We start from the raw sequence: 72,089 nt of genomic DNA, 5'->3' as shown, positions 1-72,089 counted from the left end.
GGCTTATTATTTTTTTGGAAACACTATGTTAGTGCTATTTATCGTCTGCAACTCAGATTTCCATTAAAAAATTCATGCACTATGTCACAGACTTCCATATTTACCTCCTCCCATGCTGACTGATAGAATAAGGCTGAAAAACCATAAGGCCCTGATGGTTTATTAGCACCAATTTGAAACACTACCTCTTCTATTTCCAAATTAGTAACAGGCCTCATCAAAAGGGTATTATCATCCTTCGTAACAACATGCTTCACATAAGAAAGAGCTTGGTCCAGAGATCTAGCACTTGCAGATACAAAAATCTTTTGATAAAATTCACTAAAGGCTTTATCAATTTCACCTCTCAGTTTTAGCACCACTCCCCTTATTTCTCCTAAGTACCTCTTCCTTCTTCCTCCTTGCTACCTCTGCCTTAGGCCAATCACTTTGCGTAATCACTACTGCCTCATCATGAGTTCGACATAAAGTAGTAGATAGCCACGTACCATACCTTGGCTCCTCTTTATTAAAAACCGACCTCAATCTTTCAATTCTACAGGATCGATGATCATAACTCACTTTACTACATCAAAAGCAAAAGTTAGGAAGTTTCTCATATGTCACTGTTACCCACGCTCTACTGCCATCTGATTTTAGCATCCAAAAACCACATGCTAAGGCTTTCCTAAGATCTAATGTTACTCTGGCATGTAGAAAACTATGATAATGTTTTCCATTATAATATGGATCCTCAACCATCACCACTTCTCCTACATGACTTCCAATTGAAACAACATTTTCCAGATACATCACTTCTAGAGGAACATTATGTAAGTGAATCCAAACAGGACAAGATCCAAACTCAAAATCCTCAAATGATTTATACTTAGATCTTTCTTGTAAACTCAACAAACTACCATTAATTGACCATGGTTGACCTCTAAGAATTCTATCATATTCCTCTTTCTTAGTAAATTTAAACAAAAAGGCATTATCAGCTACTTCAGTTATATCCAAGCCAGCTTGTAGATTCCATGCCTTACTTAGGATTGATTTCATTGTTGATCACGTAAAGGTCCTCTCAGTCAAGACTTTGCCGATCAAAGTCCTCTTTGAATCCTCCTCCCTCTAAACTAACGGAGTCGTTACCATAATCTTGTCCATCTCCTCCATTCTTGATACACTATCCTCCAAAACGTCACAAATCCCCGAACTCTACCGCTGTACCTCTGATCACTGGAAACTCACACTCTCATGCCCTAGTAGAGAGAACCCCCAACTATCACACAAGTACATGGAGAAACTTATCTTCTTTCTTCATTGTTAATACCTATCTCTTTGATTGGAAAGGGGGGGATAACATACCTTCAATTAAATACAAACAACTGAATCACCAAGCCCTCTCTCTTTTGCTTTTGACGTTCATGGTGAAAGGGACGGGAAAATACGCTAACCTTTTTTTCTAAGTACTACTTCTAGTCCTAAATATAAGAGCTAGTTAACTAATTTTAAGAGAGTAAGGAAATAAGTTAAGTTAGTCATTTGTAATAAATATGTGCTGTCTTTCTTAAAATATTTTTGCTAATCAAGTGTATTGGCTAGAACTACTATTATTAGAAGGATTACCTTTTGAAAAAAATGTATAAATATGATAGACAAAATATATTGAGATTTTATATTTAGGATTAGAATAAAAGTCAAACGAGGTCCTATATTAAGGACCGGGGGTAGTATAAAAGAAATGGCCATACACCTTCACTATCACTAACAAAGATAGAAACTCCATCATCATCATCATCATCACCACCCGCTTCAGTGGTCCATATTAGATTGTCAAAACACACACACACAGAGACAAGTCTCCCATATATGTCCAGTCACGTACGCAAATTAAAAAAAAAACACTTTCATTAAACATGATCCGTCGTTGTTGCCTTTATTTGCTGGTACTTTTTTTTTTTTTGCTAGGCACTTATCGGAGGGTGCCGGGTGCTGGCTACTAAATGTGGGCCCTTCTTCTAAAAGTATGTTCACTCACTACAATGCCAATGAGATTTTCAGCGGAAAGGAATATTCATCTTGAGGACCACTGTGATATGAAACTCAGGTGGGTGTTACATATAGAAGGTAGGACTTATTTTTAAGTATATAATATGCATTTTTGGCTTCTTCTACAAGTTGGTTGTGCAGTGTAAGGTTCTAAACTGGATTCTTATTAGCGTCCATGTGACTCTATCTCTGTGGAAGGTATTATAATTATATGCATCAGTTTACTTAAAAATATTAAGAAAATTATAAGCATGTTTGGATTATACTTAAAAAACACTTTAAGCACAATGAAGTCCATTAATTCAAATGTGAAAAGCTAAACAAAAATATAATGTGCCATTTTTAAACGTTGTGTTGACTTTAGAAGGAAGTGAAAGTGATAAAGAAGTTGTCTAGCTGCGACGCATCTTTTAACCAATAGGAAGTGCATTAATAAGAAGTAAAATAAGAAATAAAGCATTTAATACCTTTTTAAAATATACAAATGAATGAAACTTATTATGAAGCGGAACTCTTTTTTTTTTTTTTGATCGATGCTTATGAGGAAAATGACAGAAAGCATCTTAGAAATTTAGCAATGACGAAATAAGGATGCCGAGTTTCAATAAAGCAAATTCTTGATACACTGATCCCAAAAATAAAATAGGAGGTCTATTTTTTCATTTATAATCTTTGGCGAAAAAGATGGAATGGCAAGAAAGTAATGGTAAAATAGAATTCCGTGGTGAGGAGAAAAATCCTATGTCTAATATCCCTTAAATGTTCATAAACACAGCCCTTTGCTAAGGGTCCCAAAAGCCGCGTGTTTTGTCCCTAATCATTGATTATTTTTGGTGTTTTGATAGTGATTCTCTTTAATTAAGCTTACTAAGCTTTACTTTACTTCCTCTTATACATTGACTTCGTCTTCATTCAAGTCAGAATAATTAAGGTTCTTGCTATTCCATTATTCATTCTTTGTGAAGAGTCATTAAAGCATTATGGAGGCTTTAGTTAGCTCATTGCCATGAGAAAAAAGGGTTTGTACAAGGCAATATATATATAAAGACTGCAGAATTTGCAGAAAAGTTCTGGTAAAAAAGAACGGTAGAAAAATAATAAAAAATTGAAAACAACACCATTTTTTTTTTTTTACACATGAGATATCAAAATTTCATTCATTTTGTATAGAATGCAATGGTAAAAAGAAACAAGAAAAAATATTTAGGAAGTAGGAGAAAATTGAAGGGTAGTAGAGAAGGCAACAAAGATGGAGCAGCTGATACCCCAAATCCAACTGCGTGGACGATTTCAGGAAAAAGAAGCAAAAGAAGATGCTGGTACTAGAGGCCGCAGTGCAGAGAGCTCAGGTAAGGCTTCATGGTAGAGCCGGTAATACGGGCTGGGTCCGCCAGCCCGCCAAGGTGTAGGCTATTTCAGCCCGCACCGTTTTGAGCTCGCTCCGCCGCGGGCTAGCCCGTAGGTTGGCGGGCTGGCCCTTTTTTTTTTTTTTAAAATTTTTCATATAATTTCTAATATTTTGACTCTCAAATTCTACATGAACAATTAAACATTGCTTCTTTCATATCATTGCATAAGTAATTAAACACTTTATATATTTGTGATTCTGTGTGTAGTTATACGAAGATCATCATCCATCTTTTATTTTTCATTTATTTGTTGTGTCACTATAAAAGCCTTTATAAAATTAAATAAACATGTGATACTTATACATTTATACATAAAATATCTACTTAATTAATTTGGATAAGAAAACTAAATTACTTTGAATAAAAAAACTAGTTAAATTAATTATTTATAAAAAATATATTAGTTTTTAAAAATATATTCTTAAATTATAAATTAATCTTCACTTTATTTTATCATAACTCACTACTCAAATTCAAGATTCGGAGCCTAATTTTAATATTTCAAATTAAGCTCAACTTATATTAATAATAGTTTTTATTTTTTTAAAAAAATATATAGGCGGGCTTTGCCAGCCCGTCAAGGTGCAGGCTACTTCAGCCCGCACCGCTTTGGGCTCGCACCGTCGCGGGCTGGCCCGTATTCACACTGTCAGCCCGCATTACCACCTCTACTTCATGGCTTCTGATATACTAGATAGGGAAATAAATCTCCCTTTTGAAGTCACTCCATTGTAACGAGTTTCGTTGGGCAGGGGCGCCAGCTGCCCCTTGGGTCTGCCCTTCAGCTCCCTTTTAATTTAGGACAGGAAGAGTATTTTTTTTTTTACAGTTTTTTTAATTATTCTACATAAAATGAGTGATATTTTAATATTTTATTTGTAAAAACTGTTTAGTTTTCAAATTTTTATGATTTTTTAAAGATTTAATACTCTAAGTTAAAAAGAAATCAAACCATTTAAAATGTTAAATCTTTTTAAAATTATTAAAAAATGAAAACTAAGCCATTTTACAATAAGATATCAAAATGTCACTCGTTTGATGTTGAAACTAATGTTAAAAAAATATTAAAAAAATATTTGAGAAGAGTTCTAAAATTAAGGCATAGTTGGGGCAACACTTAAGGGGCAGCTGACACCCTAGCCCAGATTGGTTTGAGGAACAGGTTGAGCCAGAACAGAGAGCCGCCTCCAAAATATTCAAAAGTCGTGAGGCTACTGGGGATGTAGATCTGGGGGTCTAATTTTCCTTCTTGCAATGTTTAGTTGCTCTGATGATCAGATGTTAAATGGTGATACCTTTAATGAAAGATGCTGGTCTGAGCAAAGTTTGGGCCCTGGTTTTCTCCGTCAAAGACGCTAGACGAGGAAGCCATTCAAGAGCATGAATAACTAGTTTCTGATGGCCCAAAAAAAATAATTAATTTCCGTTGGCCCACAAAAACGAATAATTGATTTCCAGCCGTCTAGCTGGGCCCATTACAATTGCAACCGATGTTGGGCTTAATTTTATTTTTTTGGGCCAAAGGGCTTAGTTTTATTTTACATCAATGCATAACAGTGGCACCTTTTTCTTATCCTTTGTTTTGTAAAGTGATTAAAGGGGTGTTTGGATAGAATTAAAACTACAGTTTTAAAAGTGATTTTATGATATAAAAAGTAAATATATAAAAAAGTTTATCTTAATTTGTAAAATAGCCAAATAACCGCCTAAGTTTTCCCACAATAAGATGCTTTGCCAGAGCGCATTGGTACCAACCAAAAAAAGAAGATACCTCTGCAGGGTGTACAGACCAAGCGTAGCATGTTTGTTTGTTTGTTATTCCTTCGCGTTCTAATTGATGCGAAATTTTAAGTTTCATAAAAAAGAAAGTAACCCAAAAAAAGAAAAAAAAAAACTCTGATGGGATCTGTCTCAAACTAATTTGACAAAAAGTTCGGATAATTTTATATGAAACTTGCCAAACTAAAGGTGAATTTAGCGACAGACTTTTTTAACCCATTTTATCATCATCATTTTTCTAATTAAGAGTTCAATAATTTTCATTCATCCCTAAATGAAAATCTTTTGAAGTGCTCACTGTTGCTCCAGTCTTGATGTGATTTTTCAATTTCATGGCTTCTTGTGTAAGTTGGCTGGATGCTTGGTGTCAATGTGATTTATCAACTCCATAGACGGAATTATATGCATTTATTTACTTTCTAAGTATAAAACATCTCAATTAGAATAAGATGTAAGTATGTGATAAAAATTTTATTTCGCCTTACATAAAAATACTTATAAGTACTTAAAATAAGCATATGTGCCTTAATAGGAGTACGGGGGAGGCGTTGGCCATTTAAAACTCCCTTTCAAGTAAATATAAAAACTTTAGGTCATTCCATTTCCTCTTGTTTTTTAAAGAAAAGAAATATTTTAATTTCCTCTAGTTAAGGACACATGTATTTATTGAGGATACAAATTGTATGCAGAAAATAGAACTATGTATATTACACGGCTTTAAAGTAACACACAGACTAAAAACTTCACTTCACTGGTAATATGCTTTCATCAATTATCAATATCATCACTTCATCCTACCTTAGTCTAAAAGACTTGATGAGCAGACTTACGGAAGCATACATTACTGCAAGAACCTGCATAGTATATAAATTTAACATAATTACAAGTGTATCACATCTCCAAAATATTAAATTTATAAAATCCAAAGCATGTCTTGGTGATTTCGTGATGTCTATATTTGTGATAATAATATAAGATATTCATAGTTCTAGAATATATTATAACATTTAAAAGAACTTAGTCAAAACTTAAAATAAGAAGTTGTTTTTCACTCACCACAAAGCTAACTAGGTCTTCAATGACAGAAATAGTTCATCCTGAAGACCGCTATGACATAAAGTTTGTCTCTGATGTGATAGAGGAATCTGAAGTAAGAATGTCTAAAATTTCTGTTGGAGAAAATGGCAACACAGACTCCCCAAAAAGCCGTTGCAAATCCAACCCCCAATCCAAAGTAGAATGAAGATAGAAATTCATCTTTTTGACTGTCATTTCCTTCAACGGGTTCGCCATCTTGTTTTGTGCAATTCTTTGGAAGTGGGGCCCCACATAATTCAGAATTCCCAATATAGCTTTGTGCATCAAACCTTTGAAGTTGAGTTCCTGATGGAATCTTCCCGATGAAATTGTTGAAGGAGAGGTTCAAGGCCTCCAGAAAAGATAATTTAGCCATACTTGGGGGAATTTCACCTGAAAGTTGATTTCTTGAGAGATCAAGAGACTCCAAATTTTTCATGTTGTTGATCTCATTTGGTATGTTTCCCCCAAGTTGATTATGGGACAAGTTCAAAGATTCCAATCCAGTAAGATTAAATATTTCTGGAGGTATTGATCCAGAGATACTATTACTTGATAGATCAATAGCATGCAAGAACTTCAAGTTTTCGTCAAACATCGATTCTTGGTTTTTTGTGTGCAACATAACCTCGACCTTGACTACATAAGTCAAAATTGGAGTTCTAATGCAAAAGCTATAAACCCCATTATTAGAAGAATTGGGGAAAGTCATGGCTGTCAGATTTTGCAGACAAATAGGTAATGAACCAGATAATCTATTGTCTGCAAAATCCAATATTACAAGAGAAGCCAGTTGACATATTTTGGGTGGTATACTTCCACTAAGTTGATTGGATCTTAGTAGAAGAATCTTTGCATTTTTCGGCATCCAATTCGTTAGGAATCCAGATAATTGATTTCCGCCTAGATTAAGGACCTGCAGCTTCAGGCAATTTACCAACGACCAAGGTATTTCTCCAAATAAATTATTTTTATTAAGATCCAAAGTGCTAAGGTTAGACAACAAACTAATGGATGGGGGGATTGTGCCTGTTAGATTATTTCCACCTAGTTTGACTAAAACCAGTGATTTCCAATTTGTCCAACAATTTGTAAGCCCTCCAGATAAAAGATTATCAGACAGGTCCAAATACTGCAATTGGCTTCTCCCATTCACTTTTTGACACAACAATGGAGAGATGGGTCCTTGGAAAGAGTTCTGTGCTGCAGTGAACATCATAACATTTGGTGATAATCGAGGGAGTTTGCCTCTGATGTTGTTTGAACTTAATCTTACGATGGTAGAGTTTAGCAACACGTTAGGCATCTCCCCATGAATTGTGTTGTCTTGTAGGTGTATATATGGAAGTTGTGCTGCAAAATCCTAAAACTTTTCTCGAGGTTCAAATGAAATGATGGACTGGGTAATTATTAATCTTTCAAGATATGTTTGTGTATATATCCATGCAGGAAGTTTCGAGCCCACCATGTGATCCAAACGAATCACTTCAAGTTGAAAAGGAGGAACCCATAGAGAATCGAAGTCAAAGATTAAATTCGGTGATCCCATGAAAAGTTTCGTCAAATTTGAGAGTTTGACAAAATTTCTTTCAGACACATACCCTGTCAAGTCATTATCACCAAAGCCTAGATCCTCTAAGTTCGAGAGATGTCCAAGATTTTCTGGCAGACTTCCATTTAAGTTATTTGAACTGACGTCCAAGATAATCAAGGATGACATATTTCCCAAGGTTGAAGGAATTGGACCAGAAAAGAAATTGCCACTGACATCAAGGACTTGTAGATGTTCAAGTTGGCCTAACCAATCTGGAATTGGTCCACTGAATTTGTTTTGATTCAAATTCAATTCTTTTATTTTTTGGAGATTTAATAATCTCTTTGGGAATTGGCCTCGGAAAAAGTTAAAGCTCAAGTCAATAGTAGTGACATCACTGAGATTGAATAACCAGGCTGGAAATTCAGAGCTAAGATCATTGTTTGAAAGGTTGAGAACTTCGAGTGAAGTAAGATTAACGAACTGGAGAGGTGAATTGATGCTTGTAAGCTGACAATTCTCTAAGGACAACTCTTTAATTGAAGGAAGTAGAGTTGGTAGTTGAATCCAGTCAACTCTCCCTTGAAGATTAATGCCAGTGAAGTTGACATATTCCAAGGACGGGAAACGATAAAGCCAATCAAGACTACCCATGTGAAGATGATCATTGTAAGATAAATCAAGATAATGCATAATAGAAGAATTTCCGCAAAAATGAGTATGGTCAGCCACAGATAGGTTATTGCAGTCTGTGATATCATCCACATAGTCATTTGGAACGATAGCATGGAAGTCATTAAAGCTCAAATCCAAGTAATTTAGAAACTCAAGTTGGAGCAAAGATGACAAGTGGATCTCACCAGTGAGACAGTGTGGCTTCTTCTCTCCACAATCAGCAACAAAGGGATCTTGCTGGGAACATGGGAGGCTGAGCTCCATGACTCTGCCGGTGGTGTTATCACACTGAACTCCATGCCATTCACAGCAGTCTCGCTCGTCAGACCAAGTAGAGAGGATGGCTGATGGATCAACCACAGTGTGCTTGAAGTTTAGAAGAAGATGGCGGTCTCTTTCATTGCACTGAATGCTCAAGCTTCTGCACATGCCTTGGGAGATCATGGTTGCGAATATTATAAGAGAGCATAGCAGCAAAACATTAGGAATATAGGAGCAGAATAAGGTTTCCATGATAATCACTCACTCACGATATGGTTTGAAGGTGGCAAGGGATTGTCACCTATTTATAGGCCTAGATTTCAAGTGGCCTGAGGTTAATGGAATTTTAATAGGAGGGAGTATCATATCTTTGACAACCATGCCTCTCACAAGGGTCTTATTTTGATAGGTCTAGTCAAGCTTTGCTTCGTAACATTTCAGAGCTACAGGGTGTGGTGGCCCATACGACATTTTTTCTTCAGAGTTTGTTAATTGAATTACCGGTTAAATTGGCTAAACCTTTTACTAATTCCATTAAAAGTTATTACAAAACATCAAGACATTTTCTTGGTGCACTATGTCCTTCTTTATTAATTAATTGATCGTAATAGATTTTATTATTAAAAATTTAAATTAATTATACAAACTTAACATCTTATATTTAAGATTGGAGTTAATACTATGCAAATGATCTCGAAAGTACTGCGAAACATCCAAGAAGCGTAAAAAAAAAACATATGATTTGCAGATCTATTCCATGGATTGGGCTTCAGCATTATTTATGTCAATTTATAAAAAAACGAAAGAGATTTGTACACTTTATAGTTTTTGTATCCGAGTTAAACTGCGTGCATCATTGACGATGATCCTTTCCTTCCTGCTGTCCTTGAAGTTAAACAAATTTCTTGAGCTGGGCTTCAAAAACTGCTCACTTTTGTTTTCATAGAGCTTTTCTCATATTTTTCGCTTCAATTCCGTTTATAAGACACTTTAAGTATTTTTTTTTTATCGAAATTAAAAAAAATCTTAAAATTGAGTAAAAAGAAACATATCAATAGATTGCAATCCAAGGAGGGTAAATATTTGTGGATCTTTCATACATATTATTAATTGATAGATATGCTCCCTGAGTTTCTTTTTTACAAGAAACAAGTAACACTTATGACTTATTTCTATAATTGTAAAATTATAATAGACATTTAAAGGATATCTTAAATTCTTTGTTAGTTTCATTTTTTTCATGTAATTAATTATTTTAATATTAATACATTTAGTATCACACGGTTCTAAAACATTTCTTTACCACACATACTCAGAAAAAACACTTATAGAGATACTTATAAATTGCTCAATAATAAATTTCTTCTCACATCCGTCGTGGGAGGTGATGACTTTTATTTGGAGTGTTGACTTAATGCTGCGTCTCCATTTCAACTCTCACCTTTCTCTTTTCCGCCAGATTTTCACACGTAACAACCATTGGCTACTTCGCGTGATTGTTTTCTCCGCCAACCAAGAGTTCTTTTTTTTGGGAATTAATATAATTTTTTTTACCTTCAAATTGTTCTCGTTTTGGTTATAGTCTTTCAAATTTCAAATTATAAATTTTGGTCCCTTGAGAGACAAAATAGTTTGAGTTTTTGTTAGATTATAAGAATTAATATTTAAATAAAATAAAACTTGAATGACCAAAACCTATGTTTTGAAACTGGAAAAACAACAACTAAAATGAGAGCAAAGATGAGAAATAAAAAAATTATATTAACCTTGTTTTACCAACAAGAATTCTTCATGAATAGTTTTTTTTAATATTAATAATAATCCCTCCATTTTGTAACTTAATTTTAAAAAAAATTCTTTCAATTTATGTGGTTTTTCAGAAATCCAAAGCAACATCTATGTCTAGATTGAGTTTGTCTTGATGATGTAATGCATGACATAAGTCGATCGCCAATACTTTTTTTTTTTTTTTAACCAGCGATGCATCCATATTTCTAGAGATCAATCAATTTGTCATTTATTATTTGTGGAATTTGTAACACAGCTCTTCATTCTTATACTATTTGTAGTGACGTTGACTCGAACAGTGAGGTCCTGGACTTAAAACTTAAGCTGGTGTATTAAATTGAAGCATAAAACATGACATATGATCACGCATATAAATATATGATAAACCAGGATTTCATAAGTTTTTAATTATCGTCAACCTGCATTTTGCTATCCACTTTAAAAGAAAATTAGCATAATTTATTCATTAAATTATAAATAAAAAATATCATGGATAATTGTTTTCTCCTGTTTTTCCTTTAATTTTGTTAAATTTATTTGAGATTAGTGATCTCCCCTACATTATGATCCCACCTTGCTTGACCAGTCAGATGGAGAAAAAGCTGAGAAAATTAAGCAAATAAAGATAATGGGAAAGAGAAGACTTGTTGACTTCAAGTTATTGATAACCTCTCAAAATTCTTACCAATTTAGCTTGTTTTAACCATCTTTTGTGGGTTTTGGAGACTAATTGTGCAGGATTATTCCTTTAAAGCTAGAAAATATAACTTGAAAATGTGAAGCTTGATTTGTGCTAACATTTGGGGATTATATGTGCAAAGGAAATAGCGAGAGTTGGACGATGAACAACAAGGAGAAATATTTAACCTATTTTGGTTAATCAGAGGAAGATTAGGAACGCAGAGCAAGCAAGGATGGCAGAACCAAGTGAAGGAGGCCAAAAATGCATTATCGGCCATGGTGCCTAAAACAATCGACTGCGGCCTCTAAAACAGAAAAGAAGGAGAGACATTCTGTATAAGACGTCACAGCGCTTGTCTGAATCCGCCACGGAGCCTAATCCTTTCCAAGGAGCTTCCATTTCTATGGATAAAAGCTTGCTTTAATGTAATTATTTGAACTCATTCTAGCTCTATTTTAATTCAGTGTTATATGAAAATTATTAACCATGACACAAGTGCACAGAATGATCAAAAGAACAAAACAAAGATTTGTTACAAATAACTAATTTAATTATTTTTTTAATTTTTTAAAATTAATTGTTTAGCTCTTATATTAAGAGTCAAAGCTAGTATAACAGATAGCTCTGAAGTAAAATAGACACGTCTAAACTCTAAACCATTTCATCCGCTGATAATTAATCCTGGCTCATTATCTTGTGAAAAGTACTATCATTCATTAATTTTCGTGTCTGACGCTTCTTTTTAATTAGCGTGCTAATTGAGCTTTACTACTTGCTTTTTTCTGTTTGCCAACACTACTTGCTCTTTTTTAATTGGCTTGTGTTGGTTCATTATTTTCTAAGTCTACCACTGACTATTGGACGAAGTTTGCATGCATGACGCCGCCCTGCTGACTCACCACGTACTAATTGATAGGGAAAATGTTAAGGAAATTAACCATATAAAGATAGTGAGAAAAAAGACTTGGATTGATAAATATAGAGAGATCCACCTTTCCTAATTATAATTATCAACATAAGAAGTGAGTTTTAAACAATAACGAGTTTGAGCGCAAAAAATGATAATAGGTCCATGATACTCACTTATTATTAAAAAACTTATATGATTAAAAATATACAATGGACACAATAGTCAAGTTTGGTAAGAATTATGCATCGCATTTTCAATTTTAATATCTTCACAGATAAATAAACTTAAATGATTCTACGGAGATCGTTTTGTCAGAATAAAACTCATACCACTAATAACTTTTTATTTCTTTTTTTTAGGGGGTGTACATTGGAATTATTTTGTGAATTAGTATTAATTTATTGACCATATTTTATTTATATATTGAACTCATTGAATATTCAATGATTAAAAATATATTGAACTCATTGAATATGATTAAAAATATACAATGGACACAATAGTCAAGTTTGGTAAGAATTATGCATCGCATTTTCAATTTTAATATCTTCACAGATAAATAAACTTAAATGACTCTACGGAGATCGTTTTGTCAGAATAAAACTCATACCACTAATAACTTTTTATTTCTTTTTTTTAGGGGGTGTACATTGGAATTATTTTGTGAATTAGTATTAATTTATTGACCATATTTTATTTATATATTGAACTCATTGAATATTATGTACTTCAATCAATTGGAGCTGGATCAATTTGAATAGACCGTAATAGGTTTGAATATTCAACTAAGTGTTTTTTTTTAAAGCATCTCTTATTTAAGTTTGATATGCAGAAATTTGACATCGTCACAATTACACACACACACACGTGTGTGTGTGTTTGTGTGTGTGTTGCCCTAGCCTTTATGAAAATGAGTGACTCTTGGCTCCAGTTGATTGTTATTATCTCCAACATCTTCTTCATCTTATGCTTCCAAGGGATTAAGGCTTGCTTCAAGGTAATTATACTTCAATTTATTCTAGATCTATTTTAATTCAGTGTGCGTATTTTTTGATGTTATATGAAAATTATTGGTAAAAACCATGGCACAGGTGGCGTAGAATGATCAAAATAACAAAACAAATTATCTTGACCCGTACATATATAATCTCATCCATCCATTTAATAATTCGTTTAACTTGCCCTAATTAAATATGTAGCTTTTCATTCTTATCCATCCTGTGACTTTGACTCAAACAATGAAGTTCGAGGAAGTAAAGCTTACGCTAGTTACATTATTGAAGCATAAAATATGACAAATAATCAACTATGTAAATATATGATAAACCAGGAGTTCATATTTTTTTTAAAAAAATTATCATCAACTTCCCTTTTGCCATACATTTCAAAAGACAGTTTAGAAAATCTATTCATTAAATTAAATATAAAAAATAAAGGACAAAACTTACATCCAGTTTATTAGGTCCATTATGTCCATTCCTCCAATAAAATACTGCCACATGTATTATTTTTCCACGTCATCACTTAACCCCAAACGCTCTCTTAACCCGCCGTTATTGTTACTGTCATCCTTAAAATCAGTCTCTCTCCTGACTCCTCCGCTTCGTATTCCTCCAGAATCAACAAAATTTGCTCAGGCCGCTAAATAAACAAAATACACTTGATTTGTGGACAATATATGTCAGAATTTAAAATCCATAATCAAAATTAACAAAATCAATCAGATTCCATAATTAACAAAAACATCTATCAAAAGCAAGCAATACCAGTGAATCTGGAGAAACAAACTATGATTTTGTTATGGGAAAATATGCCAATGTTGAAGGTAGATTTGGCGTAATCTGGAAAAAGCAGAAGCGAAGCATATTGTTGGACATATATGGTCTCATATCTTTCACAATCTAGAGAAACAAGACCTGATTTTGCTGTCCAAATTTCTAGAAATGAAACCTAATCGAAATACAAACAATGTCGTCGGAATCTAGAGAAACAATGGCTCCTTTTCCTTGAAAATTTTTGTCTTATGGGGCTAGTTACGGAATTGCAGAAGAAGCTTATGCAATCTGGGAAAAAAAAGAAGAAAATTTTAACCCACAACCATATCGTCGTCGCTTCTGCAGTTTGCTTAGCCTGTGGCTACCACTGTTGCTAAAGAAGAAGATGAATCTGGCTGCTTCTCAATAGCTTCTTCTCTAGGTCTTCCGTCGAAGAACATGACAAAGATTGTGGGTGCTCGCTGTTGTGTTCTCGCCGGAGAAGAAGAAAGTGGTGCTGAACGCCCAGAGGGGCTGATCTCCCAAGAACAGGGGAGAGACCAATGGCAGGAGGGGCACTTGTCAGAGAGGAAGCTGAAGCAGCAGCATCGACGGTGCCTACTAACGGTGGTTCGAAAGAACGTTTGGGGTTAAGTGCTAATGTGGAATAATAATACATGTGGCAGAATTTTATTGGAGCAATGGACATAATGGACCTAATAAACTGGACCTAAGTTTTGTCCAAAAATAAATTAGCTAGAATTATATTCACATGTTTATTTTAATTTTCTTAAATTTATTTGAGATTAGGGGACCTCCCCCACGTTGATATGATCCCAACTGGATGAATCGCCAGATAGAGAAAAGGCAGAGAAAATTAAGCAAATAAATGTAGTTGGAAACTAAGTGCTCTTTTCCAGTATGCTTACTTTCAATTCAAGTTTAATTCAAAACAATGTTTTCATCGCAGCTGTTTCTCACAAAATCGAGATGAAGAAAAGTTCTCTCAGCAATTTTCGCATTTTCTTTTAGTCATGTTTTCTCTTCAAAATTTCTATAAAAAAAGAATGTGAGAGAATAAACCGAAAGATATCTGATAGAAAACTAAAGATAAACTTCACTTGAGTTGGCTGCAAATTTTCTCTCCACAACTTTTGTTTCTAAGTTTTCTCAGTCTTTTTCTCCAAGCGAAATGTTCTCTGTTAGTAGAACAAAAGAGAAGCTAACCTGACCAAATGATGTTTAATAATTACCATATATTTTTATGATTATATTAATAGTGTTAGAAGTAAAAATTGAAATAAAATAAAAATGAAGCAAGAGAATATACAACGAGAGGTTTGCCATGGCAGAGAATTCTTGACATAACTGGTCTGGCTTTTCTCTGATGTAGGATAGACGCGTCTAGACCATTCCATCCACTATCCTTGGCATAACTGGCTTTTGTTTTTCCTTCATGACATAACAATGGACAAAGACTAGTCATTTTTCTTAGAATTTTTTTAGAATAATTTAGGTAATTAGGTCCACAGGACTCACCTCAGAGACAAGGCATATGCCTCTAGATTTAGACTTTAGGGGGGAGAAAATTTATAAATTATCGATCAACAAACTTTTTACATTGATAATAAAATTTGAACTCATAATCTTATAAATGCTAGCTCAGAAGTAGATTCAAGAATATAGGTTAGTTTATCGGGTTATCGAATAATCCTATATTTTTTCCCTGGGGGCGATGTGAAAATTAGGACTTTTTACTGTAACCGGACTTTTAGTCCTGACCCTGATAAGCTGGAAAAGAAGGGTTTGGGCTCAGGCTTTGTCCATATATAACCCCGTTTTCATTTTTTTGTTTTTGTTTCTCACCCAAGAAATGTTAAGGCGAAATGTGAAGATTATATATAAGCTTCCCTGACCTTTTTTCAAAGCCATAACATCAATCAAAGACTTTGTTTTACTAATATTTTTCCTTTTAAGGTTAAATCTCAATTTAAATTAAAAAATTTGTTTTTCCCCTTCAAAAATCTGGCATACTCAATTGTTCTCTGAATGAATGGGTTTGTTGTCCACTTGTCTCTTCTTCAGTCATTGTTCTCTCAACATAATTTGTCATTGGATGGCTGATTTCAATTTAAACAGACAACGACCCTTTTTTTAACCTTGAAAATTCCTCATATTCAAAAGTGTCACAAAGATCTTTTTCACTCGATGGGCAAAAAAATATTCCACCATATTCGAATTTTATATTTTTCTCTTAATAATGACCCTGGCCTTTTCTCTTGAATTAGTGACCACAAGTGCCTATTCTAAACATCAACTCACATGGATCGTTGTTTCTCATATTTAAATAAATTAAACTTGTCCAGTCGCACGTATGTTTTGGTTTTAACAAATATTATATCCAGTCCTTAATATAAGAGTTAGTTGACTAATTTGAATAGATTAAAAAGTTTGTTGTGTTAGTTATTTGTAATAAATATATATTTTCTTTCATAAAATATCCTTGCTAATTATATGTATTAGCTAGAACCATTATTTGATAGAATATTTAACATGTGTAATTACTACAAGAACTAGTTTGGAATAAATAGATAAATATGATAGAAAAATGAATTGAGATATTATATTTGGGACTAAAATTGAAAGCCAAACTAGCTCTTATGTTAAGGATTGGATGTAGTATTTAATTGTATAAAGATTGTTGTGAGTATTATTATTAATTAAATGAAAATTTCCTTGGCAGGGGTCTTTTTCTTCCGATTTTTCATATGTAGGGATTAGCGTACGTGGAATTAGGTTTATTTTACTAATTTTTATTTTATTTTCAAACTTCTACTTTACAAATTGGTGTTGAAAATAAGTGGGAGCTAACTACATAAAATTTCTGGAAAATGAAATGTAAACTTTTTTTTTTTTTAATTTTCAATATGCCAATGGGCAGTGACATAATGATGCTCTTAATATAATTTTTTTTCATTGTTAAATTTAATTTGATTTTAAATATAAAGCATTTTAGTAGAGGGTAAATATATTTTAATTAATCAATTAATTATTTATTTTTCAGTTTTTTCTCCCGTCCATTCAAAGAAGATGAATGGTAACGTTTTTTTTTTTTTTTGAAAAACTTTCTATTCAAAGAAGACGAGGCGTAGCGAGCAAATCATAGAGAGAAAAGGCCATCGATTTTTGAGATTATAATTTTTCAATAAAATTATTTATCATAGATAAAAAATTATACATGGAGAATGTGCGCGCGCGTATATATAAAGGTAAACAAATTAGCAAAGATACTTATGAAGGCATAAACTATCAACTATAAGATTATATTTTTTACTCAGATGGCGTAAATGAAAATTTGGTTTCAATCTAAATAGAGAACAAATTTGTTTTTTCCCCTCAAAATTTCCATATGTTGAAAAGTCTCGCAAAGATCTTTTCACTTGAATTAGGGTCCACAAATGCCCATTCTAAGGATCAACCCATATGGACCGGCATATGTCATATTCACTTCAGAAATTATAGTCTTGCTCCATAACTTCTTGTTAACTTCATCTATGTATAATTCCAGTTGTCACATATATTCGAATAAATTGAAAATATATTAACGACCTTTGATCCATACTCTTCACCAATTCTTTTTTTTTTTGTTCCAAAGTCATGCTAATTATATTGTTAGGCTAATAAAAATTACTTAAAGCATATGAAATTATACAGTCATTTTGGAAAAACTATTGATGACATCACATAATTTAACAGTTTCCATGAAAGAATTTTGGCCAACTAATGTCATGGCTTTGTCATAAAGATGAACAAATCAGTGCTCAATCATGGAATTTCAGAACAAAGATAAGGTAGCCGTGAAATTTGGCCCCTATTACTTGATGGGTCAAGTCAGTTTGCTTTGTCCTCTACAAACCAATTCAACTTTGAAAAGAAGGCATCCGCGTGTTTAGGCTGCAAATTAATGGTTAACAGCTAGTTTCTTTCACTTGCCACATTTTTTTTCACATTAAAAAAAAAATCAATTGATCATTCAATAGTGTTGGTCAAAAAAGGAGGAAAAAATGGACTCAATAAAAAAATAAAAAATAAGTACTGAGTATATACTCAATAAAAATAATGTAAAAAAGTTAAATTTTTTTCAATTTTTTTTTAAAAATTAGATCAGTTAAGCTTAAAAGATGTATAAAATAATTAATTTATTTTTTAAAAAGGTTTCTATCACTGTTAAGTTTATAAACAATGTAAAAAGTAATTAATTTTTTTTCTAAAAAAAATTCTCTTCCTTTCTGCACGGATTGCATGCGCCAGTTAATATAAGAACTGGTGTGAAAAGTCTGCGAAAATTATTACTTATTTGAAAAATACCGATGCACGTATTTTTTACACGAACCAGTGTGTAAAATCCTCATGCACTAGTGTTCATGGATTGTATCCAAACAGTGACAAGTGCTTGATTTGTGTTTTCGGGGCTTCTTTGTGGACAAATGAATTGGTAGATTTTGAGAAACAAATCCGCCGCGGTGTATCATAGGAAAGGAGAAAACGAGTGCAAACAGCAACAAACTGAGAAAAAGAGCCATGTGTTGGGTTTGTTTTTGGTGGGAGAGCAATTAAAACGAAAGGCTTCAATAGACCAAGAAATCAACACATCAAATGTAATGAATGGGTTTATTAATGTTAATAATATTAAAAAGTTGGAATATCTGGAAACGACCAAGGGCCTTCAACTATTTAAATAGCCTTGGGCCAGGAAAAATGGGTTGGATTAGATTCAACGGGAGGAAAGAGGATAAATTTATGAGAAATTACTACGAGGTGTCAAGGAAAAAATACTAGTGCTCAAAAGTCGCATAACAAGTAAATAGTATTTCTCCGGTTCTAAATATAAAATTTATTTTATAATACAAATTGTAATTAGTCAAGTAACCGACAAATCTATTTGTCTTGCATTAGTTCAGTCTGTAAACAAAGACTTTTCGCAAACGGGTCATAGTTGGAGAGGTTGAACTCAAACAAGAGTCCAGTTGATGACATATGGGATAAGAAATAATTATGATTTTATTATATTTATAGGATATTTAAATTATCTAGATTTATTATTTTTTAGAATTTATTTAGATTTATTGGTATTTTTATTTTTAGAATTAGTTGTTATTATTATTTTCATTTTTATTATTATTTCAGTATAGGTAGATCTAGATTTTTATTCTACGGCAAAATAGACTTAAATATTAAATCAGATTAACAGTTATCATTTTTTTTTTCTGGTTTTCTTTCCTGTTCCAATTTCTTCTATCTCTTCCCTTCTCCCTTTTTCCCTTTCTGATCTCTTCCTCCCGCCTTTCCATTTCACATCACCAGTTTAAGCCAAAACCAAGCAATTGGAAGACTTTGATTTTACTAAATATTTTTCCTTTTTAAGGGTAAATTTCAATTTAAATTTACAAAATCAGCGTGTTTTTTCCTTCCAAATTCAGCATACTCAATGTTCTCACAAAAAATACATAAGTTTATTATGGTCCACTTATCTTTTCTTCAGTCATTTTTTCTCAACATAATTTTCCTAGGAAGCGATCTTTTCTCTCTATTTTTCATGGGTAGGAATTGGCGTACATGAAATCGGGGTTATTTTTTTAATTTGGAAAAATTTTAAGCTTGAAATTATTAAATCCCAAATCAGGTTTGATAACAGCACTTTATTTAGTTTTAATAATACTAAATTTGCAAATAACAACAATTTTTTAATAAAATTTTTATTTGGTATTTGGTAATCTTAAATTTCTTTTTATGCAATTCTCCCTTCTAACTTTTACTTTATTTTCAAACTTTTAGTTTACAATTTGGTGTTAAAAATAGGTGGGAGTTTACTACATAAAATTTTTGACATATGAAATGCAAACTTTTTTTATTTGAAAAGTTTTGGAAACTATTTACATGATGTGTATAAACTTAATGGTTGTTTTTTTTGTATTTTTGTGAACAAAATCTTTTTTTTTTGTGGTTTAAATTTTCAATATATACGCTAATTGGCAGTGACATAATACAAAATTATAAGTTTCACCAAATGTGTGCCAGAGAGAGAAAATCAAGACTTGGGATGTTTGGTTCACTAAAAAAACATTTTTAAAAAGTGTTTTTATGCAAGTTGAAATAAAACTCCTCTTACATACACACTTCGTATATTGTCATCACTTGTAATCATGATTTGGTTTCCATTTAAACATTTCCTTAGTCTATAACCTATGACATGGGAAGATAAAAGGAAGTGAATACTTTAAAAGTAGATCAGCAATTATGTTAATAAAAACTATTTTTATTAAATATTTTGATTTTAAATTATTTAATGATGTTAAAGTTTTTTTTAAATGTTATTGTAATTTTCATTGTGACATTTAATTTGATTTTAAAGTTTGATATGAGGGTTAGGGTGTCCTTCCAGTTTTGTTTCTTTCAATAAGGATCATAACCGTTTCTCTCCATCTTCCTTTCTCCTATCTTCTTTCCTTCCAACTTTTTTTCCCCAAACCAAAAGTAGATCAGCAAGACCAAGGCAAAGGTTTTTGGAGAGCAAATCAGAGGGACAAAAGTTTATATCAATCGTTTAGATTATAATTTTTCAACAAAATTATTTATTGTTGAGATTAAAAGTTTGAAAAGAATTAAACTTACTGCGTATATATAAATACACTTAGGGCTTTTGTGTGTATAAAGAAAATTTCCCCCCATCTTCTGTATCGAACCCTTGAAAAAAGTTGCGTCAATTCTGAGACACGCAGAAAATAGCAAAGATACTCATGAAGACATCAACTATATATAAGAGTAAATTTTTTTTTTCAAATGGCATAAATGAAAAATTGATTTCAATCTAAATAGACAACAAATTTGTTTTTCCCCCCTCAAAAATTCCATATATTATTGAAAAGTCTCACAAAGATCTCTTTCACTGGATGGAAAAATGATTCCACCATATTGGAATTTTATATTTTTGTCATAATGACCTTTTCGATCATCATTCATTCATGACATTCAGTTTAAGAATTATGGTCTTTTCATAACTTGTCAATACTTCATTTATATGATTCCAGTTGTAGCGCACACGTACACAAACGGCTTATATTTGAATAAATTAATATGACGGTGATCAATATTCTTCGTGTAAGGAGTGTCAAAAACAAAGATGAGGTAGCCATAAAATTTGAGCCATTAATACATTGTCATGAGTGAGACTCTCTCAAATGGTCCCCTATTTGATGATGGGTCAAGTCAATTTGCTTTGCCCTCTGCAAACCAATTCAACATAGAAAAGTCTTCCACTTATTTTAGATGCAAATGATACTATGATATACTTGGAAAAAAAATCAATGGTCCTACACAATTTATATAGCTATTGGATTATAGAAATAATGAATCATGGTGAAGGAGAGCAACAAACAGAAAAAAAAAGAAAAGAAAGTCCAGTCTCAAGAACTATAGCCTACGGAAAAGGTTATTCACAAAATATTTATGTAAGAGTATTTGGTTTAAGTTTTTTTTTTTGAAATGATTTTACATTATATAAAGTAAATATTTCAAGGAAAAAAAGGGTTTGATCTCGTAAAATGTAAAATAATTTTCTTGGAGGAATCCAAATGCCCTAAATCTAAAGTCACCCTCATGGCGTAACTTTGTTTTTTTTGCCCTTACTTTCTACTAACTTGGGCCACTTTGATTTCTTTTTGTTTGGAACAGTCCACTTTGATTTCTGGGTTCATTCCTTACCAAATCCAAACAATACCATGACAGGAGTCCGGTACGACCACACATTTTCACAATCTCATGTGGTGTTGTCGCACTGAACTCCGGCCCATTCACCGCAATCTCGCTCACGGGTCCAATCGGAGAGAATGGTCGAGGGATCTACAAGAGTGTGTCTGAAGTTTAAGAGAAGATGGCGTTCTTTTTCGTGGCATTACATAGAAGCAAAAGATTGGCAATAGAGCTATGGGAGAATGAGGTTTCCATGATAACTCACTATGTATGGTTTGCTGTATGTAGGAGGGATTGCCCTCAACGGTAGCTATTTATTGGCCTAGATTTCACCTTTGATATTCTGCGACGACTATTCTATTTACCTTCACTTATTTTTCTTGGATCCTTTTATTCAGACAATATAATAGATAGCTCTGAAGTAAAATAGACGCGTCTAAACTCTAAACCTTTTCATCCACTAATAATTAATCTAGGCTTATTATCTTCTAAAAGTACCATCATTCACTAATTTTCGTGTTTGACGCTTCATTTTTATTAGCGTGGTAATTAAGCTTTACTACTCGCGTTTTTTCTTTTTGCCAGCACTACTTGCTCTTTTTTAATTGGTTTGTGTTGGTTCATTAGTTTCTTTGTCTACCACTACTACCACTGACTATTAGACAAAGTTTGCATGCATGACGCACTCCTGCTAGCTCACCACGTAGTAATTGATAGGGAACATGTTAAGAAAATTAACGATATAAAGATAGTGGGAAAAAAGACCTGGATTAATAAATGTACAGGGATCCACATTTCCTAATTATAATTATTGAAAGTCTTATAACAAATGAGCTGTAAACATTAACAACTTTGAGCATAACAAATGATAGTAGGTTCATGATATTCACTTATTATTAAAAATTGTTTATGATTACATTTCGTTTTTTGAAACCTCATCGTAATTTTTTCTTAAACATATACAATGGACACTATAGTCAAGTTTGGTAAGAATTATGCATCGCATTTTCAATTTTATTATCTTCACAGATAAATAAACTTAAATGACTATACGGAGATCGTTTTGTCAGACTAAACATACCCATTTTTTAACTTTTTATTTCTTTCGTTTTCAGGGGGTCTATATTGGAATTATTTTGTGGATTAGTATTAATTTATTGAGCATATTTTAGTTATATATTGAACTCATATTAAGTAATTGTTTATGTACTTTAATTAAATGGAACTGGATCAAGTCGAATAGACCGTATTAGGTTTGAAATATTTTTTTGAAGGTATCCAATCTTATTTAAGTTTGATATGGAGAAATTTGATATCGTCACAATTATATACGTGTGTGTGTTGCCCTAGCCTTTCTGAGAATGAATGACTCTTGGCTCGAGTGGATTGTTATTGTCTCCAACATCTTCTTCATGCTACGCTTCCAAGAGATTAAAGCTTGCTTCAAGGTGATTATATTTCAAATTATTCTAGCTCTATTTTAATTCAGTGTGGGTATTCTTTGATACTATATGAAAACTACTGGTAACAACCATGGCAGAGGTGGCGTAGAATGATCAAAATGACAAAACAAATTGTCTTGACCCATATATATATATATATATAAAATCTCATCCATCCATTTAATTATTCGTTTAACTTGCCCTAATTAAATATATAGCTTTTCATTCTTATCCATGCGGCGACTTTGACTCAAACAGTGAAGTTCGAGGAAGTAAAGCTTACGCGAATTAAATGGAAGCATAAAATATGACAAAAAGCAAACTACGTGAATATACGATAAACCACGGGTTCATTCTTTTTTTAAAACTATTATCAACCTCCCTTTTTCCATACATTTCAAAAGAAAGTTTAGATAATTTATCCATTAAATTAAATATGAAAAATGCATCACCTAGAATCATATTCACATATTTGTTTTTATTTTCTTGCGACATTGATGAACCCACCTGGATGACTAACCAGATAGAGAAAAAAACTAAGAAAATTAATCAAATAAATATACTAGTTGGAAAGAAGACTTAGTCCTTGTCTAGTTTCCCCTTTCCAAACAATTTTTTGGTTTCTCAGGAAAAAATTAAAAATAAAAAAACTTGTTTGATAATTAATTTTTAGTCAAATGTTTTGTAAAGCAAACAAAAAATGCTTTACAAAATTGAAAATAGGAACAACTTTTATATGCTTTTCAATTTTCCATTGTGTGAAATCATTTTTTAATTTATGTAAAATAGGACAAACAGTTTTTTTGAAGTGATTTTACGGCATGTAAAGTATGTAAAATGAGTTTTATTTCACCTTGTATAAAAATACTTTTTTAAAGTGATTGTGAGGGGTTGCCAAACTCCTTTGTAGTACTTCAAAGTGGGTGCATGCAGTTCCCCCCGTATTTTTCCCGATTTTTTGATCACTAGATACTCTTTTCCTTCCAGAAAACAATGTTTTCATCGCGGATTTTCCTCACAAAATCAAGATGAACAAAAATTCTCTCAGCAATGTTCGCATTTTCTTTAGTGTTGTTTTCTCTTAAAAAAGAATATGGGAGGAAAAACCAAAGTTATCTAATAGAAAACTAGAGATAAACTTCACCTGAGTTGGCAGCAAATTTTCTTGGTTCTTAAAAATAATTGAATAAATTAAAGATGTGTCCCTCGTTGGCTGTCGGCCTATCGCCACCTCCTCTTTGCCATGCCACCGCATGTCCATTATAGTGAGTCACCACGTCATTGATCTTGTCATCCACCTTCTCACCATTTGAACCAATTTGGAAAGAAGCGGTGGTTTGGTCTGAACCCTTTACCTTCTGCACGCGTACTGAATTAGTGTCCACAAATGCCTAGTATGGTTGCTCCATATGAATAAATTAAAAAAATATACTAATCAACTTGATCAATACACTTCACCAATTCTTTTTTCAAGTCACGTAGTTGAACCAATTTGTGAAGAAGTGGTACAAATTTTCGTCGCTCTTAAAAACAATCTTCACGCAAAGGCGCGATGCTGTGCAATGAAAGAGACGATCACCTTCTCCTAAACTTCAAACACAGCCTTGTCGATCCGTCAGCCATCCTCTCCACCTGGTCCGACGAGCGAGATTGTTGTGAATAGGAAGGAGTTCGGCGTGACAACACCAGCGGCAGAGTCATCGAGCTCAGTCTCCCTTGTCCTTTACAATCTTTTTGCTGTGATTGTGGAGAGACGAGATCACACGGTCTCACAGGTGAACTCCACCTATCTTTGCTTGAGTTTCTTAATTACTTGGATTTGAGCAATCATGACTTCCGCGCTATTGTCCAAAATGATCATGTGGATATCACAAACTCTACCAACCTATCTCTGGTTGAACGCCAAAATTCTTCCAATCTTCATTATCTCAGTTTATCCAATAATGAAGATCTTCACTTTGATAATCTTCATTGGCTTTCTTGTGTTCCCTTCTTGGAATATCTTGACTTCAGTGGGATAAATCTTCAAGGAGAACTTGACTGGCTTCAATTAGCAACTCTACTTCCCTCCCTCACAGAGCTATATTTGGAAAGTTGTCAGCTTAGAAACATAAATCCATCTCTCCAGTTTATCAATTTTACTTCGCTTGAGGTTCTTATCCTCACTAGTAATGAATTTAGCTGTGACTTCTTTCCCAACCGGTTGTTCAATCTTAGTGGTGTCGCTGTTCTCAACCTGCGCTCAAATTATTTCGGAGGGGGGTTCCCAGAGGGTTTATTGAACCTCCGGAAAACACAAGAATTGTCTGTGGGGGACAATAGACTCAGTGGGCCAATTCCCGACTGGTTAGGACAACTTGAACATTTACAACTTCTCGATCTCAGTGAAAATTTCTTTTCTGGCCCCGTTCCTTCGACTTTGGGAAATCTGTCATCCTTGAAAACCTTTATTGTCAGGTCTAATCACTTGAGTGGTGCTCTTCCTATAAGTCTTGGACAACTCTTGAATTTGGAGGAACTAGATTTTAGTGATAATAACTTGACGGGGTGATGCACACAATTTGTGAATGACGCAAGTGCACGTGTCGATCAGGTAATAAAGAGTAAGTATAGAGTATCGTTCCCATAGAGAATTAGACAAAATAGTGTTTAGGCATTGAAGTTCCTGTTTTCAATTAAGTTAATTAAGCTAAATTATGAATGATCGGATAAAAAGAATAAAGATAGAAAAAAATTCAATATTAAAGGCAACCTAGAGTTACTAATCCCTTACTAGTTTCATAGACTTTTGCTTTTTATTTAACTAATTAGTCTCAATGTTAATTTAGTTAATCTAGAGTATTTATAGCTAAAAGTGTACGTCTTTCGATCCACTTATAACCCTCTTCTAAGTAATAAGGTTATGTCTAACTCAAATACTTAAGAGGATAAATTGATTTCACTCTTCATCAATTATATGGGGCTCCTAGGTATATTTCTATTCTACTCGCAACTTAGATAAAAATCTAAGCCCATATTACTCAATCTTAGGGCCTACTTAAGATTTCCTTCGTCAAGGCTAACCTTAATGCTCAAACTCATATTTAATGATGGCCAAACATTAAATAGATATATTAAACCAAGATTAAGTAACCAAATTAACATCAAGCATAATTCATTAAATGAGAAAAAGTCTAATCCATAAGTAAGTTCATAGCTACTCCAGATTAAAGAAAAGAACTAGCCACACATGGCCAAAATAAAATCCATAACGTGAAAGATAAATATTCAGAATGAAATAACAGAAGAGAAAGATGAAGAGTAGAGAGCAAAACGGTGTATAATCCTTCTTTCTTTAGCTGCTGTCGCCGGAAGAAAAGAATGAAGAATCAGATATCGAAGCTTTGCTGCTGTCCTACTAAATTCGCGTTCCCGCTAAGACCGTTCGTCCCAATTCCTCACTACCGTCACAGTGAAGAGATTTACGAATGGACTCCACTGCTCTCTACTCGCTGCTTCTTCTCTGTCTTCAGCTCTTGCTGCCTCTGACAATAGCACGAAGAAGTCGAGATACCCCCTTGCTGCTATCCCTGGTTCCTATTTATAAGTGTTGCGCGTCTTCTCTCAATTGAATCCACCGCCTCCTATACATATCTATCCGGATATATCCAACAGAATATAATATGTTATCTTATTTCATGATGTTGTGCTTAATATCACGGTTCCTTGTTTCCTTCAATCAATATAATACAATATATTATATTTGACTCATTCCTTGATTCTTGACCGGGACCCACGGCTTCTTCTTTTCTCCCCTCTTCACGCCTTTGATTCTCATACGTGATGTGAATATATATATATATATATATATATATATATATATATATTATTTGCTGCATATGTTGCTTCTTTTTGTCTCATCTTTTATTTGTGATATTTTCTTCTCTCAATAATTTTATATCTCCTGCATTAAAAATAATAAAAGATTTGAGTAGATTTTATGCAAAATCATCTTTTATCTTATAATTAATTTAAAAGAAGATACATTAATAAAATATTGTTAAATAGGTATAAATTATCCACAGATTTCACTAAATATATTTCAAAATCAATACCTATTTAATTATAAAAATAATCATTATCAAATTCCCCCACACTTAGACTTTTGCACTCCTGGGCAAAAATTTAATCTCGCAAAGAAGGTAGTTAAGAAGAGAGACACATTGAATTGACTAAAAGACTTCAAAGATTAAAGTAGACATAACTTAGGAACCAAGTTGACAATCCAAGTCATCAATCACCTATAAAGAAACTCATATTAAGATACAAAGCTTAATAAGATTGAATTCAAGCAAGATAGTCACTCAAGAAAATAAAGTGTATCACTCAACTTACTAGCATTGGGGTTCTTTTTCACTCAGTTCACTTGCTCAGTTACTCTACCATAGGCTTGTAGTAGTTCTAATTCCCTACCACCAGTTACATGTGCATTCAATAATTAGGAGGACTTTGTGGCTTGTAATGCATAGGCTATGGATATAATTTCTCAAGAATGCATGAATTTAATGGAAAGGATTGATGAAAACTAACTTGGAGTGCAAAAATATATGCAGTATTTAGTGATAAATGAGCTTCTTATCAAGTAATTAGGGTGCAAGAGTTTTTTTTTCCTCTTTTTTTTCATATTTTTTTCTCTTGTTTTCTTTTTTTTCTTTTTTTTTCCGAATGGTCTTTTGCTTCTCTCTCTTCTTTTTTTTGGCTTTTCTTTTTTTTCTTCATTTTCTTTTTTTTTTCTGGCATTTTTTTTCTTAACACCCTAGCTATTAACATGCATTTTATATGATCATTAAGATACAATACTGCATAATGTTATTGATTAATGATAATACTCCAAGTAGGGTGGGTTGAAATAAAATAAATAATGCATTCTTGTATGAAAGGTGTTATGTGATGAATAATGAATGAAAGAAAAGGCTAGCAGGCTCAAAGGGGTAACAAAGGATGTATATGTTAAATGGTCGGCCATTTGGTCTAGCTGGCTAGCAATATGAATGCCTCAATCATATTAAAGAATTTCACATGTGTAAGGTAGTTGTGAACAGGACTAAGACAAATTCTGAAGAGTAAGTTGAAACAAGTGAAAAAAATCACACTAGAATTGAATGTTCAAGCTCAAAATTCCTTCCAACAAGGTTATGCTATCTTACTCAACTCAATCAAGCTAAACAATGCATCATCACATAACTTTCAATATATGTAATCAACTTCCCTTCATGCAACTAGCTCTTAAGATATACTTATTTAAATTCCCGTAGTCTCAAAATCAAAGCAAAATACCTCTTTTCCTTCCAAATTATTCAAGTTAAACAAAATTCTTAAACCCTTGAATTTCTTAGATCACCCCCCACACTTAGATCAAACATTGTCCTCACTGTTGCAGAAAATATAAAAAGAAAGAAACTAGTACTTCCCTGATTAATTTGATACTTCACATAGGCCATTGGTTTGAGGATGGTATGCCAAAGCCATTTTATGAGTGACTCCATATTTTGCAAGCAAACTTTTAAATAATTTGTTATTAAAATGAGTCCCCCCATTACTAATGATTGCTTTCGGTGTGCCAAAACAAGTAAAAATGTTCTTTTTCAAAAATTGCACAATCGTACTAGCATCATTAGTATGGCATGCCTAGCCTCAACCCACTTACTCACATAATCAACAACAACTAGAATATATTGATGTCCTCTAGATGAAGTAAAAGGCCCCATAAAATCAATTCCCCAAACATCAAATAACTCTACCTCAAGAATACTTGTTTGGGGCATTTCATCCCTTTTTGATATGTTACCTGTTCTTTGACATGTATCACAATAAGAAACAAAAGCATATGCATCTTTAAAGAGAGTAGGCCAATAGTATCCACATTGCAAAATCTTACAAGCAGTACGGTTACCATTAAAATGGCCTTTGTAAGGAGCATCATGGCAAGCAGATAAAATTTCAAATTGTTCATTTTGCGGCACACACTTTCTCAAAACCTGATCAGCACATCTCTTATACAAGAAAGGTTCATCCCACACATATAACTTCACATAATGCAAAAACTTTTTCTTGTGATATGAATTGACATTAGGTGGAAGAACACCACAGACCAGAAAATTCACATAATCAGCATACCAAGGCAATTCAGTGCAGGTAATAACAAACACATGTTCATCAGGAAAGCTATCATTAATCTCATTTTCATCTTTCTCATTCTCTAACCTAGACAAATGATCAGCAACATGATTTTCACAACCTTTCCTATCAATTATTTGAATGTCATATTCTTGCAACAATAAGATCCATCTAATTAACCTAGGCTTAGACTCTTTTTTACTTATTAGATATTTGATTGCAGCATGATCAGTAAAGATAGTAATTTTAACACCCATCAAGTAAGCTCTAAACTCATCAAAAGCAAACACTATAGCCAATAGCTCTTTTTCAATAGTGGTGTAATTTACCTGAGCTCTTGTTAGAGTCTTACTGGCATAGTAAATTGGATGAAATACATTTCCCTTCCTTTGCCCAAGAACAGCTCCAACCGCATAGTCGCTTGCATCACACATCACCTCAAACGGTAATGACCAATTAGGAGCAACAATGATCGGAGCAGATATCAATCATCTCTTAAGCTCTTCAAAAGCTTTCAAACAATCTTGATCAAAGTTGAGGGGTGCATCTTTCTCAAGTAGCTGACAGAGTGGCTTGGAGATCTTAGAAAAATCCTTGATAAATCGACGATAAAAGCCAGCGTGGCCTAAGAAACTTCTCATAGCCTTCACATTTGATGGAGGGGGAAGCTACTCAATAACAGAGGTCTTTGCTCTATCTACCTCTGAGCCTTTTTTTGACACCTTATGACCTAAGACAATTCCCTCAGTGACCATGAAGTGACTTTTTTCCCAATTAAGTACCAGGCGTGTCTCTTCACATCTTTTCAACACCATCTCTAAGTTCAGTAAGCAACTATCAAATGATTCACTAAATATAGAAAAGTCATCCATAAACACCTCTATGCTCTCTTCTATCATGTCAGAGAATAAGCTCATCATACACCTTTGAAAAGTAGCAGGTGCATTGCACAGACCAAATGGCATTCTTCTAAAGGCAAAGTGCCATAAGGACAAGTAAATGTTGTTTTCTCTTGGTCATCTAGGTGTATGGCAATTTGATTTATCCTGAATAACCATCCAGGAAGCAAAAGAATTCCTTGCCAGCTAATCGATCTAACATTTGGTCAATGAAAGGAAGTGGAAAATGATCCTTTCTTGTGGCTTCATTGAGTTTTCTATAGTCCATACAAATTCGCCAACCAGTAACTATTCGGGTAGGGATGAGCTTGTTTTGGTCATTAGTGATTACCGTCATGCCACCTTTCTTAGGAACACATTGCACCGGGCCAACCCATGAGCTATCAGAAATAGGATAAATAATTCCAGCATCCAACCACTTAATAACCTCCTTTTTTACCACTTCTTTCATCATAGGGTTTAGCCTCCTTTGGTGTTGGATGGATTTCTTATGATTATCTTTGAGTAGAATCTTATGTATCACTATGATAGGGTTGATTCCCTTAATATCTGCTATTGTCCATCCTATAGCCTTCTTATAATTCTTTAACACTTGTAGTAACCGCTCCTCTTGCTCTACTGAGAGTGATGATGAAATTACTACTGGTAATGTTTCATAATTTCCCAAATATGCATCCTTTAGATGGGACGGAAGTGGCTTCAACTCTAACATTGGGGGTTGCTCTAAAGAAGGTTTAAGAATTGGAGTCGTTCATGATTCTAGCCCTAAGGATTCAAATTGCCAATATCTCTCAGTGAATGTTGTAGAGGTGCTCAAAACATGCCCAATTTGCCCTTGGCTAATATCCTCCCCAATATCAATTTTAGCTAACAATGTTTGGAGCGGGTCATTATTAGCAAACGAATCCAACTCCTCTTGAATCAACTTATCTATCACCAAAATACTTGCACATTACTCCACTATATTTGGATGCTTCATTATTTTCTCCATATTGAAAGTGATTTGCTCATCACCAAAGCATAGACTTATTGTCCCTTTCTCTACATCCACTAATGCTTTTGCCGTAGCCATAAATGGTCTTCCAACAATTAGTGGAATCTCTTTATCCTCTTCAATGTCAATGATGATAAAATCAGTAGGATATATGAATGATTCAACTTTCACCAGTACATCCTCAATGATGCCGTATGGATATGAGAGGCTTCTGTTCGCTAACTAAAGTGTAACAGTTGTAGGACTAGCTTCTCCTAAATGGAGCTTCTTAAAAATAGAGAGAGGCATAAGGTTCACATCAGACCCCAAGTCACATAGTGCACAGCCTTTAAATTGTTCCCCAATTAAGCATGGGATAGAAAAAGAACCAAGATCCTTACACTTCAGAGGGATGTGGGGCTTAATTATACTGGTTGCATACTCAGTAAGTCGTCTCTTCTTGCTTAACATATCCTTGAGAAACTTGGCATATTTGGGCATGTGCTCTAATGCCTCAGAAAAAGGAATATTTATATGAAGTTGCTTGAAGATTTCCAGAAACTTAGAGTATTATTGATCTTCAACCTGCTTCTGAAAAACTTGAGGGAAAGGAAGTGGTGGCACCACTTTAGGACGCTCAGCTGTCTTCTTCTTACTAGTCACACCATTAATTTCATTCTCATCAACAATTGGTTCATTTTTGCTAGGCTCAGAACGTACCTCAGTTGTTTGTTTTGACTTCGATGCCTTAGGAGATATATCAAGTAATTGCTTACCACTCCTCAAGGTGATCGCGTTGCACTCCTCTTTACCATCTTTACGAGGATTAGGTACAGTATTGCTTGGTAACCCTCCTTGTTGAAGCGCATTCATAGCAGTTGTGATTTGCCCCATTTGCACCTCAAGATTCCTAAGTGATGAGTCTACTCTTGCATTAATGTTGGCTTGCTCTTGATTACTTTTAATTTGAGAAGACTGAGCTTAGCCATCATTTCCTCTAAATCAACCTTGGGCACTTGGTTAGGGATATGTTGCCTTCCCAATTGAGAAAATCCAGGAGGTGAGACTTGCCTTACACCAGAAGTTGACACTTGATCCAGTATTGAACTGTGTTTCCAAGACAAGTTAGGGTGATTCCTTAATCCTGGGTTGTAAGTGTTGGCATAATGGTTGTTCTGATTATTACCCCAAAAATTTCCAGCATAGTTCACTGGCTCTACTTGTTGAAACGTAGGGCACTGTTCAGAAGCATGTCCATCTCCGCAGTAATCGCATGGGGTGTATATGGCATTAACCCCTAGTTGTCCTCTATTGGATTTGTCAACTCGTGCTTCTAAGTGGTCAAATCTTTTGTTAAGAGTATTGAGCATAGCTATCACTTGTGAAGAAGAGTCACCAGCGGCATTTTCTACAGATTTCACTTGTTTTTGTTCATTACTATTCTGAATGTAATTAGCAGCCAAGTCGTCCAAGCAACTCCAAACATGGTTCATTGGTTGCTTGGTAATTCCTCCATTTGTAACAGCATTTAATTCATATTTGGATTCAGGTGTCAATCAACTACTAAAGATTTGAAGTAGGACCCACTTCTCTTGATTATGTTTGGGCTTTGTCTAACCAGCAACTTGAATCTTTCCCAAGCTTCATATAGGTGCTCATCAAATTCTTGGCTAAAATTCATCAATTTGGCTCTAGCATCCACTATCTTGTTATGCGGGAAGAATCTAGATTGAAACTTCTCTTCTAGGTCATCCCATGATGAAATATTGCCTTCTTCCAGGTTGTTGAGCCATTCTTTAGCCTTCCCTTATAAAGAGTGAGGAAAGAGTTGAAGACGAATGACATCACTAGGAACTCCATTTTGCTTAAAAGAATCACACACATCAAGAAATTCGACTAGATGTCGATTGGGATCTTGATTACTGTATCCCCTAAATTGCCCAATAAGTTCCAACATTTTGAGCACTGTTTACTTAATCTCAAAATTAGTGGCTTGGAATTGTGGTACTTTGATTTTGGATTGGTACCCTCGAGGTTGTTTCCCCAAGAAGTCATTGACACCCAACCTATCATTCTCATCTTCTGCCATCTCTTTTTCTAGAGTTTTGCCAACTAGATGCTCAGGTGTTGTTGTCTCTAGAAGCTCGTTCACACTTCTCATCTTCACAGGTGTATTTCTTGATTTACGTGGCATATACTATGAATTACTACAAAGACAAAGAGGGAAAAGATCAAGAATCGAAGTGGACAATGGGAAAAAATAAATTAAAATTAAAATAAAGAAAATTGTCCTAACTATCAAAATAAGCAAAAATAAATTAAGAGAAAAAAAAACTAAATGCTTAAACTTAAATTACTAAAGGTCCTCTAATTCTAAAAACTAATTGCCTTAATTCCTGGGCAACGACGCCAAAAACTTGATGCACACAATTTGTGAATGATGCAAGTGCATGTGTCGATCAAGTAATAAAGAGTAAGTATAGAGTATCGTTCCCACAGAGAATTAGGCAAAATAGTGTTTAGGCATTGAAGTTCCTGTTTTCAATTAAGTTAAGCAAGCTAAATTATGAATGATCGGATAAAAAGAATAAAGATAGAAAAAAATTCAATATTAAAGGCAACCTAGAGTTACTAATCCCTTACTAGTTTCATAGACTTTTGCTTTTTATTTAACTAATTAGTCTCAATGTTAATTTAGTTAATCTAGAGTATTTATAGCTAAAAGTGTATGTCTTTCGATCCACTTATAACCCTCTTCTAAGTAATAAGGTTATGTCTAACTCAAATACTTAAGAGGATAAATTGATTTCACTCTTCATCAATTATATGGGGCTCCTAGGTATATTTCTATTCTACTCGCAACTTAGATAAAAATCTAAGCCCATATTACTCAATCCTAGGGCCTACTTAAGATTTCCTTCGTCAAGGCTAACCTTAATGCTCAAACTCATATTTAATGATGGCCAAACATTAAATAGATATATTAAACCAAGATTAAGTAACCAAAATTAACATCAAGCATAATTCATTAAATGAAAACAAAGTCTAATCCATAAGTAAGTTCATAGCTACTCCAGATTAAAGAAAAGAACTAGCCACACATGGCCAAAATAAAATCCATAACGTGAAAGATAAATATTCAGAATGAAATAACAGAAGAGAAAGATGAAGAGTAGAGAGCAAAACGGTGTATAATCCTTCTTTCTTTAGCTGCTGTCGCCGGAAGAAAAGAATGAAGAATCAGATATCGAAGCTTTGTTGCTGTCCTACTAAATTCGCGTTCCCGCTAAGACCGTTCGTCCCAATTCCTCGCTGCCGTCACAGTGAAGAGATTTACAAATGGACTCCACTGCTCTCTACTCGCTGCTTCTTCTCTGTCTTCAGCTCTTGCTGCCGCTGACAATAGCACGACGAAGTTGAGATACCCCCTTGCTGCTATCCCCGGTTCCTATTTATAAGTGTTGCGCGTCTTCTCTCCCTTGAATTGAATCCACCGCCTCCTATACATATCTATCCGTATATATCCAATACAATATAATATATTATCTTATATCATGATGTTGTGCTTAAGATCACGGTTCCTTGTTTCCTTCAATCAATATAATACAATATATTATATTTGACTCATTCCTTGATTCTTGACCAGGACCCACAGCTTCTTCTTTTCTCCCCTCTTCACGCCTTTGATTCTCATATGTGATGTGAATATATATATTTATATATTATTTGCTGCATAGGTTGCTCCCTTTTGTCTCATCTTTTATTTGTGATATTTTCTTCTCTCAATAATTTTATATCTCCTGCATTAAAAATAATAAAAGATTTGAGTAGATTTTATGCAAAATCATCTTTTATCTTATAATTAATTTAAAAGAGGATACATTAATAAAAGATGGTTAAATAGGTGTAAATTATCCACAGATTTCACTAAATATATTTCAAAATCTATACCTATTAAAAATTAAAAATAATCATTATCACAGGGCATGTGTCAGAAAGAAATTTCGACATACTCTCGAATCTGAAGTTGCTTTTCTTGGGATCACCAGGCTTGATCTTTGACATTGATCCTCTTTGGGTTCCTCCTTTCCAACTTGAAACTATTCACTTGGAACACATGAGGGCTCCTAGACTTCCTGCATGGATATGCACGCAAACACGTCTAAGCAGCTTAGGAATTAAATATTCAAGAATTTCATTCGAGTCTCAAGACAGCTTTTGGAAATTTGCGACCCAACTAGCATACTTACACTTAGAGGATAACACAATTGATGGAGAGATGTCTAATGTGTTACTGAATTCTACAGTCATAAATTTGGATTCAAACAAATTGAAAGGCAACGTTCCTCAGTTATCACAAAATGTTGTCCAGTTTAGTATAGCAAACAACTACTTGGGAGGATTTATTTCTCCGTTAGTGTGTCAAAGAATAAAGGGGAGAAGCAAATTGAAGTCTTTGGATACGTCTAATAATTTATTATCTGGGGAACTGCCAGATTGTTGGATGAATTGGAAATCACTGGTTGTGCTTAAGCTTGATGGCAATAATCTAAGAGGTGGAATACCTCCATCAATGAGTTTATTGTCTAACCTTGCGTTTTGCATCTCAATAAAAATAAATTATTTGGAGAGATACCTTTGTCACTGAAAAATTGCCACATCCTGCAAGACATTGATTTAGGGGAAAACAAATTTTCAGGACACATACCAACTTGGATTGGGGACAAAGCTAAGTTTATCAGACTGAGATCCAATCAACTCCGCGGAAATATCCCCCCACAAATATGCCAATTAACTTCCCTCATAATATTGGATTTGGCGGACAACAAAATATCCGGTTCAATCCCAACTCGCCAAGAAAACATGGCGGCCATGGTTTCCCCTAATTCTTCATATGGTGGAGTTCTAAACTACGGCTCTAGAACTCTAAATTATACTTTCATAGTGAGAGAAGAGGTTTTGTTACACATGAAAGGCCAAGGATTGAGCTATAAACAAAACTTGAATTTGGCACGTTCTGTTGATCTATCAAGTAATATGATGTCCGGAACATTACCTCTAGAAATTTTTGCTCTCACGGGATTACAATCCTTGAATTTGTCTCATAATCAATTTGGGGGGAACATACCAAAGGAGATTGGCAACATGAAACAATTGGAGTCTATTGATGTCGCAAATAATCGACTTTCAAGTGAAATTCCCCAAAGTATGACCGAATTGTCTTTACTAGCAGCCTTGAACCTCTCCTTCAGCAATTTCATTGGAAAGATCCCATTAGGCACTTAACTTCAAGGTTTGATGCACAAAGTTATATTGGGAATCTTGATCTATGTGGACCTCCACTTCAAAAGAATTGCATCACGATGAAGACAAGAATTCCAACATAGAATCTGACAACCAAGATGATGAATTCCTGTCTTTCTTCTACACTGGGTTGGGAGTTGGATTTGCCATGGCTTTTTGGGGAGTTTGCGGTGCCATATTTCTCAACAGAAATTTCAGACATTCTTACTTCACATTCTTGTATTTAGTTAGAGACAAACTTTATGTCATGGCGGTTCTCATGATAAATCGTAACCATTGATTGAAAGCCTTGTGGGGACTATCTGGTAAGTGAAACAAACGCTGATTTATGTTTTTACCTAAGCTTTTTCTTTATACTTGTAAATCGTGTGTGTATATATATTTTCAAGTTCATATAAAATTGCAGACTTTCTTTTTCAGTTCTAACCCCAAATTGTTACATGATATTATGACAAAATAGCAATGACAGAATGAGACAGTTTAGATTCTATACGTGTTTAGTCTTAGAGTTACAGTGCGTATGTTTGCAATTATCGTTAACTTCTACACATTGCAGGCTCTTCCCATGCGTACTTCAAGATCAGATCTTTGACCCAACTTTGCCAGAATCGACCCAGTGGCTGCTGCTAAAGACATGCACTACAATCGATGTCTTAATTACGAGTAGTTTGTACTTTTTGTTTTGCTAAAGGTCTCGGTTTTACTTTGTTATGTAATATTAATTGATATTAGATTAAATTAATTGAAATACTTTAAACATCTTACAGCCCACCGAGTGACAACAAATTGTGAGCGATGTACCTCTTCTAAAAAATTGGCATACATTTGCAAGATAGCTTTCAGTCGAATAAAATGGATAGCAAGGAACATATTCAATATTAAACTGACAATAAATAAGTAATTAATATAAAACACAGATAACTAATCTATGAATATTAAAAAATTAGTTACATTAGTTATTTGTCATAAATTGATATTGTGTTTTCTAAAATATCCCTGTCAATCGTATGCATAGAAATTATCCTTTCATGAAAACTTCTTAACATGTGTAATGACCAATAGCCTATAATGATTACTTGAGGGCAAAATGGATAAATATTTAAGATAAAGTAAATCAAGATCTTATATTTAAAAATAAATTAAATTTTTAGTTATCTCTTATATTAATGACCTGACTGATAACCTCTCAAAATTCCTACTTATTCAACTTGTTTTAGCGCTCTTTTATTTGGTTTGAAAGTCAATTTTGCAGGAAAAAGCCTGAAGCGAGTAAGCAGTAGAGACCAGAAGTGGAGAGGCAGAAAAGAGACTAACCGCAGCGGCTCATGGAGACAAACGCCACAACGGCTTTAATAGAGAGGAAGGAGTGCACTTCTGTGTGAGGCGCCGCGGCTCCTAACCACATCCGTCGCGACGCCCAAGCTATCATAAAGAAGTCCCTGTTCAGTGTGATCCGCTGCGGCCTATGATGACGCACGCCACGGTGCCAAAGATACTTCCAGGAAACCCATTTTGTGTAATCCGTTGCGGCAGATGACCACATCTACCACGGTGCCTGACCCCTCGTAGCTATGCGTTTTATAATGTCACTTAAAAATTAGGACATATATAGGGGGAGACTCAATTTTGCTAGGTACACTTCGACTCTGGGGCGATTTTGGAGGCTTGCTCTGCTAGGGTTTAGAGCCTTGGATGCTTGAAAACTTTGGGCTCGAAGATAGAAGAGATTCGAAGCTTTTCACTCAACTTTTCTAGGTTTCCTTCTTCTTCCCTTCTTGTTTCTATAATGGCTAATAGCTATTCTTATAGTTGTAGCTTCTTACTAAACATATATAGCCAAATCAGTTTTTCTAGGGTTATTTTGATTTATTGTATGGATTGAGACTTGGTTTTACTATCTCTTGAGTATTAATGATAATGTTCAGTTGTTTTTACCTTGCGCTTAATGCTTCCTTGTGACTGGCCATCATTTGGATTGATTGTTTGATTAGTTTAAACTTGAGATAGTTTAGTTAATATGTGACTTTGGTAAAAACGTGCTAGTCCGGAAATTTAACTGAGTAAATAGACGGTTTGTTGATAGACTAGAGATGTATCTGTTAATCTAGCATAGACTAAAGGGGTTTTGGTTTATAAAGTGCAACCTTTTAAAACAATGCAAGAGATTGCTATGTTCTATTGAGGATGCAAATATTTGGTTTTGACTTGAGAAAGCTAAATCAATTCTACGAACCCAGGCTAACTGAACTTATTGTTAAGTACTACTTGAGAAGTGATTAATCTAGTTTTATGAAGTATTTTAGTGAAGAATAACCCTAGTCTCTTAATTGTTTCAAAGTCAAGTTGATTTTATACTGCCTTGAATCATTATTTTCCTAAATTCATTTCTCAACTCTTTTATGACATTTGTCTCACTTGACCTAATCAATAACACATTAATGACTTTTAACTCATCTAGTCTTAGTCTCTGAAGGAACGATACTTTTTATATTACTTATGACCCGTCTGCTTGTGGTTTAGCTAATCGGCGAACACTAACCCAGTACTTATCTCTATGGGTTATTTTTGTTTAGTTATTTGCAATAAATTGATATCGTCTTTTTTAAAATACCTTATCAATCATGTGCATTGAAATTATCCTTTCATGAAAACTCCTTAACATGTGTAATCACTAATAACCTATAAGGATTAGTTAAGAGTAAAATGGATAAATATTTGATACAAAGTTAAGTGAGATTTATATTTAAAACTAAATTAATTCTTCAATTATTTCTTATGTTAACGACCAGACTCGATACTCATCTCTGTGGGCTATTTTTGTTTAAATTTACAGTAGATTTTTTTATTATAAAAAATTCTGCATAATTAATGATATAAATGGACTTGCAAGTATCATGTCCAATAGTATGTCTCTATGTATTGACTCGAGGACTTTTCCACTTTGCCCTTTGTGATTATAGATTTTTTTCTTTTTTTCCCCCTTCAGTTAAACATCATTTCAAAGTGGGTGCATGTCAGTTTTTCTCTTCTTTATTTCCCACATTTCCCACATTAGGAAACCTATTTTTTCACCTGAAAAATTCAGCATAATCAGCGTTTTCTTAAGCAAATAAATGAGTCCCGTCAGAAGGATCATATTAGAACGCTAGGTCTATATCCCATTTATGCGCACTGTTTTAATAAAGTCAAGAATGAGCTCCCCCCCCATTCAATTGCCAAGCGACGTCGTTCTGTGGGATAAAGTCAAGGAAGTTCCCTCCATTCAAGACAAGTTCTTCTTTTCTTTTTCTTTTTCTTTTTCTTTTTAAATAATGAGCAAGGTCCAAATTTTTTCTTCTCTTCTTCTTTGAAGAAGTTTACCAATGGCGACTACCCCAGCTTCAGCCGGAGCAGAAAAAATGTCTCTAGAAGATCAAGACAATGAATTTTTTGAGTCAGGGAAGTCCAAACTATCAAGCAAGATCCTGCAAACCCACTCTTTATAGGCAACTGTTGAAGCATCTTGTTGACATTATTGGCTCCAAAGACTTTGTGAACATTTAGGTCCCCTTTGATTCGAAGCATTGAAAATGAAGGGTAAGGATTAGGGTTGGGATTGAGAAAAAATGATAAAGAGCATTTAATATGAGTGATTTTTTGCTACATAAGATTAGGCAATCCCACATATATAGATTTGGCCAATCTCAAATAACAAGCAATCACTCATACCAAATACTCTTTTAACATATTTTGTCAATCTCAATCACAATTCTAATTCTCATTTGTAATGCTTCATACCAACGGGACCTTAGCAAACTTGTGGGGATCATTAGTTAGGAAATAAGGAGCGAAGACGCGGTCAGTAGCACGTCTTCTTTGTAGCAGCTTGCATGCCGCACACGGCACACGGTGACGTTGCACCCTGCTTCCTTCCTCCCTCTTTCATTTCTCCAATCACTTGATTAGGTGTTTACTTGCATATGAAGACGATGCTGAAGAAGAATGGGGAACGAAGAGAGAGGATTGAAACGGCTCAGACCTTCAAACTTTCCATATGCAGCTAGATCGCTCATCATCGAATGGTTAAGATCATTCCTAACTTCAATGAAACAGTACATAGCGGTAATGAGCTCCTTGCCTCTATGCAGTACTGAAACTCGTTCCCCGTGTCTCAGACATTTCTTGCGTCACAATCATATTTAACGTTATTTCTACTTCTTGAGGACTTGTCCACATTGCTCTTAAATTTGTGACAATTTTTTCCACATTGCTCTTAAATTTGTAATGAGCTCCTTGCGGCTACGTATTGAAACTCGATCCCTATATCTCATATACATTTCTTGTGTCACAATCATATTTAACGTTATTTCTACTTGCTGAGGACTTTTCCACATTGCTCTTAAATTTGTGACAATTTTTTTTGTGTATACATCACTTCAAAGTTTGTCAGTTTTCCTCTCTTTAGTTTCTTTTCATGTATTTTTATTGTTTTATTAAAAACTCCTTTTCTTTGATATTTGCCTTCAAAATAACTTCGCTGCTTATCGATCTAAATAAAAATCTGCATAATCAATAAATGGTTTCTCAAGAGATAGATATATATGTCTTGTGTAGACTTTACTTCTTACCATCTAAATATTTTACCATATTGACAATAGATTTTGCTTCCCCAATGAATCAGCATGATTAATTAATTGTGTTCCTATGAATAAATGGATTGGAAGGATCATATCATATTCAATACTATACATCTTTCTTGAGGGATTTTCGACTCTGCTGTTTAATTTGTGACCCTACACACACACACACACACTCTAACAGAGATCATGTCATGGCCCAAAATTTAAAGGTAACCGACACGGAATATGAGAAAACTCACATTCATTATTATAGGGTGTTCACAGGACAGGACCGAGACAGGCCTGTCCTGGTGAACCGGGACGGAACAGGGATTTTGTCCCATGTATCGTCCCATCCTGATTCTGTCCCAGTCCTGGAACCGGGACGTCCTATTTCTGTTTTTTTTATTTAAAATACTATAATTTGTATATGAATTTTTTTATGTTATAATGCTTTTTTTATTGGGCTTCTAAAGATAAAAACATTGTAAAAAAAATTATATAGAAAGCTCAATTATATAATATTAAAAAGTGTAAAAACAATACTGTAAAAAAAAATACCATAAAAGAAATACTATATAATGACTTTATGAATTATTTCATTGAGGAAGGAGATTTTGTTGAGATAATACTACAACTTAAGAACCAAAAATCACCATAAAAATAAGAGTTATTATTAATAAGTAAATTGAATAATCTAATAATAATTATTAATAAATAATTTTTAAAAGAAAAAAAGCGTCCCCTCTCGTCTCGGTTAGTGTCCCGTCTCATTTTTGTCCTGTCCTGAAATTTTTTTTTTGTCCCATCCTGTCCCGTCCTGAACTCACCGGGACCAGGACGGGACGATCGGATAGGACAAATTGAACACCACTATTCCTTAAGCCTTAAAACAACTCATTAAACACTTAATATAATATAATATGATTTCTAATATTACATTAATGTGATAATCTTCACAATACATCTATCAATTCTAAATCATATGTATTTTCCAAAAAAAAAAAGGTTTTACATTAATTTAGAAATCTTTCAAACGATGCTTTCAACTCTAAGCCAATAGTGTAATAAACTCTGTGATAAGCAGGAGCAACAAGGTCAATTGTACCATCTAAGGCTTAAAATAATTTATTGGTGAATAACGTCCCATTAATAAGGTAAGAGGACCAATTGTTGAAGGAATAAATTATGCATATTTAATTCTATCAAATAAATGATTTGCCATTGCTTCCAATTTCTGAGTAAGCATTAAACATAAAAGGAAATATGTAAATTAGTTTTGATATGCAAAACTAATTAAATAACTCATTTATAAAACCAAATCACGAAATAGCGTAAAAACCTTGCTTCAGTTGAGGACTGTAATAGAACGAACAACAAGCATGGACACAAGGGCAAGTAACATCAAGCATGGTCAAAACCACAAGTACAAGCAAGGGGACAGTGCCACAAATGTCAATCGAGCTCAGTGTTAACCATGATGCACCAATACAAGCATAGCCAAGCCACGAATAACAAGCGTGACCCAAGTCATGAATAACAAGTGCAGCCAAAGCCATGAATAACAAGCGTGACTGAAGTCACGAATAATAAGAGAGCTTAAGCTTAATCCTAGCACGCCAACGGCTAACAGTACTGCTGTTAGCAACCAGCGTTCTATATTTAGCCCTCTCAAAAACATTTCCAGCCATGCATGGGATCAATTTACCATTAACAAATAGAAAGGATCTTTTTCTAATGATAAACTCTCAAAAGCAATACCTTATAACAAAAGATCCGAGCATGCAAGTTTTGAAATAAAATATCATAAGCTTTTCTTTTAACGTCCAGGTATGAATGTTCATAAAAACAAAATATTGAAGAGGAAATGTTCTCAAATAAAGTTCTTGTTCCATGCAAGCAATAAGTAATATCTTCCAATAGTTAAAACATTAAAATATCCAATAAATGAAAAGCAAAAGTGATGAAACTAAAAAAACCATTTGATAACTATTTGGTAAGGAAGCTGATAATTAAATTAAATTGGTAACAAGTAGTAAAAATATCATTTGTGACAAATATTATGAGATGCTATTCACTCACTTGTTGTGCACCCAAAAGTACAACCTACTCCTACTAAACAGCTTCTGGCTCATATACACTCCTAATCTCCTAATACCCAGAACAAAACCATTATTTTTCTTCTTTATAAACCTATTGAATTCATAACGTTATTCACGTCATCCAAGTCTTAATTTCAATAATAAATAATTATTACACCATAGGTGATTCAGTGTTACCATTAACATGCTCAAGTAAGCAAAACCAAGTTTTTCATAATTTATAGAACATTTAATGATTCTCTCTTTCACCCAATCCATCAAACGCTTTATGGGCATTCAAAAATTAAATTATAAACAAATATCTTAATTGATAAACTGCCATTAATGCACTCCCAAGCATTAATATCAATATAGTCTCTTAAGTTTACTCAATCCAATTTTTTCACAAGGCTTATTTGAGTTCTTGAATTATCATCCAACTTCATTCCAAAACATCATAAAATTTCACTACTTCCAACTTTATCTTTAAGCAAGATTTAAATGAAACTCCTTTGAAGACAATCGAAATTATGTTCCACTATGAAAATGCTATAGAAACATATATTCGAGTAGGCCTCTTTTATTTAAACATTTTATCGAATACTTTAAGGACATTCCAAAGCCAACACAAAGTAACTAACTTCTTTAAAATTCCTACAATAACATCCCCAATTGCTCTTTCTTATTTTAACACAGCAAATGGGAAAAAAAAAAGGAATGAATGACCAAAGCTTCAAATCACCTAGCACGCATCAACACAACCCGAAAAGAAGAAAGCTTCAACCATACCACATCAGCGCATTTAGACGAGCAGGGATGAAGGCTGACGCTTTTAGCACAGAACAGAGGAAGGAGGGAGACAGAAATTGAAGCAATCGACAAGAGAGAAGCTTCCACAATCTGGGCAAGGCAGTAACAGAGGAAGAAAAAAAATCAATGTTGAACAAGGGAGAGAACAAAACCTTAAAGGCGGAGGAGACGGCAGTTGTGAACACCGGCGATGACCAGGAAAATGAGGTGAAGAACTAGAACTAAAAGACAGCTGGAGTCCCTCATTTTGAGTCTTGAAACTTCCCTCTTCTCTGCTCCCCCCCTTGCTCCACTAGGATCCCCTCCCCCCCCCCAAAAATCCCTCCTCCTCCTTCCCTCTTCTTCTTATTATATTCTTTTTTCCATAAGGGTATTTAGAAATTCAGAGAGTACAAGAAGTTAAAAAAATAAAACTCTCCTGATGCTAAAACTAGGTTCGTACTAGATACCCCGTGATACCCCAAAAAAAAAGCCCTCAATGCCACCCATTCACTAATTTCTCTTGGTTACTGAATTACCATTAATAGTAAGAGATACTTTTTTTTATAAACAAGAACCAAAAAAAACATTAAAAAAAAAAAAGGAACAGCCTGAAGCGTCTTTGTCTTCACAACACCAGGACTCAGAATTTGCAAGCCTCTCACTTCATTCTGCGCTTTCTTAGCAAGCTCGTCTGCCATTTGATTTGTGTCTCTACTAATAACTTGGCATTCGAGTTGCTAGTCCCATGCAATCATTGTCTGGATTTCTTGTATCACTCCCCTGTCGTCGTGCAGCATGTTGTCATCTCTCGCAATGAGCTTCATAGCCTCCGAAAAGTCACTTCTTAGAATGATGTCCCTCTCTCCAAGATCCCAGGCTCGTTTTAATCCGATTAAATAGCCCCAGAGTTCTGCAATCAAGTGATCACCGTGGTCCAAGTTGCATATGAAGCCTTCCACAAGATTGGGGTCCTGGTATTTTAGGATTTCTCCACATGCTAAGCATCCCCGGTCAGCTGAGTAAGCACCATCAACCTCCAGCACTAGTCTGCCTTTTGTGTCTACTTCATTTTGTTGAGTCACCAAGCGTTAGGGGGAGCTTACATTAATGCCCTTAAGTTTCGTTATTGTAGAGTGCATGCAGTTCAATATCGCAAGAGTTCTTGCTGTCATCGTGTTCAAATCGTTGACTATGTTAGAGTGAGTAAAATCATTCCTAGCTTTCCATATGAGCCAAGTAATGATGGCAAAATAGCTTTTCCATTCAGTCTCCATCTTCCCAATGTTTCCTCTCATATTCAAGCGAATCCATTCTTGAAGCTTGCAAGAGAAAAAACCATGCCGAAGTTCCTGCTTGATGATTGAAATCCAGAGTGCTTTAATATCAGCACAATCCCGAAGGGCGTGGAGCTCGTCTTCTATTTCCTGATGGTAATGATCACAAAGGCCATTTTGGTGCAAGCCTACCTGATATTTGCGTTTATTCTTAACTAGTCGCTCGTGGTAGAGTAGCTAGGCCAAGGTTTTGTATCTTTGTGGTATTTTCATTTTCCAAATACTCTTCCAGTTCCTATGATCCGGATTATTTACGGGTTGAGGGATTCATAAGCTAATTTAACTGTAAAGTACCCCGTCTTATTCCACTTCCAATGAGCCTTCATGTTTCCAAAACGATCAGATACCTTTTGTAAGCCAGATTCAACATGATCCCAATTATTCTTGATTCCCCGCCATATATTGGAGCCTGTTCTTTGCTTGTTAATAGTAGGAATGAGGTCGTCCCCACATCCATATTTGCTCCTAACCACCTTGACCCAAATCGAGTCACGTTTTGTAACTAAGCCCCATCCAAGTTTCATCATAAATGCTCGATTTTGTTGCTTGATGTGCTTCATGCCCAATCCCCCATGCTGTTTTCCTTTTCAGACTCCATCCCAAGAAATAAGATGTATTTTCCTTTTATCCACAGATAAACCCTAGAGGAAATCCTGTGCCTTTCTTTCAATCTGACTGCAAGTATTGTTTGGAATATAAGCGGTCTGCATAGCGTAGGACGGTATAACATTAATCACTGAATGAACAAGGGTGCCTCGGCCAGCCAAAGATAAGCTGTTGAATTTCCAACTGCTTAGGCGTCTTTTAACTTTATCCATGATGTATTGGTAGGTCATATTTGAGACTCTTCCATGCTGTAAGGGTGTGTTTGTTGGAGGGGAGGGAAAATGAGCCCCTCCCCTCATTTGGTTAAAAATTTTGGAGGGGAGGGGAGCTAAAATGTCCCCTCCCCTCCCCTCCCTCCCCCATTTTGGCTCCCCTCAAAATTGGAGGTTTTTGGAGGGGAGCCAAAATTTTGGACCATTATACCCTTATGGTTTTTTTAATATTCCACTTCTACCCATAAAATATATTATTATAATATTTATTTCAAATAAAAAATATATTATCCTAAGTAAAAAAAATAAAAAAAATATACATTATTATAATTAAAAATATATTATAAAAATTATTTAAAATAAAAATTATTTAAATAAAAATTATAATATTATAAAATTAATTGTTTTTTATAAATATTATTTATTAAATATATTTTAAAGCTGGAAGAAAAGATAGCTTAAAGAAAATAAAATTTCATTTTTCTTAGAGCATATAAAATTTGTTAATTTGATTATTTTAAATATATTATTATATTAATTAGAATAAAAAATTACTATAACCAATTTTTTAATACACATATTAACATGATAAGACTGAATTTTATTAAATTATATAATTTAAATTAAGATGTAAATTAATTTATATAATATATCAATAAAAAACATAAACTAATATGTAAGGGTAAAATGGTAAATTGATTATTACTATCCCTCCTCTCCCCTCCTTGAACCAAACAAGGATCATTAAATACCCTTCCCTCCCCTCCTTTTTAATCAAATCAAACAAGGTGAGGATGAAACCTCCCCTCCCCTCCCCTACCCCTCCCTCCCCTCCCCTCAAACCAAACAGGCCCTAAGGGAACTCCCAGATATATCCCAAGGTCAGCAGTGCAAGAGAAACCAAGTGCTTCGCTAAGTTGCGCTCTTCTGTTATGGTTTATATTTTTAGAGAAGAACACTTTGGTTTTCCCTTGGTTGACTTTCTGCCCAGAAGCTTCATAGAAGATATTTAGGCAACTCTTGATGACCTCTACCTGTTCGAGGGTAGCTTCTGCAAAAATCAACAAATCATCAGCAAAAAATAAATGAGAGATAGGAGGGCCAGACTTACCGAGTTTAATAGCTTTCCAATGACTATTGTTCATTTCATTTTGGATGATATGAGCTAATTTCTCCATACAAAGAACAAAGAGGTATGGGGAGAGTGGGTCTCCTTGGCGAAGTCCTTAAGAGGGATTGAAGCAATTGGCTTTATCTCCTTCCCACAAGATCTACATTGAAGGAGAGGAAATGCAAGACAAGATAGTATTTTTTATCATATCAGGCATCTTGATTTCATTTAGGCAACTCGACACAAATCTCCAAGAGATACGGTCATACGCTTTTTCTAAATCGATCTTAATCGCCATATAGCCTCTTTTACTGTTCATGTTTCTCATCGAGTGGATAACCTCTTGAGCAACAATGATATTGTCCGAACTCGTCTGACCAGGCACAAAGCTGTATTGATTAAGGGCAATGATGTTAGGTAAGAACTTCTTCATTCTATTCACCACGACCTTGGTAATGATTTTATAGATCACATTACACAAACTAATGAGCCTAAAATCTCTTATAGTCTCTGGGTGATCTTTTTTGGGGATAAGCACAATAAAGGTGTGGTTAATATTAGAGATGATCTCAGGATTCACAAATGCTTGCTTGGCCAAATTGATAATTGAGGAACCCACTACTTCCCATTAGTTCTGAAAAAATAGAGCATTCAAACCATTAGGTCCAGAGGTCCAGGGGACTTCAAAGCACCCATGTTAAAGAGAGTAGTTTTGATCTCAGCACTAGTAATTTCTGAGGCCATGTTTTTTAGCATCTCATCATCAATGGGTGAGTAAGAAACATTGTTTTCAGGGATAATTCCGTCACTACCCTCATCGTGGAAGAGGGACACGAAGAAACCTGTAGCCACTTTTTTGATCTCTTCTACATTATCAATCCCTTCCCCATTCTCGTTCATGATAGCTTCAATTTTGTTTCTACGTCTACGCTCATTAGCTCTTGCATGAAAGTATTTGGAATTTCTATCACCGAGAGTGTAGCAATCACACCTTGTTTTCTGGGCCCATAGTAATTCTTCTTGAATAAGCACCTCTTCTAACTCAAGCCAAAGTTTCCTTTGCAACTTGAAGTTGAACTGCTCTTAATTGTCGCTTTGGGGTTACTCCAAAAATTAACCGAATTAATGCAATATAGTGCACAACTCGGGTCGTTTCACTTTGAGGAGTCGAAAACGAAATTAAACCCTAGTAAATAAATGCAAGTAACCTAAACTATAAAAAGAGATTTTTGATTTTGAAAAGCTGTTAATTAAATGCTACGAATCAAATTGAAATTAAAATACCCTTTTTTTTTATATATGAAAATGATTGAAATAAATGAAGATAAAAGAAATGAAAATGAAACACACAAATAACACTGATAAAAATCAATCCTCCAATTCAACAACGCAGGCAATCATCACTCTAAAAGATGTGGGAGTTAAAACAATGAATTAAGAATTATAATTAAGCTTTTAATCCAACAACCGAGCCACCTCGAGTTGCCACAAAATATTTTCCTAAAATCCCAACTTACTAACTGCAACCAGAATAGTAAAATGGGATTAAGGATGCCAAAAACCAATGCTTAATTAGAACTCTTAAATCCAAAATAACAGAATTAAAGCTAGCAAGAGACTATATGATCCAAAATTCTAAGCCACCTTAGAAAATCACAATATATTAATTCCAAAATCAATACAAATGTCATAACCACAACATTATAATTGAGATCAAAACTATAAACAGCCCAATGTCAAATACTAAACAATAATTCAGTCACAATAATCCCCAAATAATAAACAGATTAAGCAATACAATTATCCCAATAATCAGAAAAACTATCCTAAGACCTAGGAATTGTTAAACAATTATTGAGTAAGAAATTAAAGCAACTAAAACTCCCCTTTGATGATCCAAGCTCCTGCCATTATTGTTGAATTAGAGAATTAGGGGATCTTAGCCACGGTTTGCCATCAAGTTTGCTGCCACAATCAGTATTTTGCTACGGTCAGCCATGGAAGAAGACGGAACGCAAGCTGGTCCTTGTGTTGCTCGTGGATTTGTCTCCGTTGCACGCCACCGCTCTGTTCTATTCCTCCGTCGCTGTCGAGCTCTGTGCGTGCCGCCTCAGCTTGTTGTCTTTGCTTCCGTCCGGCGTGCGTCTTCAGCTTCCGTTCGGCCTCCTCTTTCGTTGCCGCCGCCCAGCTCTTCGGTTTTGTTCTCTCCCGGTCGGCGTGCTCTGTTTCTCCAGGTTCCCTTCGCCGCCTCCAGTTCGCTTGCGTCTCTCTGTCTCCTCGCGTGTGCGTTGCTCTGGACGAAGGTGATGAATTATTAGATATTAGGTTGGGGGGCAAAACGTTGCGTTTTGCTCCTCCTTTTATTATTATATTTTTTTAATTGATTTTTCTTTTTTTTTCTTTTTATTTATTTATTTATTTTTTTTAATTTTAATTTTCATTTCTTCCAAAAACCTGCAAGCAAAATTCAAGGATAAGATAGCATTAATTGTCCTAAAAAATCAATTAGTCACAATTAAACCAAAATATGACAATTTTGCCCCTATAAAATAATAATTCAAAATAAAATAAAATAAATCAATTAAGGGGGTGTTTGGGAAACCCAAAACCATGGTTTCAGAAGCACTTTTCCGCAAAATGAGATAATCTCCTCCACATATTTACTTCGTAATCCGTAAAAGCACTTCTGAAACCATGGTTTGGTTTCTATCCAAACACCCCCTAAGGCAAAAAGGGACCAATTAAGCTGACAAAACTCATATAAAAGATACCAAAATATATAAAAATAATTGAGTTTGTCACTATTCTAGAGAGGAAGATGTCCTAGAGGCTTTAATAGATCTAGATATGCCTTCTAGTGTCCCCATTAATTGTCTTTTCTTCCTCCCTAAATGCCCATATGTTGTCTTGCTCCAAGTGATAAGTTCATTTGTGAAGGAGTTAACATTGTCTGTCCACTTGATATGAGCATTCCAATGATCTTTAACTAACCTGCTAAAATCACCATGGAGAACCCAAGGGGCATTAAAACGAAAAGGACGAGGGTGACTAGAGTTAGAGATCAAACCTGGGTGAAGTTGGAGTAAAATAGGCCGATGATCTGATTTAAACCAAGGGAGATTTTTTAACGATAGCATCAGTATAAACCTCTCTGGCTTTGAAGTTTGAGAGCACACGGTCAATTCTACTTTCGCAACCTTCTCGTTTCCAAGTGAAGAAAGGACCAACACAGCCTAGTTCAGAGAGTTCCAGGTTATCGACCTAATTCCAAAAGTCCCTATCCACCGGGGTTATGTGGAGAGCCATGGAGATACGCTCATTAAATAGCAAGGTCATGTTGAAGTCTCCCCCGACAAACCACGGCCACTGACTTCCTAGATTAAGGTTGGTGAGTTTGCCCCAAAGAGACCGTCGGTTGTTAATATTTGGACTGGCATAAACTGAGGTTATGAATACCTTTTCACCATTTTTTCCAGCCATGATGTGAATATACTGGTCACTAGCCTCTATGACTTGAAAGGAAAAATAATCATTATTCCACAGTACCCATATTCCACCTCTGAATCCCGTAGCATTTACTATCTCACAATGTTGGAAGCCCAACTTCTTGCTGATTTGTCTTGCCTTATCACCGCTTGCTTTTGTTTTAAACAGAGCACAAATGTCAATATTGTGTCTTCTTTTTATTTCATGTATGAGGCCTAGAAAACTCTTGGCCCCAGTACCCCTGCAATTCCAAAGTATGCAATTCATGGAGACAGAGAGTGAGAGGTATTCATGCTTATAGACCCTTGGATATTGGTTTGAGCTTGATTCACTGTATCATTTAAGTGACACGATGCATTTTGGTCTTGAGCTAGTTGTGGAGTAGACAGTTCCATATCTATCGATTGCGAGCAATCATCCATAGTAGATGCCATTTTTACGTTAATGTGCTGAGCAGTCTGGTGTTGAGTGGTCGCTTCGTTTGACTGAGAGTTTGTTCCATGTGGGGTTCTAATTTCCTACTCACTGATTGTGGAGAGAGCTTCAAACCAGTTGCGAGCTTGCCAAAAATTTGTAGACATTGTTCCTGAGCTCTGCGATGTGTGAGTGCCATCCTTTTTTACTGTTGAGTTATTTTTCCTTTTCTCGCTTTCTGGTTTTTATTTTTGATAGAATTTATCTGATCCACTGGGACCCACTGCATCGAATCCTTCCACGACGATTTGGAATTACCATTTATATCATGTGCAAGACTTACACTGCTTTTCCTAAATTGGTTATCCGAATTAATATTCCCTTGATTTTTGTGATCCTAAGATATCTTCTCCATCTTCCACGCAAATTGCTCCTTTTTACTATTTGCATATCCCAACTTAGCATTGTTTCCAGATTTCCTACCCTTTGACCGTTGTACCAAGTCCCAGACACCGTGGCCCTCCGTCGTCACCGTGGGCTCTCTAACAGAGAACTTTCCAGCGGCTATATCTTTATTCGGTCTCTTTGGGGTTCTACTTTCTGACACATTGTGTTGGGGGACCTGTATATTCGCAGTCTCTTTTGGCTCTGAATTCAAATCCACATTAACCATAACAGGATCTTTGACAGGTTTCGCTTTACCTGATTCGTGTGGAGTGCCCGCATTCTGCTCAGTATTTCTGGTGTTCTCTGGGCATACATCACGGTGATGTCCGTATTTACCACAGTGGAAGCAGATTAGATGTAGGCCTTTATACTCAATAATCCTTCTAGTCCCAAATATGTTTATGGCAGACTTTAGTTTTTTCTGGAGATCCAACTCGACGCATATGCATGCAAACCTGCCTCTGTCGCTAGTGTATGTGATCATATCTACCTTTAGGGTCCTTCCTATGAGCCTTCTGATTTTTCCAAGGCTTTCAGTGTTGAAGAACTTTAAAAGCAATAGGGGAATATGTAACCACGCCGCAATTTTCTTCATCGTGTCCCCACTCCATGGGTCAAAGTTAGGTTGCCAGTGTTGAACGATGAGATACCGGTCTGTAATCATCCATGGGCCTTCTTCATGTATGAGATTCATATCCTTTTCATCTTCAAAGGACACAACAAAGAAACCATTATCAAGGTCTTTGGTTGTATAAGATTTATCCGTTTCCCATAGTCTTGCGAGGTTCTCTTTCATTAGCCACAACGGAATAGATTTTCCAAGCAGTTTAATAATAAGAGACTTTCTCCAAGGAGCACACCATCTTTCATATTCTTTTCTAGAAACTTTGAGGGTGGGGCAATCTTCCTCGTCAAACTCAGTCTGTTCTTGGTCTTCTCCCTCTGCTACGTTGCTGAAGTAACCCCTCAAGGAGTCTATGTAGTCGTTCCAGGCGTCGTCGAAGACTCTACTCCCCTGTCTATTGCATGACCAGCTAGTGGGATTTGATCCCATAACTTTGTCTTTGAAGGAGTCAGGTTTCTCGTCTCCTTCCTTGGGTTGATCCTCAGTTGAGGTCTCTGCAAGATCCTAGTTAACCTTTTTGTATTTTTTTCGCCATCATTTGGAGGGATCACCGTCATTTGGTGGGCCTCCGCCGTTGCTGTCAGAGAGAGTTGGTGTCGCCATCGTAATAGCAAGAGATACTAATTAACTCATAACTATTATTTTTTCTCCATTCATTTTTTTTTTTACTGCTGTTCCTTTGTTTTTTCACGGCCATTACAGATCACTTCAATTTAAAGTGGGTGTGCGTATTTCAGTGTTTCTCTTTTTTATTTTGTCATCTATTTTTGTTCACCTAAAACTCTTCAATTCAAAATGACCATGAATATGTTTGTTTATCTAAAAAAAAAAATTCTGCCTAATCAACGCCGTTTGTGAAAAATAAATGAGGTCCATGTCTTGTAGACTTTTCTCCCAAGTCCCACCCATTTAAATGCGACCGAAGTTGAATTGGGCAAGATCTCCTCATTATCCTTGTCTCTCTTTTTAAAAAAAATACATATTTGTTTACTAAATCCAATATATATTATTTTGATTGACTTCTACTAAATTGATAATAGATTTTGTTACCCAAAAATTCGGCATAACTAATGATGTTCCAATGAATAAATGGATTGCAAGGATCATATTCAATATTGTGTCCACAATAACACTCTTTCCTTGATGCCTACTTTCAATTTAAATTTATTTCAAGAAAACAATGTTTTCGTCACAACTTTTTCTCGCAAAATCGAGAATATTTAAGCTTGGAAAAGAAAACTTAGAAACTGCAGTTTTGTAGAGAAAATTTCCTGCCAAATATCTTTCTATCAGATATTTTTCGGTTATTAAAACGAGAAAGAAACTACCTATCCAAATGTTCTCTCTCTCTCTACTTATTTCTCTTTTTTCCATAAGTCGCACTCATTGTATTCTTCACAGAAGTTTTGAATTCACGACCTCACAATTTTAGAAAGACAAAGAAAAATGATTAGTGTCAATAGGTTACGAGACTCCGAACTCTTTTTGAGTCTTCGTTCATTACTAAAGGAAACATTTTACTATCAAGACAGAGATATAATACTGCTAATATATAGAATGAATGGGATCCTTGCCATCCCATTCATTCTTTGTGAAGAGTCTGAGTTCTGAGGATACGTTTAAGACTCAAATTTTATGGATAAGATACAATTGTTGCTTACACTCATGCTTTGTTTATTATTGGACTTATGTTTGGGTCCACGTTGCCAGTTGACTTGCAAATTGCGTTCACGTTTTCGGGGAAGAAGATTAATATTAGCTTTGAGGTTTAATATAAAAGTTAGATAACTAATTTTAGAATACACTACAAAAAAAAATTGATTTTCAAGTCACTGTTGAAAGTATAAACGTCATCACTGAAAAGTCATTGCCCTAATGACCATGGCTAAAAGTTTCAGCTTTAACAACAAAAGTTGCCGCTGCTGAAAGTATCTTTCACCACTGATGACTTTTATAAGCTTCCACAAGACAAACATTGTGCTGAAAAGTACTTTTGTCTTTTGATGAAGACAAAGGTATTTTCTGTTTATCGCCGCCTAAAGTGATTTTAAGCGGCAATAAAATATCACCAAAAGTCTTTTTCTTTAAGTAGTAATATTAAGATAATTAATTATGTTAATTATTTGTAACAATTATATATTGGTTTCTCTATGCTATATTTTTTAATTGTGTATTGAAACTACTTTTTTGTAAGAACCCCTCAAAGCAATATGGGTATTTTGAAGAAAAAAATTATAAATTTAAGAGACAAAATAGTTTGAGGTCTTGTACTTGTGACCAAATATAATCCCTAAATAACTCTTATATTAAGGAGAGGATGTAGCAATATTTACTTTAGAATATATGTTCATGTATGAATAGTTAATTTCCTGACAATAAAAGGCTCGTTTATTTTAATTTTAGATTAACATACGCACGCTATATATTCATCTATGAATAATTAATTTCCAGCTGTCAACCTTGGCCGCAATGACTTATTTACTTTTTTAATATGAAAGTTTCTTTTTCTTTTTTCTTTTTTTAAAAAGCAAACGTTACAAGGAATATAATAGGAGTACGATGGCAGCGCGCTGGGCGCTGGCCATCCAAAACTCCCTTTCAAGTCAACATAAAAAGCTTTAGGCCATTTCCTCTTGCTCTTCAAAAAGAAATATTTTGATTTCCTCTTTATTTACTGACATATAAACTTTTTAATTAAGGATACAATTGGTATGCATAAAGTATAACTATATACATATATTACACGAATTTAAAGTAACACACAAACTAAAAATTTCACTTCACTTGTAACATGCCTTCAATTATTAATATCATCTCCTCGTCCTCCCTTGCTATGTTCAGTCTAAAAGACTTGATGAGCAGACTTACTGAAACCTACATTACATACCAAGAACCTGCGTAATACATCACATAGCAAGAACCTGCATAATACATCACATAGCAAGAACCTGCATAATATATAAATTTAACATAATTACAAGTGTCTTACATCTCCAAAATATTAAATTTATAAAATCCAAAGCATGCCATGGTGATTTTGTGTGTAAATATTTCTGATCAGAATAGAAATGTATAGTTCTAGAATATATTAAGAAAAGGGAAATCTATAACATTTAAAAGAACTTGGTCAAAACTTAAAATGAGAAGTTTGTTTCACTCACCACAATGCCAATTGGGTCTTTAGCGACGAAAACGGTTCATCCTGATGACCACTATGACATAGAGTTTGCCTATGATGCGATAGAGGAACCTGAAGCAAAAGTGCCTGAAATTCCTGTTGAAGAAAATGGCAACACATACTCCCCAAAAGGCCATTGCAAATCCAACTCCCAACCCAAAGTAGAATGAAGACAGAAATTCATCTTTTTTACTATCATTTCCTTCAAAGGGTTCGCCATCTTGTTTGTTTGTGCAGTTCTTTGGAAGTGGAGCCCCACATAATTCAAAATTCCCAATATAGCTTTGTACATCAAACCCTTGAAGTTGAGTTCCTGATGGAATCTTCCCAGTGAAATTGTTGAAGGAGAGGTTCAAGGCCTCTAGAAAAGATAATTTAGCCATACTTGGAGGAATTTCACCCGAAAGTTGATTTCTTGAGAGATCAAGAGACTCCAAATTTTTCAAGTTGCTGATCTCATTTGGTATGTTTCCCTCAAGTTGATTATGGGACAAGTTCAAAGATTGCAATCCAGTAAGGTTAAATATTTCTGGAGATATTGATCCGGAGATACTATTACTTGATAGATCAATAGCATGCAAGAACTTCAAGTTTTCGCCAAACATCGATTCTTGGTTTTTTGTGTGCAATATAACCTTGACATTGACTTCATAAGTCAAAATTGGAGTTCTAATGCAAAAGTTGTAAACCCCATTATTAGAAGAATTGGGGGAAGTCATGGCTGTCAGATTTTGCAGACAAAAAGGTAATGAACCTGATAATCTGTTGTCCGCAAAATCCAATATTACAAGAGAAGCCAATTGACATATTTGGGGTGGTATACTTCCACTTAGTTGATTGGATCTTAGTAGAAGAATCTTTGCATTTTTTGGCATCCAATTCATCAGGAATCCAGATAATTTATTTCCGCCTACATCAAGGACCTGCAACTTCAGGCAATTTACGAACGACGAAGGTATTTCTCCAAATAAATTATTTTTATTAAGAACCAAAGCGCTAAGGTTAGACAACAAACCTATTGATGGGGGGATTGTGCCTGTTAGATTATTTCCACCTAGTTTGACTAAAACCAGTGATTTCCAATGTGTCCAACAATTTGTAAGCCCTCCAGATAAAAGATTATCAGACAGGTCCAAATACTGTAATTGGCTTCTCCCATTCACTTTTTGACACAACAATGGAAAGATAGGTCCTTGGAAAGAGTTCTGTGCTGCAGTGAACATCACAACATTTGATGATAATCGAGGGAGTTTGCCTCTGATGTTGTTTGAACTTAATCTTACGATGGTAGAGTTTAGCAACACGTTAGGCATCTCCCCATGAATTGTGTTGTCTTGTAGCTGTATATATGGAAGTTGTGCTGCAAAATCCCAAAACTTGTCTCTAGGTTCAAATGAAATGATTGACTGGGTAATTATTAATCTTTCAAGATATGTTTGTGTATATATCCACGCAGGAAGTTTCGAGCCCACCATGTGATCCAAACTAATCACTTCAAGTTGAAAAGGGGGAACCCATAAAGAATCGAAGTCAAAGATTAAATTCGGTGATCCCATGAAAAGTTTCGTCAAATGTGAGAGTTTGACAAAATTTCTTTCAGACACATACCCTGTGAAGTCATTATCACAAAGGCCTAGTACCTCTAAGTTCAAGAGATGTCCAAGATTTTCTGGCAGACTTCCATTTAAGTTATTTGAACAGACTGCCAAGAAAATCAAGGATGACATATTTCCCAAGGTTGAAGGAATTGGACCAGAAAAGAAATTGCCACTGACATCAAGAACTTGTAGATGTTCAAGTTGGCCTAACCAGTCTGGAATTGGTCCATTGAATTTGTTTTCTTTCAAATTCAATTCTTTTATTTTTTGGAGATTTAATAATCTCTTTGGGAATTGGCCTTGGAAAAAGTTAAAGCTCAAGTCAATAGTAGTGAGATCACTGAGATTGAATAACCAGGCTGGAAATTCAGAGCTAAAATCATTTTCTGAAAGGTTGAGAACTTCAAGTGAAGTAAGATTAACGAACTGGAGAGGTGGATTGATGCTTGTAAGCTGACAATTCTCTAAGGACAACTCTTTAATTGAAGGAAGTAGAGTTGGTAGTTGAATCCAGTCAACTCTCCCTTGAAGATTAATGCCAGTGAAGTTCACATATTCCAAGGACGGGAAACGATAAAGCCAATCAAGACTACCCATGTGAAGATGATCGTTGTAAGATAAATCAAGATGATGCATAATAGAAGAATTTCCGCAAAAATGAGGACGGTCAGTCACAGATAGGTTATTGCAGTCTGTGATATCATCCACATAGTCATTTGGAATGATAGCATGGAAGTCATTAAAGCTCAAATCCACGTAATTTAGAAACTCAAGTTGGAGCAAAGATGATAGGTGGATCTCACCAGTGAGACAGTGTGGCTTCTTCTCTCCACAATCTGAAGCCAAGGGATCTCGTTGGGAACATGGGAGGCTGAGCTCCATGACTCTGCCCGTGGTGTTATCACACTGAACTCCATGCCATTCACAGCAGTCTCGCTCATCAGACCAAGTAGAGAGGATGGCTGATGGATCAACCACATTGCGTTTGAAGTTTAGAAGAAGATGGCGGTCTCTTTCATTGCACTGAACGCTCAAGCTTCTGCAGATGCCTTGGGAGATCATGGCTGCGAATATTATGAGAGAGCATAGCAGCAAAACATTAGGAATATAGGAGCAGAATAAGGTTTCCATGATAATCACTCACTCACGATATGGTTTGAAGGTAGCAAGGGATTGTCACCTATTTATAGGCCTAGATTTCAAGTGGCCTGAGGTAAATGGAAATTTTAATAGGAGGGAGTATCATATCTTTGACAACCATGCCTCTCACAGGGGTCTCATTTTGATAGGTCGAGTCAAGCTTTGCTTTGCAACATTTCAGAGCTACAGGCTGTCGTGGCCCATACGACATTTCTTCTTCAGAGTTTGTTAATTGAATTACTGGTTAAATTGGCTAACCCTTTTACTAATTCCATTAAAAGTTATTACAAAACATCAAGACATTTTCTTGGTGCACTATGTCCGTCTTTATTAATTAATTGATCGTAATAGATTTTATTATTAAAAATTTAAATTAATTATACAAACTTAATATCTTATATTTAAGATTGGAGTTAATACTATGCAAATGATCTCGAAAGTACTGCGAAACATCCAAGAAGCGTCAAAAAAACATATAATTTGCAGATCTATTCCATGGGTTGGGCTTCAGCATTATTTATGTCAATTTATTAAAAAACGAAAAAGATTTGTACACTTTATAGTTTTTGTATCCAAGTTAAACTGCGTGCATCATTGACTATGATCCTTTCCTTCGTGCTGTCCTTGAAGTCAAACGAATTTCTTGAGCTGGGCTTCAAAAACTGCTCCCTTTTGTTTTCATAGAGCTTTTCTCATATTTTTTGGTTCAATTCCATTTATAAGACACTTTAAGTATTTTTTTTAATCGAAATTAAAAAAATCTTAAAATTGAGTAAAAAGAAACATATCACTAGATTGCAATTCAAGGAGGGTAAATATTTGTGGATCTTCCATAGATATTATTAATTGATAGATATACTCCCTAAGTTTCTTTTTTACAAGAAACAAGTAACAGTCATGACTTATTTCTGTAATTACAAAATTATAATAACATTTAAAGGATATCTTAAATTCTTTGTTAGTTTCTCTTTTTTTCCCATGTAATTACTCATTTTAAATATTAATACCTTTAGTATCACACGGTTCTAAAACATTTCTCTATCACACATATTCAGAAAAAACATTTACAGAGGTATTTATAATAAGCTTCTCACGTCCGTCGTGGGAGGTGATGACTTTTATTTGGAGTGTTGACTTAATTAATGCTGCGTCTCCATTTCAACTATCACCTTTCTCTTTTCTTCCAGATTTTCACACGTAACAACCTTTCCCGACTTCGCGTGATTGTTTTCTCCCCCAGCCAAGAGTTCTTCTTCTTGTTTTTTTTGGATTAATATAATTTTTTTTTTTAAATTTGTTCTCATTTTGGTTTTGATCTCTTAAGTTTCAAACCATGAGTTTTGATCCCTTAAGAGACAAAATAGTCCAAATTTTTGTCGGATTATAGAAATTAATGTTTTAAATGAAATGAAATCTGAGTAACCAAAACCTATGTTTTGAAACTGGACAAACCAAAATCAAAATGAGAGCAACTTGAGGGATTAAAAATCATACTCCTTAGTCCTTAATATAAGATTTATTTAACTAATTTGATTAGATTAAGGAAGTTAGCTAAGTAAGTTAATTATAAGAAATAAGACATGTTTTTCCTAGAATACCATAATCATTCTTTTTTAATTTCCTTCCTCCCTCACTTACTTGATTATGGTTGAGGGCCATCCATAGAGGTAATTTAGAAAATAAATAGATCTTATATTTAGGATCAAAATTAATTTAACAATTAGGTCCTATATTAAGAATTGGAGGAGTATTAACCTTTTTTTTTTTTGCCAACAAGAATTCTTCATGAATGGTTATTCTTTTTAATATCAATAATAATCCCTCCATTTTGTAACATAATTTTTTTTAAAAATTCTTTCAATTTATGTGGCTTTTCAGAAATTCATAGCAACATCTACGCCTAGATTGAGTTTGTCTTGATGATGTAATGCATGACATAAGTTGATCGCCAGTACATTTTCTTTTTTTAACCAGCGATCGCCAATACGTTATAGTACTTTTGCAAAGCATTCATATTTCTGGAGATCAATCAATTTGTCATTTATTATTTGTGGAATTTGTAACATTCCTTTCCATTTTTGTATTATGTGCAGTGACGTTGACGCGAACGGTGAGATTCTGGACGAGTGGACGTAAAACTTACGCTGATGTATTAAATTGAAGCATAAAACACGAGATATAAGCAAGCATATAAATATATGATAAACCAGGGCTTCATAAGTTTTTAATTATCGTCAACCTCCCTTTTGCTATCCACTTTAAAAGAATGTTAGCATAATTTATTCATTAAATTATCAATAAAAAATACATTAAGGAGAATTGTTTTCTTCTGTTTTTTCTTTAATTTCGTTAAATTTATTTGAGATTAATGATCTCCCCTACATTATTATCCCACATTGTTGACTAGTCAGATGGAGAAAATGCTGAGAAAATTAAGCGAATAAAGATAATGGGAAAGAGAAGACTTATTGACTTCGAGCAAAGAATATACTCATTACTCTTTAAAATATCCTTTGCCATGTCTCTGACAATGGTCCGTATTTGATAGGTCAAGTCAATGCGCTTATCAAGTCTGCGAACACTGATATATATGTTAGTTTTTAAAATTTTATAATATGAATTTGGAGTTTCAGAATGTCTATACATATATAATTTATATATATAATGAACAAATCATATCATCGAAAGTAAAAAAATAAAATAAAAGATGATTATTTCTTTTGATTAGAAGACAATTCATTAAAAACTAGGTAAAATGAGATACAATCATTGGGACTCATTACATAATAAGATCGAATGAAAACATTGGGGGCCAACTATAACTAAAAGGAAAACAGAAAAATAACAAGATCAACATGCACACTAAAAAATGATTATTGAATGCTTCAGATATTATGGCGTAAATACTAAAATAAACTAGAAGAATAGATTCATCACAAAAAAAAACTATTAAATAAAAAAACAAATATATTAAGATGAATAAAATCTCTTCCTCTTGCTCAAGAAAATTAAATAAATATCATTATTGGACAAAAAAATGCAAAAGCATCACATTATTATTACACACACATAAAAGATAAATCATTCTTTTGCCCATTAAAAGAACTCAGCAGTATCTAAATTTTCTATGAAAATTGAAGATGGAGGATTGCCCCATGAATTGTACGTAAAGGCAGGAGAACGATGACCCATGGCTCTTTAAAATACCCTTTTTCACGCCTCTGAGAATGGTCCTTATTTGATAGTTCAAGCCAATTTGTTGAGTCCTCTACAAATTAACCAATATAATCCACTTTAATCCGCATATATTAGATATATGAACAACATGATACTGTGATACATATGTGTTTATTTTTAAAATTGTATGGTATAATATGAAGTTGGAGTTTAAGAATGCCCGTATATATCATTTATATGTGTAACAAATAAAATCATTAAAAGTAAAATAAAAAATAAAAAATAATTATTGAATGCTTTAGATATAACGGCATAAATAGTAAAATAAACTGCAAGCATAAATTGATGGCAACAAAAACTACAAGGATAAATAAAAAAAATCAGCCGATATATAGAATCTCTTCCTTTTGCTGAAGAAAGTAAATATCATTGAACAAAAAAATAAATGCAAAAACATCACATTATTACACATATAACACTACAAATAAATTGATTTTTAGTAGCAACAGAAAAGTCGCTGTTGAAAAGTCATTACCCATAGCGGCAGTGGATGAAAAATTTTATAAGTTTTGGCGGTGACTTGTTTAATGTATATACCAGAATTGGGGTTGTTTTTCTAATCTTTACTTGATTTTCGAATAAACTATATACAAGTTGGTATTGAAGTTAAATGGGAGCTTACTACGTAAATTTTTTGCAATATAGAATTTAAACTTTCCTTTTATTGGAAAAACTGTATAAACTACTTACATGTGGTATCAATTTTAATGGTTTTTTCTTTAACAAAATCATTTTGTGTGTGTGTGTGAGAGAGAGAGAGAGAGAGTCTATATAAGACTTGGTCAGTCCAAAAAATATTTTATGACATCTGAAGACGCAATGTTAGCGAAGACGACTTCAAAAGTAGAGATCAGCAGGCTAGGCTCCAGAGACAGGTGTACGTGGATAGCTGATTAACTTGAAGATAAAAATAAATAAATAAATAAATTTCACAACTCATCCTCCATAAATATCAGTGATCTCCTTCACCACAAATGCATATTTGATTTGAAAATTACTTTACTATATATTATTTATAAATCTAGTTCTACTCGATGTGATACTTTCCGGCCAGTTCTCACAATCAATTCAAGTCTACTCATTTGAACATCCTAAGAAGAGTATAGTGTTAGTGTAAAATTAAAACAAAACGTTTAACTTGGGATTAAATGTGTGTCCAACAGTAAGATATTAACTTTTACTCAAATGGTAATGGCTCTTTTTTTTTCTTTTTTTTTTTGCCAACGGTAATGGCTACAATCAAACATTAATATAAATGTTTGCCTTGGACTAGACATAGAGCAAACCTTACCACAAGGAGTAGTTCAAGAAGACCAAACCCGCCCCCATGAGTTTTGTTTATTTTCATAAACGCTCAAAATCTAATTTGCTCAACATAAATTTTTTATCAGCAGGGAAAAAAAATCATCCCAGGGCGAGCAATGATGCCATTCATTTTAAATGTTGAGTTAATAATCCCTCTGTTTTGCAAGAGGAAAAAATTGAACCGAACCAACCGGTTCCACAGGAAAACAGGTGAACTAGACAGTAGTCTGATTTGCTTTGAGTGCTAGACAGGCTAGAAATTGAGTCGATATCAATTCGATCAAATCGATGTGAACTTGGAGTGAACTGACTTGGATGATTATATTGTTATTGGTTTTATTTTTTTATTCATCTTCTAATATCTCAATTACTACAAATTTGAATGAATTTTAATGATGACTCTGGTACCAGTGATTATTAATTTTAGCTATTGACAAATCGCAAGTTTCAAGATTCTTAGTATTATTGTATTTTGTTATTATTATAGCCAAACAATTATTGTATTTTATTGTATTTTGCTATTGGTGATTATTAATGTTATTATATTTCATTATTTTTAATGAAATTATATTATTTTAATATGACCAGTTTGATCTCGAGTTGACTGCAATCTGACCCACTGACTCTTGAATCACCACCTCAATCGATTTAGTGTCTGATATGGTTTTTTGTTCCTGGACAATTGTCCCTTTTCTTTTTAAATATAGAGCCATTTTAATCATTTTACAAGAATTAAGAAAATATTTTGAATTAGTCCTCAGCAATGAATGTGTCAATAATTATTTTTGCCAGGTCCGGCGTTCAAGGCAAGAATGAGAATAAGATATATTCTATACGGACAATCACAAGTAATTGCAAGGGCATGTCTTGTAATTCCAAAATTATAAATATAACCAAAAACACTTCACGGCCAATTTTGAAAATGGCCTGAGTTTCGCCTCTGACTATTTAAGGACCCCCACAAAAAAAAGGGAAAAAGAATAAAAAAACCTTTCTCTGGTTCTGCCTCAGATTAATTTAACAAGGGTTCAAATAATTTTTTTTCCCGAAATCTGCATAGTTAAAAACGAATCTAGACAGAATTTTTAAAATTAAAACAGCATAATCCAACCTTAAATCCGGTGTTAATAACTTTTCATCATCATTTTCCATTTAAAAGTTCAATATTTTACAACGAAAAACATTTTACATTTTTATTAAAAAGAAATATTTAATTTCCTCTTCATATAAGGACATGTGCCTATTGTGGATACAAATTTGTATATGCAGGAAATGAAACAGTATTACACGGCCTCAAAGTAACGCAACAAACTATATAAACTTCACTCCACTTGTAATATGCCTTTAATAGCTTCACTTCCCCCCCCCCCCCCCCGCAATGCTCAGTCTAAAAGATTTGCCGAGAAGAATTACTGAAACAGGCATGGCAACAACCTGCATAATATATAACCCAAGCATGTCTTCTTGTCATGGTTAGTTGTGATGTAAATATTTGTGATTAGAATAGAATATATATATTTGGAATATTATAAGAAAAGGAAAATATGCAACATTTTAAAAGGCTTAGTCAAAACTTGCCTGCTAGAAGTTTGTTTCACTCACCGCAATGCCAACGAAATCTTCAACGAAAACGGTTCATCCTGAGAACAATTATGACATAAAGTCTGTCTCTAATGTGATAGAGGAATTTGAAGTAAAAGTCCCTGAAATTCCCGTTGAAGAAAATAGCAGCCCAGATTCCCCAAAAGGCCGTTGCAAACACAACTCCCAACCCATTTAGAAATTCGTCTTCATGACTATCAACAGTGAAGTCCTGGACGCGAAACCTACACTGATGAATCAAATTGAAGCATAAAAATATTTGTGATGGTTAGTTGTCTTCTTGTCATGGTTAGTTGTGATGTAAATATTTGTGATTAGAATAGAATATATATATTTGGAATATTATAAGAAAAGGAAAATATGCAACATTTTAAAAGGCTTAGTCAAAACTTGCCTAGAAGTTTGTTTCACTCACCGCAATGCCAACGAAATCTTCAACGAAAACGGTTCATCCTGAGAACAATTATGACATAAAGTCTGTCTCTAATGTGATAGAGGAATTTGAAGTAAAAGTCCCTGAAATTTCCGTTGAAGAAAATGGCAGCCCAGATTCCCCAAAAGGCCGTTGCAAACACAACTCCCAACCCATTTAGAAATTCGTCTTCATGACTATCAACAGTGAAGTCCTGGACGCGAAACCTACACTGATGAATCAAATTGAAGCATAAAAATATTTGTGATGGTTAGTTGTCTTCTTGTCATGGTTAGTTGTGATGTAAATATTTGTGATTAGAATAGAATATATATATTTGGAATATTATAAGAAAAGGAAAATATGCAACATTTTAAAAGGCTTAGTCAAAACTTGCCTAGAAGTTTGTTTCACTCACCGCAATGCCAACGAAATCTTCAACGAAAACGGTTCATCCTGAGAACAATTATGACATAAAGTCTGTCTCTAATGTGATAGAGGAATTTGAAGTAAAAGTCCCTGAAATTCCCGTTGAAGAAAATAGCAGCCCAGATTCCCCAAAAGGCCGTTGCAAACACAACTCCCAACCCATTTAGAAATTCGTCTTCATGACTATCAACAGTGAAGTCCTGGACGCGAAACCTACACTGATGAATCAAATTGAAGCATAAAAATATTTGTGATGGTTAGTTGTCTTCTTGTCATGGTTAGTTGTGATGTAAATATTTGTGATTAGAATAGAATATATATATTTGGAATATTATAAGAAAAGGAAAATATGCAACATTTTAAAAGGCTTAGTCAAAACTTGCCTAGAAGTTTGTTTCACTCACCGCAATGCCAACGAAATCTTCAACGAAAACGGTTCATCCTGAGAACAATTATGACATAAAGTCTGTCTCTAATGTGATAGAGGAATTTGAAGTAAAAGTCCCTGAAATTCCCGTTGAAGAAAATAGCAGCCCAGATTCCCCAAAAGGCCGTTGCAAACACAACTCCCAACCCATTTAGAAATTCGTCTTCATGACTATCAACAGTGAAGTCCTGGACGCGAAACCTACACTGATGAATCAAATTGAAGCATAAAAATATTTGTGATGGTTAGTTGTCTTCTTGTCATGGTTAGTTGTGATGTAAATATTTGTGATTAGAATAGAATATATATATTTGGAATATTATAAGAAAAGGAAAATATGCAACATTTTAAAAGGCTTAGTCAAAACTTGCCTAGAAGTTTGTTTCACTCACCGCAATGCCAACGAAATCTTCAACGAAAACGGTTCATCCTGAGAACAATTATGACATAAAGTCTGTCTCTAATGTGATAGAGGAATTTGAAGTAAAAGTCCCTGAAATTCCCGTTGAAGAAAATAGCAGCCCAGATTCCCCAAAAGGCCGTTGCAAACACAACTCCCAACCCATTTAGAAATTCGTCTTCATGACTATCAACAGTGAAGTCCTGGACGCGAAACCTACACTGATGAATCAAATTGAAGCATAAAAATATTTGTGATGGTTAGTTGTCTTCTTGTCATGGTTAGTTGTGATGTAAATATTTGTGATTAGAATAGAATATATATATTTGGAATATTATAAGAAAAGGAAAATATGCAACATTTTAAAAGGCTTAGTCAAAACTTGCCTAGAAGTTTGTTTCACTCACCGCAATGCCAACGAAATCTTCAACGAAAACGGTTCATCCTGAGAACAATTATGACATAAAGTCTGTCTCTAATGTGATAGAGGAATTTGAAGTAAAAGTCCCTGAAATTCCCGTTGAAGAAAATAGCAGCCCAGATTCCCCAAAAGGCCGTTGCAAACACAACTCCCAACCCATTTAGAAATTCGTCTTCATGACTATCAACAGTGAAGTCCTGGACGCGAAACCTACACTGATGAATCAAATTGAAGCATAAAAATATTTGTGATGGTTAGTTGTCTTCTTGTCATGGTTAGTTGTGATGTAAATATTTGTGATTAGAATAGAATATATATATTTGGAATATTATAAGAAAAGGAAAATATGCAACATTTTAAAAGGCTTAGTCAAAACTTGCCTAGAAGTTTGTTTCACTCACCGCAATGCCAACGAAATCTTCAACGAAAACGGTTCATCCTGAGAACAATTATGACATAAAGTCTGTCTCTAATGTGATAGAGGAATTTGAAGTAAAAGTCCCTGAAATTTCCGTTGAAGAAAATGGCAGCCCAGATTCCCCAAAAGGCCGTTGCAAACACAACTCCCAACCCATTTAGAAATTCGTCTTCATGACTATCAACAGTGAAGTCCTGGACGCGAAACCTACACTGATGAATCAAATTGAAGCATAAAAATATTTGTGATGGTTAGTTGTCTTCTTGTCATGGTTAGTTGTGATGTAAATATTTGTGATTAGAATAGAATATATATATTTGGAATATTATAAGAAAAGGAAAATATGCAACATTTTAAAAGGCTTAGTCAAAACTTGCCTAGAAGTTTGTTTCACTCACCGCAATGCCAACGAAATCTTCAACGAAAACGGTTCATCCTGAGAACAATTATGACATAAAGTCTGTCTCTAATGTGATAGAGGAATTTGAAGTAAAAGTCCCTGAAATTCCCGTTGAAGAAAATAGCAGCCCAGATTCCCCAAAAGGCCGTTGCAAACACAACTCCCAACCCATTTAGAAATTCGTCTTCATGACTATCAACAGTGAAGTCCTGGACGCGAAACTTACACTGATGAATCAAATTGAAGCATAAAACAAGACATATAATCAAGAATATAAATATATGATAAATCAAGACTTCATAAATTTTTAATTGTCGCCAACCTCCCTTTTGCTGTCCACTTTAAAAGAAAGTCTGCATAAATTATTCATTAGATTGTACATAAAAATATACATTACGTAGTATTGTTTTCTCCCGTTTTTCTTTAATTTTGTTAAATTTATTTGAGACTAGTGACTCCCCTACACTATGTTCCCACGTTGCTAACTAGTCAGATGGAGAAAAAGCTCAGAAAATTAAGCAAGTAAAGATAATGGGAAAGAGAAGACTTGCTGACTTTGAGTCATCAATATACTCATTACTCTTTAAAATATCCTTTCCCATGCCTCGGAGAATGGTCCTTATTTGATAGTTCAAGTCAGTGTGTTTAGTCCTCGACAAGTTAACCAATACGATCCGCTTTGATCCGCATAGATTAGGTACAGGAACACTATGATACTGTGAGAGAGAGAGAGATATATATATATATATATATATATGTTTATTTTTAAAATTGTACTACATCATGTGCTTATTATAAAAGTTAGTTGATTAATTTGAGTAGATTAAAAACTAGTTAAGTTAGTTATTTATAATAAATATGTGTTGTTTATCTTAAAATATCCATGTTAATCATGCATATCAGTTATAATTACTATAATATTTAACATGTACAATTATTATAAGGACTATCTTGAGGAAAAATAAATAAATGTGATACAAAAAGTGAATTGGGAATCTTATATTTTGGACTAAGTTGAATATCAAACTAGCTCTTATATAAAACATTTATATTTCTTTTTTTATTATAATAAAAAATTTAAATAAGTAAAGTGCTGAGAATTCAAAGCAACATGATTTCGTCACGTACCATGAGTTTTGTTTATCTTCATAAGGGCCCATAATCTAATTTGTTCAACATGGATTGGTCATCGCAAAAAAAAAAAAAAAAAAATCATCCCAGGGCCAGCAGCAATGGTTTTCATTTTAAATGCTAAGTTAATAATCCTTCCGTTTTGTACACGGAAAAAATTAGACCAGACGGCTCAGTTTAACCAAACAACTGGTGAACTAGTTATTGGTCTGACTTGGTTTGAGTACTAGACCGGCCAGAAGTTGATCCGACATCAACCCTGCCAAATTTGTGTGAATCAGCTTAGATAATTATGTGGGTATTAGTTTTATTTTTGGCAGAATTGTAATGAGGTCCCACTCAAGGGAATTAAATACAAAAAAATCCTTTGAAATCATGAAATTATTTTGAAGTTCTAAGGAACCTTTTTGCAATAAATTTTATTTGTTTAATTACCAAATTACCGTTCTTTTTTTTTTTAATTTGTATTGACAACTGAAAGAGCAGTGGTTGACAACTCAGGGTGTAAGGATTGACAACTATCGCGGCTGGTTTGACAACACATTTTCACAGCATATCACACCATAAGTTGTCAAACTAGCCGCGATAGTTGTCAATCCTTACACCCTGAGTTGTCAACCACTGCTCTTTCAGTTGTCAATGCAAACTTAAAAAAAAAAAAACAAAGAAGGTTAATTTGGTAAGTAAACAAATAAAATTTAATGCAAAAATTTTTTTGGGACTTTAAAATAATTTCATGATTTTAAGGGACTTTTTTGTATTTAATTCCTTTAAGTGGGACCTAATTGCCATTTTCCCTTTATTTTTTCTTATTTGACTTGTCATATCTCAATCACTATAGATTTGAATGAATTTTAATAATGATTCAGGTATTAATCATTATTAATTTTAGTCATTAAGGAATCATAAAGATCAACATTCTCAATATTGTTGTACTTTGTTATTACAATGAAACTATTATTGTATTTTCTTGTATTGTGCTATTAGTGATTATTAATATTATTGTATTTGGTTATTTTTAATTCAATTATATTTTTTTAATATGACTTGTTTGACCTCGAATTGATTGTAATATGACCCATTGACCTTAAACCACTATGTTAGTTGGTTTAATATCTAGTCTGGTTTTTTGTTCCCATATAATGTCGTTTTTTCCAATATAGGACCATTGTAATCAATTTACAAGAATTAAGAAAGTATTTTGAATTAGTCTTCATGAATGAATATGTCAATAATTAATTTTTACCAGGACTTGGGCTCAAGGGAGAAATGAGAAAAGATATAGTAGTATCCTATATGGAGAATTACAAATAATTGCCACGGCATGTCTTGTAATTCCATAATTATATACGTAACCCAGAAACTTCAGAGACAATTTTGAAAATGGCCTGAGTTTCACCTCTGACTGCTTAAAGAACCCCCTCCCCAAAAAGAAAAAGAAAAAATTTCCCTGGTTCTGTCTCAAATTAACAAAGGTTCAAATAAATTTTTTTTTGTGAAATTTGCCAAAACAAAGACGAATCGAGGCGGGCTTTAAAATTAAAACAGCATAATCCAACCTTAAATCAGTTGTCAATAATTTTTCATCATCATTTTCCAATTTAAAAATTCAATAATTTATAAAGAAACATTTTACATTTTTATTAAAAAGAAATAGTTAATGTCCTCTTTTTTTGAATAAAGAATATTTAACGTCCTCTTTATATAAGGACACATATATACTATGGGTACAAATTTATATACGCAGAAAATGAAACAGTATTACACGGCCTCAAAGTAATATGCCTAGCTTCACTCACGACAAGGCGAATTAGGTTGTCAACGAAAACGGTTCAGCCTGAGGACAACTATAACATAAAATTTGTCTCTAATGTGACAGAGAAATCTGAAGTAAAAATGCCTGAAATTCCTGTTGAAGAAAATGGCAACACATACTCCCCAAAAGGCCGTTACAAACCCAACTCCCAACCCATTGAGGAATGAATACAGAAATTCATGACTGTCATTTCCTTCCATGGGTTCCACGTCTTGTTCATCTGTGCAGCCCTTTGGAAGTGGAGCTCCACATACTTCAGAATTCGCCAAATGGCTTTGTTCATCAAACCCTCGAAGTTGAGTTCCTGATTGCTTGAGAGATCAAGAGACTCCAAGTTGTTCAGGTTGCTGATCTTGTTTGGTATGTTTCGCTTAAGTTGATTATGAGATAAGTTCAAAGATTGTAGTCTAGCAAGGCTAATTCTTTGTGGAGGTATTGATCCAGAGATATCATTACTTGATAGATCAATAGCATGGAAGAACTTTAAGTTTTCATCATAAATCAAAGCTTGGCCTTTTGTATGCACCATAACTTTGTCAAGGAATCTATAAGTTAAGTTTGTTGGAGTTCTAAAGCAAAATCTGTAAACCCCATTATCTGAAGAATTAGGCGCGCCATGGCTGGCAGATTTTGTAGATAAATAGGTAATGAACCTGATATTTTGCTGTCTGCAAAATCCAATACTGTAAGGGAAGCCAATTGGCATATTTGGGACGGTATACTTCCACTTAGTTGATTGGATCTTAGTTGAAGAATCTTTGCATTTTGCGCCATCCAGTTTATTAAGGATCCATATAATTTGTTTTCTCCTACATCAAGGATATGCAGCTTTCGGCAATTTATTAAAGATGAAGGTATCTCTCCAAATAAATTATTATTATCGAGATGCAAAACCATAAAGTTAGACAACAGACTAATTGACGGTGGGATTGTGCCTGCTAGCTTATTGCCATCTAGCTTGACAAGAACAACAGATTTCCAATGCATCCAACAATTTGTAAGCCCTCCAGACAAAACATCACTAGACAAGTCCAGATACTATAATTGGCTTGTCCTATTCACTTTTTGACACAATAATGGAGAGATAGGCCCCTGTAAATTGTTTTGTGCCACATTGAACATCAAAACATTTGGTGATAATCGAGGGAGGTTGCCTTTGATTTTGTTTGAACTAAGACTTATGAAGGTAGAGTTTAGTAACATGTTAGACATGTCCCCAATTGCTAACAGGGAAAGAGATGTTTGTGTATATATCCATGCGGGGGAGTTTAGAGCCTACCATGTGATCCAAATAAAGCAAATCAAGCTGAAAAGGTGGAACCCATTGAGAATCGAAGTCAAAGATTAAAACCAGTTGATCCAATGTAAAGGCTATTCAAATTTGAGAGGTTGGCAAAAAAAATTTTCAGACACATACCCTGTCAAGTGGTTATCCGGTTATCATCAAAATATAATGCCTTCAAGTCGAAGAGTTGTCCAATAGTTTCTGGTAGACTTTCGTTTAAGTAATTTGAACTGACATCCAAGGAAACCAAGGATGTGATATTTCCTAAAATTGATGGAATTGGACCAGAAAAGTAATTGCTGCCAACACTAAAAACTTGTAAATATTCAAGTTGGCCTAACCAATCTGGAATTTGTCCAATGAATTCGTTCTCATACAAATACAACTCCTTTATTTTTTTTGAAGACTTAATAATATCTCTGGGAGTTGGCCTTGAAAGTGATTTCCGCTCAAGTCGTAGTAGTGACGTCACTAAGATTGAGTAAACAATCTGGAATGAATTGAGAGCTAAAAGCATTATCAGCGAGGCCAAGAACTTCAAGTGAAGTAAAATTGACGTAACGCAGAGAGGGACTAATGTTTGAAAGCTGACAACTATCGAAGTGCAGCTCAGTAAGGAAAGGAACAAGAGTTGCTAACTTTTGCCAGTCAACTCTGCCTCGAAGATTAAGGCCACTGAAGTTAACATATTTCAAGGAGGGAACACGAGAAAGCCAATCAAGACTGTACAAATGAAGATCCTCATTACATGATAAATCAAG

General features: G+C 34.3%; 5 protein-coding genes across 5 annotated transcripts; 2 read left to right on the top strand and 3 right to left on the bottom strand.

Moving 5' to 3' along the window:
- Positions 1-7,411: 7,411 nt before the first annotated feature.
- Positions 7,412-8,949, bottom strand: LOC114741768 (receptor-like protein EIX2). Its single transcript, XM_028930026.1, has 2 exons — positions 7,898-8,949; positions 7,412-7,499 (listed from the first exon to the last, which is right to left on the bottom strand). Exons 1-2 carry the CDS (start codon positions 8,947-8,949, stop codon positions 7,412-7,414), a joined length of 1,140 nt encoding a protein of 379 aa, XP_028785859.1.
- A 5,410-nt stretch (positions 8,950-14,359) lies between these two features.
- On the top strand, positions 14,360-25,642 carry LOC114741767 (LRR receptor-like serine/threonine-protein kinase GSO1). The gene is made up of 2 exons (XM_028930025.1): positions 14,360-14,549; positions 24,867-25,642. The coding sequence occupies exons 1-2, from the start codon at positions 14,360-14,362 to the stop codon at positions 25,640-25,642; spliced, it is 966 nt and encodes a 321-aa protein (XP_028785858.1).
- A 10,340-nt stretch (positions 25,643-35,982) lies between these two features.
- On the top strand, positions 35,983-36,405 carry LOC114741766 (putative receptor like protein 25). The gene has a single exon (XM_028930024.1). The coding sequence runs from the start codon at positions 35,983-35,985 to the stop codon at positions 36,403-36,405; it is 423 nt and encodes a 140-aa protein (XP_028785857.1).
- Positions 36,406-51,454: 15,049 nt separating this feature from the next.
- Positions 51,455-52,558, bottom strand: LOC114741765 (uncharacterized). The gene has a single exon (XM_028930023.1). It carries the CDS (start codon positions 52,556-52,558, stop codon positions 51,455-51,457), a length of 1,104 nt encoding a protein of 367 aa, XP_028785856.1.
- A 2,751-nt stretch (positions 52,559-55,309) lies between these two features.
- On the bottom strand, positions 55,310-57,967 carry LOC114741764 (receptor-like protein EIX2). Its single transcript, XM_028930022.1, has one exon. The coding sequence runs from the start codon at positions 57,965-57,967 to the stop codon at positions 55,310-55,312; it is 2,658 nt and encodes an 885-aa protein (XP_028785855.1).
- Between the last annotated feature and the right edge of the window lie 14,122 nt (positions 57,968-72,089).

Source organism: Neltuma alba, unplaced genomic scaffold (genome assembly GCF_004799145.2).
Source record: "Neltuma alba isolate B1F8T4 unplaced genomic scaffold, ASM479914v2 tig00003524_pilon, whole genome shotgun sequence".
NCBI lineage: Eukaryota > Viridiplantae > Streptophyta > Magnoliopsida > Fabales > Fabaceae > Neltuma > Neltuma alba.
This window is presented reverse-complemented; position numbering and strand designations above follow the sequence as displayed.

Excerpts from the sequence above, each read along its gene's own strand:
- LOC114741768 (XM_028930026.1), bottom strand. The coding sequence starts at position 8,949 with ATGATCTCCCAAGGCATGTGCAGAAGCTTGAGCATTCAGTGCAATGAA. Across the intron at positions 7,500-7,897 it reads GGTGATAATGACTTGACAGG|CACAGAACTCTTTCCAAGGA; the intron begins GTATGTGTCTGA and ends TGTTCACTGCAG.
- LOC114741767 (XM_028930025.1), top strand. The coding sequence starts at position 14,360 with ATGACAAAGATTGTGGGTGCTCGCTGTTGTGTTCTCGCCGGAGAAGAA. Across the intron at positions 14,550-24,866 it reads GGTTCGAAAGAACGTTTGGG|GTGAACTCCACCTATCTTTG; the intron begins GTTAAGTGCTAA and ends ACGGTCTCACAG.
- LOC114741766 (XM_028930024.1), top strand. The coding sequence starts at position 35,983 with ATGGCGGCCATGGTTTCCCCTAATTCTTCATATGGTGGAGTTCTAAAC.
- LOC114741765 (XM_028930023.1), bottom strand. The coding sequence starts at position 52,558 with ATGGGATCAAATCCCACTAGCTGGTCATGCAATAGACAGGGGAGTAGA.
- LOC114741764 (XM_028930022.1), bottom strand. The coding sequence starts at position 57,967 with ATGATCTCCCAAGGCATCTGCAGAAGCTTGAGCGTTCAGTGCAATGAA.